This window comes from Silene latifolia, chromosome X (assembly GCF_048544455.1).
Source record: "Silene latifolia isolate original U9 population chromosome X, ASM4854445v1, whole genome shotgun sequence".
In the NCBI taxonomy this organism is placed as follows: Eukaryota; Viridiplantae; Streptophyta; class Magnoliopsida; order Caryophyllales; family Caryophyllaceae; genus Silene; species Silene latifolia.
Genome location: NC_133537.1, coordinates 52774174 through 52846262, shown reverse-complemented (window position 1 = coordinate 52846262; position 72089 = coordinate 52774174). Strand labels below are relative to the sequence as shown.

General features: G+C 40.4%; 1 protein-coding gene and 1 non-coding gene across 2 annotated transcripts; one reads left to right on the top strand and one right to left on the bottom strand.

Moving 5' to 3' along the window:
- Positions 1 to 50894: 50894 nt before the first annotated feature.
- LOC141617370 (uncharacterized) lies at positions 50895 to 52094 on the bottom strand. Its single transcript, XM_074434557.1, has 4 exons — positions 51874 to 52094; positions 51565 to 51757; positions 51205 to 51450; positions 50895 to 51101 (listed from the first exon to the last, which is right to left on the bottom strand). The coding sequence occupies exons 1-4, from the start codon at positions 52092 to 52094 to the stop codon at positions 50895 to 50897; spliced, it is 867 nt and encodes a 288-aa protein (XP_074290658.1).
- A 17407-nt stretch (positions 52095 to 69501) lies between these two features.
- On the top strand, positions 69502 to 69608 carry LOC141625947 (small nucleolar RNA R71). Its single transcript, XR_012535687.1, has one exon. It is a non-coding gene; the product is annotated as a small nucleolar RNA R71 (small nucleolar RNA).
- The last annotated feature ends 2481 nt before the right edge of the window (positions 69609 to 72089 follow it).

Genomic DNA, 72089 nt, shown 5'->3' with positions numbered 1-72089 from the left:
GGTTCCCTGTTTTCATTTCTGTCACACTGTTTTGTATTGAGTTATGCGTCTTTTAGGGGCTGTTGTGGTGGTCGTGGGGTTGTGGGATGTGTTGTTGGTGTGGAGTCGAGTCGGGTGGTGGTGGTTATAGTGGTGGTCGTTGCTGGTGGTGGTTGCAGTGGTGGTGTTTAGGTGTCGGGGTTGGTTGGGGGTTTTGGGTTGCGTTTCAGACATAGGGAAAAGGGGTGGCACCACCGTGGACTCGGGGGAGGTCGAATCGGTGGTGCCACGTGTGTCAGAGTCGCCGTGCGACGGTGGTGCCAATGGTGGTGGTTGGTAAGGTGGCAGGGGAGTGTCGTGGTGGTAGGCGAGTTGGGAAAGGGGGCTGTTGGTGGCATTTGTGGCGGCAGGAACGCAGGCAGGGGGTTTTGGTGGTGGTGGCTCTGACCGCCGGCGTGGGTCGACCACGTTGGTGGTGGTGGGAGGTGACCGGCCAGACCTGTGTCGAGGCCTGTGGTCGGCGGTGAGGATTGGTGGTTGAGGGGCGGTTTGTGACGGGTTGAAAAGGGGGGTGTGCGTGTGTCGAGTTGTGCGTTGTTTTTGAATTAGTTTTGTTACGGGTTTTATTTTAATGAGTCGGGAATGTGTATACTTCTAATATTTACATTATTAGTTTTGATTATTAAGTTAATTTTAAGTAGCGGTGACGGAATAATGTATTTAAGCTTTTGAGTCGGGATTTTATTTCGGGAAAGTTACTATTTTTAGTAACTTGTTATTTTTGGTAATTGCTACTTTGGGAAACTTCCCATTTTAGGAAACTTTCTATTTTGAGTAACTTATATTTTTAGTAATTTCTAAATTGGGAAAGTTTCTACTTATAGTAACTTTTGATTATGGGAACGGGATTAGTAAGAGAATTAATTATGTTATATATATATGTTTAGGTGGCGAGTTTCGGTGGAATACTTCGATCTGCAGGTTAGCTTATCACCGCTATTTGAGGTAGGGGAATACACTGGACTTGATATAACACTATGTGACTGGATTGACTAAATCGGTGATTTACATGTTGTAATATGATTGCCTGATTTCATTTCGTTAAGTACTATTGTTGAACTGTTTTATTATATTATTACATTGGAGTTGGTGGAGGTGGTGATGATGACATTGTGATAAGGCCCATGCGGTTCTGCAGACTTGCCCTGGTGTCCTCGGTGCGAGTGGCGGATCGGCTACGGTCGATATTTATAGTCTACCGGGGATCGGTATGGTTGGGTTGTCCGGGTTGTGAGTTGTGATGACGGTGTTGGTGATGGAGGAGTATGTGTTTTATGTTCTTGTTATTGTATTACCTACTCGCCTTCGTGGTGACCGTGTATTCGTGTACGCTGTGATGATCCAATTATTGGGAGCAGATTGACAGTATTCGTAGACCGATGGGAGCTGGCCGCGAAGAGAGCTTGGATGACTGACTTAGTGCCTAGCCCACCTTAGTCCTTTTAGTAGTTTTATCAGACTTATCTTTTGGTCGTATTTGGAGACTTTGTTTTAATTTCATTGTAATGTCACTATAAACATTATAATAAAGTCTTGTGTTTCCTTCCTTTGTTATCTACCTCGGGTTCCGAGATGGTAACACCATCATTTATCCGAGGAGTCCTAGTTCAGCCCTTAAATAAATGGGGGTGTTACAAAGTGGTATCGAGAGAAACGATCCTCGAGCCTAAACCAATGAATCCAATGAATTTAGGAAGAGTCAAATAAAATGAACCCGGGATAGAACTGTTAGGAGCACACTAAAGGTAAGGGATGAGTAAGGGGCCCCCTCACACCGAACCATTGGCCCTCTCGGTTTGACCCTGGTACCTTGAGATCATACGAGAGAAAAGGGTAGAGTAGAAAAGTTGTGTGATATTGAACATGAAAAACTATTCCATGATGTGAGAATTAGGCAAGGTAATATACTATTAGTATAAGTATACATGTGTTTAATTGTGATTCGGAGGCAAGAATTGGCATAATAATGAAGTAAGATATTTACATATATATATGATGCTTAAGATTTTAAGATGGATGTTATGTCTAGTGATATGCGGTTATGTGATCCCTGAACCATGTTAGCTAGATATGTAGGGTAGGGGAAGATTAGGATTGACTAAGTAATTCTAGTGTTGCAGGGAACATCACTAACTCACCTAATTCTTTTTATAGACATGCCTCCGAGAAGGGATACATTGCTAATGACATTCAAGCGGAGTTGGATAGGCTCCGAGCTGAGAATGAGGCCCTAAAGGCCAAACGATTGGATCCGGGAAAGATGAGTACCATTGTGGCAAGGCATAACCCCACAATATTCACTGGAGAGGGGAACCACAGTTGCTGGGGGAATGGTGTAGAGAATTCACCAATCTGTTTGAACTGTTAGCATGTCCTAAGAGCCGCAGTGGATCAAGCGCCCACTATCTTAGGGCCACAACCGGTGACTGGTGGACCAGGAACAAGGTGGAGATACGAGAGGTTGCTAGGGATCTTGAGACGGGACATGTATCTTGGTTGGAATTCCAAGAGCTTTTGAAGAATGAGTTTATGCCCGAGTTCCAAAAAGCCAAACTACGGGAGGAGTTCGACACCTTTAAGATGACGAAGATATGACAAAGGAGACTTATCATCGGAAATTTCGACGATTATCCTCATACACCGATGACTTTGCGCGAGAATGAAGCTATGCGGCTATGAGGTTTGAGCGGGGCTCACTATGGACATCAAGAAGAGGCTCACAAAGCGGCTCCACCCACTACGATTCAGGACATTTACTTGAGGGCCAAAGCTTCTGAAAGACTCTCGGAAGATCAAGGCCGATAAGAAAGGCAAGGCCGAGAAAAGGAAGCTGGAGACCACAAGCGATAATATCTTTGGGGCAAAGAAGCGAGTTCGGGCAGATATGGTGGGTACTCCACTAACAAAGTGCCCCGGGGGGTATGAGAGCTCGAGTGGAGGCGGCTTCGAGGGGGCACCGGCGGGGATGTAGTTCTGCGGGGCTTACTTGTTTTGGCTGTGGAAAGACAGACACAAGAGGTTTGAATGCCGATCATCCGGGGCGAATCGAGTCTGTGGATACAGGGCACCTATGTCCGGGTTCAGTGGCTCTCGTTCGGTGGGGTCGGGGTATAACAGTTAACGCACACCTATGTCTGGCTATGGGGGAGGTGCGAGGTCTGGAGCTAGTAACAGCTACCAAGGAAGCTACAACAACTACTGAACCGTGTCAGCAGAGCCAACAGAGTGGGAGCACCAACTTTCGAAGACGCAAATGAAGGGAACAAACAATGCTGGAGCAGACTTCTTCAAGTCAGAGTGGGGCTAAGTCCAGTGGCAAGCTCTTCGCCATGGGCAAGGAGGCAGCTAAGAATGACTCTCATGTGGTGACTGGTACATTTTCTGTTAACTCTAAACCCACCTTTGTGTTGTTTGATTAGGAGCTACACATTCCTTTATATCTCGCGGAACATGCCGAGTCTTAAACCTTAAGTCATATGATAGAATTGTTGATTCGGTAGTGGTACCTTCGGGAAGTCGGTGACTTGTGATAGAGTCTACACTGGGTACCAATTCAGATCGGAGAGGTTATGTTTCACCGTGACCTTATAGAGTTTCCCTTGGGGGTTTTGAAGTGATTACGGGATGGACTGGTTAGGGAAGTACAAGGCTTTTATCGATTGCTATCGAAAGAAAATCTCTTTGAGGGGACCTAAGGGAACTAGAGTGTCTTATAAGGGGTATGTGGTCAAGCCAAGAGTCAAATTCATATCTCTTAACACCCTAAAGTCGAGTCTGAGGAAAGGGGATCAGTTAATCTTGTGCCAGATGTGGGATAGTGAGTCGGAGACCCCTAAGGTGTCCGAGATTCCAGTGGTGAGGGAGTTCGAGAATGTATTTCCGGAGGACATTCCAGGGTTACCACCGAAAAGAGAAGTGGACTTTTCCATTGATCCGAAGCCGAGAACAGGGGCCGATTTCTAAACCACCTTACCGTATGGGGCCGAAAGAGATGGAGGAATTGAAGAAGCAGTTGGATGAGCTAGCAGAGAAAGGTTACATAGGTCCTAGTGTTTCACCTTGGGGAGCACCAGTGTTGTTTGTCAAGAAGAAAGATGGAAGCTTGAGACTTTGCGTGGATTACCGTGAGTTGAACAATGTGACCATCAAGAACCGTTATCCTTTGCCAAGGATCGATGATTTGTTCGATCAATTGAGTGGAGCCGGAGTTTTCTCTAAGATCGATTTGAGGTCAGGTTATCACCAGTTGAGAATTAAGAACGAGGATATACCTAAGACCGCTTTCAGAACAAGATATGGGCACTATGAGTTCGTGGTCATGCCATTTGGGTTGACTAATGCGCCAAAGCGTGTTTATGGACTTGATGAATCGAGTGTTCGGTCCTTACCGGACAAGTTCGTGGTTGTGTTCATCGATGATATCCTGGTATACTCCAAGAATGAGGAGGAACATGAGGAACATTTGAGGTTAGTCTTGAAAACCTTGGAGGAGAACCAATTATATGCCAAGTCGAGCAAGTGCGAGTTACGTTGAAGAAAGTTGCTTTTCTGGGCCATGTGATTTCCAAGGAAGGGGTGTCGGTTGATCCTAGCAAGATTGAGGCAGTGACGATATGGCAGAGTCCTAAGAATGTGGGTGAGATCCGAAGCTTCTTGGGGCTAGCAGGTTATTACCGAAGGTTTATCAAGGACTTCTCAAAGATCGCCAAGCCATTGACGTCCTTAATGCGGAAGGAGAACAGGTTTGTTTGGGATGAGAGTTGTGAGGAGGCGTTTCTAACCCTCAAAGAACGACTCACTACAGCTCCTATCCTTGCACTACCAGATGGGAATGATAATTTCGAGGTGTATACCGATGCTTCCAAGAAGGGTCCAGGGTGCGTATTGATGCAAAACGGAAGGTAATCGCTTACGCTTCTCGGCGCTTGAAGACCTATGAGGAGAATTACCCTACTCATGATCTAGAGTCTAGTTGGGGGTGGTGTTTGCGCTCAAACTATGGCGACACTATCTTTATGGGGCTACCTTCAAAGTGTTTTCCGATCACAAGAGCTTAAAGTACATTTACACACAGAAGGAATTGAACATGAGACAGAGGAGATGGATCGAATTGATTGGCGACTATGACATGGAGATACTTTATCATGAGGGGAAAGCGAATGTCGTAGCCGATGCCTTGAGCAGAAATCCATCCATGCTTTGAGCGGTGCTAGATCTAGAGTGAGGATGCATAATGAGTCTGGGGGTATGGGGATCCACGTGATCCGGCAAGGAGAGACTCTTGGGGACTTGACCGTTGAGACGGAGTTATATGAGGAGATCGAGAGAGCTACGGAAAACCGATGCTAGAATTCGAAGTGGCGCGACACGAGAACAGCGGAAAGGTCAGGGGTTGATTCCGGGTTTGTTATCCATGCGATGGTAGTCGAGGTTTGGGGGACGGTGGTGTGTTCCGGATAATGATGAGCTGAAGAGGAAGATTCTTACTGAGGCACATGCCACGCCATACTCGGTTCATCCTGGGGGAGATAAGTTATACAAGGACCTCAAGAAGACCTTTTGGTGGCCGAATATGAAGAGGGAAGTTCTTTGAGTTCGTAGCTCGATGCTTGACATGCCAGAGAGTGAAGGGTGAACATAAGAGACCGCAAGGGAAGGTTCAACCACTAGATGTGCCAGAGTGGAAGTGGGAAAGCATTTCCATGGATTTCATTGTTGGGTTGCCTCGAACTCAGAAAGGTAACAATATGATTTGGGTGATCGTGGATAGGCTAACAAAGTCGGCTCACTTTATCCCCATGAAGGATACTTGGAGTAAAGCCGAGTTGGCCAAGGCTTATGTTCAGTATGTGGTGAAGCTGCATGGTGTACCCAAGGACATCATTTCCGATAGAGACTCCAGGTTTCTATCCAAATTCGCGGGAGTTACGATCACTAATGGGTACTCGATTAAAGATGAGCACCGCTTTTCATCCACTACGGATGGTCGGACGAAAGGACTATTCGGACACTCGAGGACATGTTGAGGGCTTGTGTTTTGGAGTTCGGCGGGTCTTGGGAGGATAGACTGGGGTTGATTGAGTTTTCATACAACAACAATTACCACGCTAGTATTGGGATGGCTCCATTTGAGGCTCAGTATGGCGGGAAGTGTAGGAGTCTGTGTGTTGGGATGATCGAGCGATGCGGTAGTTTTGGGACCGAGATGATTCAAGAGAGGGTTGAACAGGTGCGAGATCATTCGGCGAGAGATGAGGGCTGCCCAGGACCGTGAAGAGCTATCTTGACGCTAGGAGAAGCGACATTTCTTTCCGGGTGGGGAGAAAGTACTTCTTAGAGTGTCTCCGATGAAGGGAGTGATGAGATTCGGGAAGCGGGGAAAGTTGAGCCAGAAGTTTATTGGGCCATATGAGATCCTGGATAGAGTTGGAGAAGTGGCATATCGGCTAGCTCTACCACCAGCTTTAGCCAGGGTACATAATGTTTTCCATGTTTCTCAGTTGCGGAGATACTTGAGTGACCCTTCGCATATTTTGAGCCATGATGTGGTCGAGGTGGACGAGCAGTTGACTTACATCAAGACGCCTAAGGAGATCTTGGACAGGAAGGTTAGAAAGACCAGGCACGGAGAGACGGTTTTAGTGAAAGTGTTGTGGACTAATCATAAAGCAGAGGAGGCAACCTGGGAAACCGAGGCCGCGATGAGAGAGAGTTATCCACATCTGTTCACTTGAGGTAAGTTACGGGACGTAACTTTCTTTTTAGGAGGGTAGAATGTAACATTTCGTGTTTATGTAGTCTAGTGTGTGTTTGACCGTGTTAGTTATACGAGATGTCTTTTATATTTTCGTATGACATGTTTGGTATGGGAGCGAACTTCGGACGAAGTTCTTTTTAAGGGGGAAGACCAATACCCCGTATTTTATTATCGATTGGGCGAGTTTTATTATTTAATGGTAGCGTAAAGGTAATGGTAAAAGCGTAAAAATAATTGTTTAATTTATATCGCGAGATTAGTCGGGTTTATAATTGAGTGGCATTTTTGGGTCGAGGGGTCATAGCCCATTTACCCACTTATTACCCATTTACCCACCTACCATTTTACCTCACCAAACCCTAAAATCAAACCCTAATACACCTTTAAAACCCTATTCCCCTCCCTACCGTCATTTTGACATCACAAACATCAACCCCTTTTTCCTTGCACGATCAAGCCTTCTACACGGCCAAAGAGAGCACGCCGGTGAGTGTGGAGGGAGTAGGGTCTGCCAAGAGTCCAGGGGAGTCGTTGCTAGGGGTCGAGGGTGGTTGTCTTTAGGTCGGAAAAGCTCGGTCGACGGCCGTCACGGGTAAGGTTCCCTGTTTTCATTTTACATCACACTGTTTTTTGTATTGAGTTATGCGTCTTTTAGGGGTTTGTGTGGTGGTCGTGGGGTTGTGGGATGTGTTGTTGGTGTGGAGTCGAGTCGGGTGGTGGTGGTTATAGTGGTGGTCGTTGCTGGTGGTGGTTGCAGTGGTGGTGTTTAGGTGTCGGGGTTGGTTGGGGGTTTTTGGTTGCGTTTCAGACATAGGGAAAACGGGTGGCACCACCGTGGACTCGGGGGAGGTCGAATCGGTGGTGCCACGTGTGTCAGAGTCGCCGTGCGACAGTGGTGCCAATGGTGGTGGTTGGTAAGGTGGCGGGGGAGTGTCGTGGTGGTAGGCGAGTTGGGAAAGGGGGCTGTTGGTGGCATTTGTGGCGCGGAACGCAGGGGGGGTTTGGTGGTGGTGGCTCTGACCGCCGGCGTGGGTCGACCACGTTGGTGGTGGTGGGAGGTGACCGGCCGACACAGTGTCGGCCTGGTGGTCGGCGGTGAGGATTGGTGGTTGAGGGGCGGTTTGTGACGGGTTGGAAAAGGGGGTGTGCGTGTGTCGAGTTGTGCGTTGTTTTTGAATTAGTTTTGTTACGGGTTTTATTTTAATGAGTCGGGAATGTGTATACTTCTAATATTTACATTATTAGTTTTGATTATTAAGTTAATTTTAAGTAGCGGTGACGGAATAATGTATTTAAGCTTTTGAGTCGGGATTTTATTTCGGAAAGTTACTATTTTTAGTAACTTGTTATTTTTGGTAATTGCTACTTTGGGAAACTTCCCATTTTAGGAAACTTTCTATTTTGAGTAACTTATATTTTTAGTAATTTCTAAATTGGGAAAGTTTCTACTTATAGTAACTTTTGATTATGGGAACGGGATTAGTAAGAGAATTAATTATGTTATATATATATGTTTAGGTGGCGAGTTTCGGGTGGAATACTTCGATCTGCGCATTAGCTTATCACCGCTATTTGAGGTAGGGGAATACACTGGACTTGATATAACACTATGTGACTGGATTGACTAAATCGGTGATTTACATGTTGTAATATGATTGCCTGATTTCATTTCGTTAAGTACTATTGTTGAACTGTTTTATTATATTATTACATTGGAGTTGGTGGAGGTGGTGATGATGACAATGTGATAAGGCCCGGGCGGTTCTGCAGACTTGCCCTGGTGTCCTCAACAAGGAAATGCGGATCGGCTACGGTCGATATTTATAGTCTACCTGGGATCGGTATGGCTGGGTTGTCCGGGTTGTGAGTTGTGATGACGGTGTTGGTGATGGAGGAGTATGTGTTTTATGTTCTTGTTATTGTATTACCTACTCGGCTTTCGTGGGACCCCGTGTATTCGTGTACGCCTGTGATGATCCAATTATTGGGGAGCAGATTGACAGGTATTCAGAGACTGATGGGAGCTGGCCGGGAAGAGAGCTTGGATGACTGACTTAGTGCCTAGCCCACCTTAGTCCTTTTAGTAGTTTTATCAGACTTATCTTTTGGTCGTATTTGGAGACTTTGTTTTAATTTCAGTTGTAATGTCACTATAAACATTATAATAAAGTACTGTGTTTCCTTCCTTTGTTATCTACTGCCTCGGGTTCCGAGATGGTAACACCATCATTTATCAGAGGAGTCCTAGTTCAGGCCCTTAAATAAATGGGGGTGTTACAATTTCCCACTCCAAGGGGAATGTGCACATTAATGGCTTGAGTATGGAGGGATGCGTGTGGTTGAGACACAACGTATGGCAGGGGATCCGGTTGGCTTTCGGACCCGGTACGCCTGGGCGTGTCTCGGTACCTAGTGTGATGATCGGTATGTCTGGGCGTGTCCCGGTACTGGAGTAGAGATTGGGGGTATGTCTGGGCGTGTCCCGGTAGAGGTATGATGTTTATTTATCCGTGTCTCATTCATATAATCAACATGTTTCATATTTCCATATTATTTCACATCTTGCCTTTATCATTGAAACTGACGTTTGTTGTGTCCGTGTAAATGTCACCTATTTCCGGGGTGGCCTGTGTTGATCCATGTGATATTTCCGATCATATGGGGAGCAGTTGTTTTCAGGTTAACTTTGGTAGCATGCGGGAGGAGGGACGAGGCTTGGTGATCCCTCAGTCGGACATGATTGATTAGATTAGCCTAGGAGTCATGACTTGTAATCTTTCGTTATTCGTTTATTCGTTGTAAACCATTAAACATTTTATTTGTAAAATTGTTCTTGGATTGTATCTCCGATTTCACTACCTGGGGAAACCGGGACAGTAACGCCCCAATTATCTTGGTCGGGTAGTTGGGTTGTTACAAAGTGGTATCAGAGCAACGATTTTGGAACCTAAACGAATGAACCAAAATGAACTAGGTGTGTCTATTAAAAATGAACCCGACACGATCCCATGGGAGATTGGTTTTGTATGAGTGGCGCCCTCATATCAAAACTAGTGCCTATTGCCTCAGTTGGTCACTACGTGGGTGGTTACAAGTGATGAGAGTGTCGTTGGGGCTCTCAATCAAACACATTTATATTCTCAACAAACAACTAGTTAGTGGTAAGTCGAGGTCGATCCATGGGATGGTGGTACTCAAATTATTCAATCTAATTATGGTTATGCTTCGGTTTGTCACAATTGTAATGGGTTGATGATTCTAATCTAATAGAAGCAATGGAAAGTAAACAAGCAACAAAATTAAGAAATGTAAACAAATGACTAAAAATGCTAGGATATCATGGGTTCATGGGGGATTCATGGGAGTTGATCATACAAACATGTTCACAAAATTGCAAGCAATTAATGTTGTAGAGGAACCGAGTTGGTTTATGTCTTACGGTTCTTAGGAAGAGTTGGGTCCCGGTGCCGAATCGATTAGATTGTACAAAACCTACATGTCGACTTACTTTCCTCCTAATGACTTCTATGCGTGGTCTAACAATACTCGAGTTGGTTTATATCTTACAAGTCAAGTTGAATAGATAAGAGATGGTTATAAATGCAAGGATTCATAGGCTTAGCATTTCATCAAACATAACATGTGCATAGGTTGACATCACAACAAGCAAGCAAATTAATTATGAAAACATATTAAATTAACCATGAATCAATCCCCATGTTGGTTTCCCCTAATTACCCATTAATCCTAGCTAAGAGACTACTCACTCATTATCAATTTTAACATGCTAACAAGGTTGTCAATCATATTAACAAGGCAAAACATGATGAACAAGTAAGAAAGATTAACAATAATTAAAACAAGGATTAAGAGAATTATACCTATGGAGATTCCAAAATAATAATGCAAAGAATAATAGAAGTACTTGATGATTGATGGAAGGTTGTCAATCTCCCAATAAACCCAAATGATCTTCTAATTACCCAATAATAAACTAGAATTACTCAATAATAAGCTTGAACAATAATTAAGGAAATATTAATATGTAATTTTGTGGAAAGATTAAAGAGGGTAATCTATTCTAATCTACTCCTAATGAAATCTTAACCTAATCTAAAGAAGGATTGATTTAATCTAATGAAGACTTGATGGTTTGATTATTAAAAATGGAGTATATATAGTGGTACATCATTAGGTTAAGCAAGGGTAGATTAGTAATTAACAATGTTAATTGTTGAGTTGAGGAAGTGCTCCTCTCAAAGGAAGATGCTAGTCTCCTTTTTGGTGGTCTCGTATGGATATGCGGGGATCGTGGATTACGTAGCAAGGAAAAGCTTACTGTCCAACAATATGCTCGTCCCATGCTGAAAACAAGCATCCTGAGCCTCAACCCGAGTGGGTTGAATTTATTCCGAGCGGGTTGAGCTGTATCCTGCTTCACTTGAGCTTGGATTGTAAAACGGAAGTCATTTTCTCATCCGGACTCCTTTTGGAGTGATTCAGAAGCCTAGACCACTTGATTTTTCGACACCGTTTGATCTGGCATACTTTCAGAGCCAAAGAAGCAACTCTTGGTTTAGTCTTGAGCAATTTCTTCTGGTAATGCCTTTCTTCTCGTCATCCTTACTTTTAACCCTATGATCCTTCTATATACTCTTTATTCCTACATCCTTGGTCATCATTCTTGCCACCTCTTCATACTAGTCCATCTAATATCATCAAAAAGCTTCTGAATATGCACGGGAGACGAAAATTTCCGCCTAATTATCTTCCTTCCTACAAAACATACAAAATGCACTAGGAAAGTATAATAGAAAGCTTTTGACGGATAAAATGGCTATGGAAAGTTATAATAGTATGCAAAATAGGCTCAATTAAGGGACTAAATGTGCGCAATTATGAGTCACATCAAATATCCCCAAACCGAACCTTTACTTGTCCCGAGTAAAGAGGTGACTAGAACTAGACCTTTATTTAAACTATCCTAATAATATAGGCGATGTGAGACAATTAGCGGGTCTCATTCCGCTCTTCAACTCACAACAAGATAACCATGAGGTAGGATGCCTTCTTGCAAGGCAAGGTGGGGCTTGCCAAAATGGCGATACATCCAAGCATTAAAGCACAAAAAACAAGTAATGAATACATCTACAAAAACGAATAGCCACTTTCCTCATCTAAGTGGCGGAAATTATCTATAAGGGAAACAATCTAAGGGTACACATTCCATCATAGATACGGTTTCATCAAACTACTAAGCCTAGAAGGATACCAAAAAATCACCTCCAAGTTGTGTCAAGCTAGGGTACCTTTGTCCTCAATCATTAAATGCATTCGTCAAGAGTAGACTCCCTATGGTGTTAGAAACATTGGAAGATCGCGGAATTCCCCTTCTTGCCTAGACAAGAAGAAAGGTCGTTCTCTCTCTACCGTGCACAAAAATGGATACGATGGAAAAGGGATCAATAGTATTTGAGTTTCATTTGGGAGTTTGCTTTTGTTGTTGTTTTTCCCCCCATTTTCTTGTGGCATATAACATTTGAGAACACTTTCTTTTTGCCATTTCTTTTGATGTTTGGCATGTCAATACTTGACAATTTCAACTTTTCGCATTTTCTTTTGAACATTTTCAAAGCTACCCCATTTGTAGTGAGGGTGCTTATTTTTGAAGCATAGGAGTTTTCATTTTTGTTACTCCTCTTTTCTTTTGATGCGATTGCAAACTTTTTTACTTTCATTTCAATTCTCGAACTCAAATCTTGAACAATTTTTATGCCCATTCCCTTTGATGACAAAATGTGGTGGAATATGGATGATGGATGGTTGCATGTGTTGGGAAATGTGTCCTCAACAATAGTGCGATCACATGATTTAAATATCATTATTAAATCTCATTTTAAGAATACATGTGGGATGTAATATTTTACAGTCAACTGGTCCACACATATCGGTAATGATTGGTGACTAGAGTTTGACATTACTTGTCGTGCGACGGTGGTTATCAGTTGATCCCCTTAGGTCATACCTATAGGGAAATACTCTTAATTGATTATTTAATTGATCGTATACCGATACGAGTTAATTAAATTGCTTAAAATTGACGGATGATTTTGTGAGTATAATTTACGTATCTTATTGTAAATATGATTAAATGAGACACGGTCTAAGTAATCGAATAATTTTATTACTTAGATGAAATTATTGTTTACAGAAACAATTGAAACGGAATGAATAAATTATTATAAATACAGAATGTTGTAGTTTATAATTTGGAAACATTTTTGGTACAAGTAATTACTAATTACTAGTCCATTTTGTAAATGACATATTTTATGAGTATGTTGATTTTTAATATGTTAAAAATACATTACATTGTGACATGTCATGTAACATGTTACATATGACAAATTTGACAAATGACAAAATAAAATGGATTCTCCATTTTATGCTTAAAACCGAAAATGAGGAGGGAGTGTAAGATATGTATTGTGTTTTTATCTTGAGTGGAAAACACAATTATCATATCTAAGTAGTAGCCATGCACACCTACCTTTTGAGAAGAGCAAAAATGAAAGGCATTGGGCATGTTACCCAAGGCCATTTTTTTTCGGCCATTCCACAAGAAAAGAGAGAAGAGCTTTTCTCTCACACATTATTATTCATTCCTTTCACAATATAATTTTCTAGTGTAAGAAAATGCATAATCTCTACAATATGTGACTTTTCTAGAGAAATAAAATCTCATATACTCCCTCTTGACCGAATCATTCAAGAGTCAAAATACAATTTATTTTGTGTCAATTTTATAGTAAAACTAACATTATTACTAGATCTAAATAATATTGGTTAATTATGAGTTTCCTTGGGTATATGCTTTTGGGAGAGGTTCTAATTTGAACCTTGTTCATCCAATATTTGGAAGCTCAAGAACAAGTGAGTAGGTGAACTCACTTGTGCCCATAAAACCGAAACATCCAATGTAAGATGATGATTTCTTCTTTAAATTGCTTATAGTTTGCACGCATAAGATCATTCTTTAATTTTATGACAAATTAAATTAAAACATATATGAATATGTTAAGTTTATAGATCTACTTTTCCTTCAGCATGGTTTCAAGGGTCACCTTGGAATAAACGGTAGCTAAGGAGTTATCACACCACAAGGTACTCTTGACTAGGCCTTAATCTATGGGTCAAAGGATACAAGCATGACACATCCTAGGGTGTTTTACAAGCAATCTAACAAGGAAAGTCGAAGAAAAAGTATCTGCAAGGGCCTTATATACACTTGTCAACTTTCCCAAATAGATGCTTTCACAAAGTTTTTCTAACATGCAACTACATGTCATGATGCAACTAACATATATACAACCTAATGAATATGCTTCTACCAACTAGTATGCCAAAAAAATCTAAATGCAATCCTATAATCACATTGTTTATACCGCATCAATCAAAATAAAGCCACGTAGTCATTAACATAAAGAGGAAAAAGGAGATTGGAAGGATCATACCATGCGGTCTTCAATATCCTCATGTCTCGGATGTGGCGTAGTCAATTAATGTGAACAAGGATGAACAAACACAATATATACAAACAATATGCACGGGAGACGGGAATTTCCGCCTAATTATCTTCCTTCCTACAAAACATACGAAATTCACTAGGAAAACAAAATAGAAAGCTTTTGACGTATAAATTGGCTATGGAATGTTATAATAGTATGCAAAATAGGCTCAATTAGGGGACTAAATGTGCGCAATTATGAGTCACATCAACAAGTCAGGGTGAACGATATTGACAATGTGGTATGATGACATGAACGATATGGTTGTTGCTAAACTCTTGCATGCTATGAAATTTCACATGTATAGGGATAAAGTTACATGTCTTGACATCTCTTAGAAAGTGATAATCCCATTCCCGTGATGCATATCATACGGTTATCTTATGCTTGATTGAGTAATTGTTAGTATATAAATGGCAACATTTCGGCAAGGTAAGTGCGAGTGTGGATGTAGGTCATCCACTCGACCGAGTGGGCTTATACTCGACCGAGTGCACTCGGCACTCGACCGAGCGGGTTCACACGGGTTGAGTTACTCGGCTTAAAGCCCTTATTTTCCCCAAATCTTCATTCATATCTTCATACCTTCATATCTTTATCCCTTCCAACACCAAATTCTCCCAAAAACCTCCAATGTTGCTCTAACTTGCTTGGAATTCATCCTATTTCTCCATCTTTCTCATCTAATCTCACTAATTTGGTCAAGGTAAGCTTATTCATCTTCTTCCATCTTTTTCCCTAAATTTGAATTTTTTAGATCTACTTCTAAATCCTTCAAGTTTGTTAATTACTTGTTCCTTTTGCTTGATTCATGGCACTAGCAAGCTTTTAATACCATTGTTGTGGATAAAAATCAAATTTTTGTAGAAAACTTTCGTTCACCATTGTAGAACTCGAATTGGGTGTTCTTGAGTCAATGGTTGGATTTTTGGTGATTGTTGTTATGTATATTTGGACAACAAAATTTTAACTTTTGTTTTCATGGATGGATCTTGCATAATATGTGTAAATTTCGTCTTAGAACTCCGTCTTAATTTTTTAATTTTAGACAAGTCATGCCCAAATTTTGATTTTTCATGAGCAAAACTTAGTTTAATTACCTTGTAGGACTACTATATTGGTTGATAATGTATTATGTAAACCAAAATGAAATCAATTTTGTCTTAAAACTTGGGTGAAAACTCTTCTAAGTTCTTCTAATATTCCCATGAATAATGCATTTTTGTGCCTTAATGACGATTTTCCTATGTTGTAGTATTAAGGATTTTGTAGTTTCTACCACCTTATAAATGGGATTAAAAGAAATTTTTGTCTCAAAGTCTCGAAAATTTGACACTAACCGTATCAAATTCTAATTTATACTCACTACTTGTGTTACTACGTGTTTGTTCAACTTGAAGAATTTCTTATGACAAAGAAGCATTTTACTCACCCGAATTCCTTTTAAATTTCGACAAGCTAAATTTTTATTTCCACCAACTTTAACAAATTTTGTTGATGGTGATGTCATGTAATCGCTTAAGTGAAACTATAAAGTGTAGTGTGTCGTAGTTGAGTCAAAATTTGACAAGTCGGGTGATGAGTTGGGATAATACCTGTAATTAAGGTCATGCTTAAACTCGTGTTATGTCACAAGGATCTTTATATTCCAGAAAAATAATTTTAGTAACATAAGAAAATTTTTGGAGAGGTCAATTAAATTACCAGAAACTATAATAGAATTCCCCTTTCATTTGGTGACTATAAAATTGAGAAGTTGGTAAAATTCTATCCATATTCAAAAATTTGCTTCAAATTCTTACCTTTCTCGTTCCATACCTTGTGTGATCTCCTCTTGTAGCATGGCAAGGAACGCTAGAAGCGGTCGTGGAAGGAACGGTCGCCAACCTCAACAAGAAACACCGCCCGCTATCACTCTCCCGGACTACCCGTCCATAGCTTTTGAGAGTGAGGAGCACCGGGACAAGTTTGAGGTCCTAGACACTAGGAGGATGGCCCCGACCAAGTGTATGTCGGTAAGTACCTTGCAAGCCCAAGGAATAGATAAGGAGGTGCATAACATCTTCACGGTTCTTGGATTGGAGGGTTTGTACACCTTGGAGGAGATAAGTTACCACAACCTCACCCTCGTGTTTTTGAGCTCCTTCACCTATGACAAGGGGACCCATAAGGTTAGTTTTAGGCTCAAAAATACCTCTTTCAACTTAGGTAGTGATGCTTTTGCGGACCCTCTAGGGGTGGGCAAGCGAGTTGTAGGTCACCATGACAAGATTGAGAAGGATATGAAAGCTTCAAAGTATTACCACCATTACAAAAGCAAGGAAAAGGTTAGTGTAAGTAACATGAAGACTAGTGACATTGAGCACCCCTTCCTAAAGATTTTCTTGCGTTCCTTGACCAACCTCCTCTATGGGAGGAGGGACCCGAGCAAGCTCAACTCTACGCCGGTCCATGTTTTGCTTTGTTGTCACTTGTTTTTCAAGGCCGGATTGGCTAATTTGCATTTTTGCCGTGACGGGTCAATATTTGGATTCAAACTCATACATGCTTACGTGCGTCGTCTAAGTCACATTTCCCATCAACTTCGGAACGAAAATTCAAAATTAAAAAATTTTATCTTCAAGGACAGATGATCCCGTTCTATTTTCAAAATGGATCTAATTTTCAAGATCGATGATCTAGGCTTTAGCCTAATTCAAATTCAAGTTTTTACGAGTCGATGACCTAGTTGTTTTTTAAGTGGCCCTTTCAAAATGAATTCAATTTTCAAAGATCGATGATCCAACTGTGCTTATGTGATGATTATTACCCGTATGTTCTCGTGTTTCAAATGTTAGCAGGAAATGCTCCAGCCGGGGGCTCTAAAGTCTTTGACTTTAGAGCCATTTCCAAGTGAGTGCCCTGAAGTCGTTAGCCTCAGATCTGTCAGAATAAAAGGATGATATACATCGATGGTTCAATTCAATATAAGAGTCAATACAAGAGCGTGAAATGGAAGAATTCTACAACTGAAAGCAATGATAAAAGGCCAGCAGATGATAGATTTTTGGCCAATGTTAGCAGCGCCGAACTACGATGCGGGTTTGATTCCGTCAGAAATGGATACCTAGGCGCCTGAGGATAAAGATCAACCCATCTCCTATGAGAAATGACGAGCCGATGACCAGTATGATCAAACGATGTGAATGTAAGAGTTGAGGTATCCAGAACCTTCTTTTAGGTATGATCTCTTCTTATGGCTGACGATCTTATATATGCAAGTTGAGTTGGACTATAAACGATGCGCAGAATCCTCGGGTCAATGGACTTGCGGTATACTTTGACTTTCGCCTTGTCCAAGCCTCAGTCAAAGTGGGGGATCGGTAGATACCCATATTTGTTGATATTGTATTTATAGAAAACCTGTAAAACACCCGATGATCATAGGACAACATGTACTCCGTTCACCACTGTCATTATTTGGGATATTTGTTTTACGACGTAGAATGGACGTCGTCGAAGGAGAATTGTTTTAATTAAAATGATATTTAAATTAATCCTTGTGTTTCAAATTCATTTTATAACTTATTTGAATTTAATTGTCAATTTATTTTATTGAAACTAAAATAACTATTTGATTTGAAAAATCAATTTCGAAATGTTTATTTGATTTGAAAAGTCATTTTCAATGTGTTATTTGATTTGAAAAATCTATTTCGAGAGTTTAAATCGAGTTGATAACTCATTTGGTCATGCGGTTTAGGAGCTCGTTTTACCTCGGTTTTTGAGCCCATTTTCTTTGCAAATTGGCACGAATCTCAAGTTATCTAACCCACATGGCTATCTATCCCATGCACCCATGTTCAAATCCCATATACCCCATCCCAATCCTTAGCCAAAACTGACATAGTAGCCCCCAAAACAGCCCATTACCCGTGTTTGCTATAGCCCATCAAAACCTCCTCTAAACCAATCCAATCCAACCCACCCCAAACCAGTATATTATCTCCACCACTGCATATTACCCGTCTCCCTCTGCCTTGACCACTAAGAAAACCTTCAAAATATATTCTCTAACCCCTTCCTCAAAATTACCAAAATCGAGTCTAACTAGGACTTTCCAAAAACCCGGTTTTCTGCCCCAAACTTCTAACCCTTCGACACTCCCTATATATACCTCCTATACTCCACACTTTTGCATCTCTAAGCTCTACACATATCCATCTACCATTAACCTAAAATTCACGAACCATAGAAACCCTAATTGCCTCCCAACTCCCACGACAAAACCGAGGCATACAAACTGTGTTTTGGTTTGTGTGTTCCTCGTGTAACCCTTCGTTCAACCAACAAATCTCCATTACATTTAGAGCTTAGGGTTCCTAATTCATCCTATGACATCCCTAGCCTGACCCTTGTGCAACAATCCCCCTCCATTGCTCACGAACTCCCTCGAAAAACAGTGTTAAACACTCTGTTTTCTAGGTTTTTTTTTGTGCAGACCAGTTCAATTTGTGCTTGTTTTTCGTGACCAATTCCTTAAAACAAGTCCTGCCCAATTACAAATCTTTAATCTACATTCTTTATAGTTTTTAAAACATCTTTTAGATCGAATTTTCGTTGAGGAACGAGAGATAAATTGATGGTTGAAAACCGTGTTTCATATTTGCAAAACACGTGTTTGTTGTTGTGTTCTTCGTCGACGACGGCCCCTTTGAGACAAATACTACGATGGATTATGACCCAAGACGGTGTCAATGATACATGTAGGTTGATGGTGCATAAAATCCTCCTTATCCTCTCTTTATTTCATTTTTTATGTTGTTTTATTTCGTTTATTTCGTATATTGTTTTCGTTTGTTTAACTAATTAACTATGAAACTAGTTTAGTACGAGTACCAGTTAAGTGCTACTTTGAACACCCACGTTGACTCAAATTAAAGGGGCTTTATTCCTCTGTAGTGATCGATAGTCTCTACTCATTTACATATCCTCATGTTTAAGGTAGTACAATAATAAAACGAATAACGACGTTGTTTGTCATGGTTTGACCCCTTCGCATGTTTACTCAATTCGACCTATCCTATGACCATGCATACATTAATTCGACTTATGGCCGTCAACCTATGATAAATTAGATGACATTAGATTAATTTAATAACCTAATTAGACATGTTAGGGTGCTTCGACGTAGCTTTAAAAGAAATCGATCAAATTCTCTAAGCTAATTGAATCCTTCTCATCTTTCACTCGATTTCTCGCTAGTATTGGAGTGCATGATTAGCATCTTTCTATTAACACTCGATGAGTAAGATTAATCTTATAAAATATGACCTAATCGACCCTTTAGGCTGTGTAGAATACATGTTTTATGCGACATGCTCCAACATCATCTCAATCTTGTTTCTAACCTTCGTTTTCATTTCGTTTTACTAATCTAACCTGAAAAATGAACCTAACCTAGGAACTAGGGATGCCATAGGTTGGCCATGTGGTTTAACCGTGTATTTGGTGGTGTTCATCTTTGTTCTTATTTCGTTTTTATCTCATTTGTTTACCTTTGTTCTATATTTAGCAATATCGCGTTGTAATTTGTAATGTGTAATTTATTTTGAGTTGTTTTGTATTTTGTCGAGTCAAAATGCTTTCTAAAAACCTAGGTCTAATTGGTTTGGGTTTATTTTTCCCTAATTCATGCAAGAATTAAGTAGATCACATAACATCTAAGGTGTTATGGTCCGATCTATGCTTGAGCACGTTTTGGTGTATAGCTTTATACCTGATGCGTGTCAATTATATGATGTTGTACACCCTATTTTACATGCATTTCAGAGCTCATTTATGTGGTTTAAGGCTAATATTTGCCCCATTTCGTCTACTTTCGTATTTTATTGTAATATTGCAGAATTATGCAGAAATGAGTAGATATTGAGCCAAATCCGTCCCCGAGTACCTTGCACTGCATTTGACGTAAAGTATTTACTCAAGGAACGAGCTTGGTGCGCATGTCGAAGCCTGAAAGACAAACCCACGAGAAGTTAAAAGCGGACTGTCAGCTACATCAGTCGATCGACCGCTGCCCTTAGTCTATCGACCAATGCACGACAAACAGAAGCTACTGTTTAGAGCTTACCAGTCGATCGACTGCCTATCCTAGTCGATCGACCACACCGCTATTCTGACGAGAATTCAAAGATCGAGATTAAGGAAGCCCATTGTGTTTTAGGTTTTAGAATAAAGTTGCGTACATTTACCTATATAACGTAACTCATTCCTGATGCTACGATCATCAAGCCTTAATCGAGTTTTATTATCAGAAATTCTTTAGGGTTCATAGTTTTAGAATATTGTTTCGTATTCAATACAAGTTACTTTTTGCATTCGGTTTTTGGATTCTGTCTTTAGAATTCCTCTTCACGGTACTATCCTGCTCTTATTTCAGTTTGTTACTTTATTTGCATTCATAGGTATAGAATTGTTAGTTAATAGCCCAAAAGCCAATTTTATCGTTTTATGTCAATTGCTTATTTCATCATCTTAATCATGAATTCTTCCGTTTTATTAGTCAATCTTATTGTCGTTATCATTCCTAGTACGAGTAGCTAAATTCATTGTGCTAGGATGTAGGGAATCTGTAGGATAGGCGGCATTAAAATTGGTACGACCTAAATCGCATGCCGGTCGATCGACTGGGTTCCCTGGTCGATCGACTGGCCACGCTGAGATTGCTTCGTTTTAATTGTTTTAATTGTTATGTTTGACGAATCGAGTGCACGCGACTATTTGAATGTTTAGGAATTGACCGTCCCAATAAAGATCGAAAGATAGGGAAGGGAAATAGCCTGCCTAATTAAGATGACTAGATTAATTAGATCGAAAGATAGATTAATTTAGATCCTTTAGTCACTTTTCAGGATGAAAGTCAGTATTAGTGGTATTAGGGACCTGTAGCGAGATCGGAAGATGCTACCTGTGAGAGTGGACCGAGAGGACCTCTTATTTTCCCGTCTCACGTGCTTGATTTAGACCTACCTAGTATGTTGCCGCCGAAACTATAGTGAACCGACCATCTTAGCACCTTTTTTATTCTTGATTTCATCTACTGTTTAGTTATTTGTCTTTTATTGCTTTTAGCTATAGATCAACTCAAAACAACCCCCACACTCTGTTTCTTTAAGACCGAAATTAAGATAACTAATAATTACATCTGCCTCTCTGTGGTTCGACCCTGTTACCACTAGCTTCTGTTAGTTTTAATAGGTTTATAAATATTATTTTTGGTACTCACAACGACGGGTATCAAATTTTGGCGCCGTTGCCGGGGAGGCAATTGTTCTAATTTTTAGTTGTTTTATTTTAGTATGTTTCTTAGTTTAAGGGACAGTTTCTTAAGCTATTCTCATATTCTTTTTGTAGTTTCCTCTTATGCGCAGGTCACACGGTGGTGAATTAGTACCTTTCAATCCTGAGATTGAGAAGACCTTGCGTGAGTTGAGATGATCATCTGAAATCACCCGACGAGGGAAGAGCCGAGTACTCCCTAGTTACAACGAGAACGAGCTATACGAGGAGGATCCACCTTCATCACCCATTTCCACTTCCTCACCGAGACAGTCACATCTCAAGAATTTCCAGTCATGGCTGAAGAAGCGAGTATAACAAGTCACTCGAGCCGACAGTGCAAATCTATACAAGGGGTTCGAATTACGGGAGGCGATAGAAAATTCGAACCGAAGCCTTCTTATATCAACTTGGTTAAGAGAAACCAATTGGGTACTTGCAAATGAAGATGCAGCCAAGCATATGGAGATATTTATTGATTATTGCTGCTCTATACCCCCGCCGACCGGTGTGACCCAGGACCAGATAAAGGAGACTATGTTTATATTCTCACTCCGCGATGCTGCAAGGGAGTGGTACAGAGACCTGGACCGAGCTGCTAATGGGATCACCGACTGGAATTCTTTGGCCTTGGCATTCTACATGAAGTACTTCTCTGCCTCGAAGATGAATGCTATTAGAGCTCAAATCACGAGCTTTAAACAGGGTCCTGATGAGAACTTTCATGAGGCATGGGTCCATTTCAAGAAGCTTGTGTGAACCATTCCGCATCATGGGTTTGAGAAATGGAGCCTATGCAATCAGTTCTACAATGGGCTCTATGACGATCAAAGGGCTATCCTGGACGCGATAGCAAATGGCAGATTCCAGGAGAATACGGGGGAGACTAAGGGGTGGAAGATCATTGATGACTTGGCCACCCACAAAGCTGAGTATGGAAATTCCAGGGGAAATCAAAGGAGAGCTGCTGAATCTCCTTCTGTAGCTGCATTAGAAGCTCTCACGGCGAGATTTGACAAGTACGAGTTGGGAGGAGCTTCAAAAGGAGGGATTTACCATGTAAATACTGTTTCCGACCGTCCTTTCGTCTGTAAAAGATGTGGAGCTTAGGGACATGTTTCAGACAATTGTCCTAGTCCCTTTGAGTCTTGTGCTGCCTTTCAACATTATAGGCAGACAAACACATACTATGAGCCGAATGTCCACCGAAACTTGAGGTGGAGTAGCCAAAATGTCTTGAATCCGACTGAACCTCCACAGCAGCAGCAGCAGTAGAACTATGTGCCCCCTCATAAGCAACAACAGTTCCAAAAGCCTTCGTATGTCCCACAGCAGCAGCAACAAGCCCAAGGTTCTGATTTCAATGAGTTGAAGAATTTGTTGCTGAAAGAGTCTCAAGCTAGAGAGGTCGGGATGAAGATGTTGGAGAGCCAAATTGCCCAATTGGCTAGCAAGAATACAACTCGAGCTCCAGGACATCTACCGACTCAAACGGACCAAAAGGAGACCGTTAATGCCATTACTTTGAGGAGTGGGTCTACCCTTGATGGTCCCATTATGGTTGAGGACGTCACTGAAAAGGATGAGGCGGAACCAAGCAAGGAGAAGGCTATGACGAACAAAAACAAGAAAAAGACGATCAGCAGGTATGTCAGACGATCGACTGACATACCCAGCCGATCGACTGGTCCACGACAACTAGAAGCTACTGTTCCTGTAGAAGTCAGTCGATCGACTGACCAACCTAGTCGATCGACTGACAGCGCTACTGATGGTGAATCTTTTCGTCCTCCGATGCCCGATAACTTGAGGGACCACTTGTTTCGGGGTACGACCACCCCGAAAATATTGAGGCAAGACCCAAATGCTGATGGGTCCATTCCGGTTCCGAAGTACGACGCTTTGTCGATTAATGGTTCACATTTGAGACAGTCTGAAGAAGGGTCAAGCTACAACAAGGAGAAGGTTGTGGACTTTCAGCCTAAGTCCACCGATGCCGGCATGAGAGATGTAGAGGAGAGGGCTAAGTTGCTACTTTCAGCCCCTATCCGGAGAGATTAGTGTCGACGAAGGGACAGGTATCATTTAATAAATTTGAAAATGTTATCCGTAGCTTAAATGTACAAGTTCCTTTTCTCGAGTTAGTAAATCAAGTGCCTGCTTATATGAAATTCATGAAGCAACTCTTATCTAAAAAGAAGTCACTTGAAACTGTGCATACTGTCGCACTCACTGAAGAGTCATGTTCTTATTTGAGCCATACTGCACCTCTTAAGCTAGAAGACCCGGGTAGTTTTCCAGTCCCATGTAATATTGGCACCTTTCCTATTAAGAAAGCCTTATGTGACCTAAGAGCTAGCATTAGTATGATGCCTTTGAGTCTTGCTAGGAAGTTAAAGTTGACTAGGTTTGCAGTGACCAACATGACAGTATAGATGGCTGATCGCTCTGCGGTCCAGCCAATAGGAGTCTTAGAGGACATTCCCGTGCAAATAGGGAAGTTTTTCTTCCCTGTTGACTTCGTTGTGCTCGATATGCCCGAAGATGCCCACATCCCTATCATTTTGGGTAGACCATTCCTGCACACTGTTGGTGCAGTTATTGATGTTGGTTCGGGTACTTTGACCTTTAAGGTAGGCAAGCATTCCATTGTCTTTGCCCAGACGGCTAGGAAGAAAGACCCCATGTGGCCCGTCACTTGCAATACGGTTTCTGAAAAGAAATTTTATTTTGTGCTTCCTGATATGCATGCCTCTACACCTATTCCTGTTGTAACCCCTCCGCCCCAGATTGGGAGCAAATTGAAGGAAGATTCGTCTATTTCCGTTATTGCAGGAGCTGGTTTGGGGAAGGAAGAGCCACATGTTGCTCCAGCTGTGAAGGAGCCAATAGTTCAAAGAGGCGGTCTAGGATGCTTTAGCTATGGCACGGATGAGGAGCCCGAAGATGAGCCAGTCAAAGCAACGGAGTCTGATCTGGATTCCGACGAGTCCGAAGAGGTCATTGAATGGGAAGAGGTCCGACACGTTGATCCGTTGAGTTCTGCGGATGCTGGAGCTGAGAAGAGTGCAGCTGAGAAGATGAGCATTATTGAGGCTACCTCTTGTAGCTAGAAGCCGGCCAAGTGGGCCATTCCGTGGCCATTCTTGATCAACTATTAGTTGATTAAGACTTTTTCAAAAACTATACACTTTATTGCTTTCGTTGAACTTTTTATTGTTTTGTGTGCGCGAGACTTCGCCTTTCTATAAGTTTGCTTAGGATTTTAAACACTTTAGTTGGTTACATTTGGGTTTTGCGCAATTTTGGGGCGCGTTATTATGTGTGTATGCAGGTTTGTAGACCATATTAGCTCAAGTTATTGAGCTAAATAGACGAAATCAGAATGTTACAGCAGGTCAGCCAGTCGATCGACTGCCTCCTATGGTCGATCGACTGAGCCGCGATTTCCAGAAGCTCCTGTTGTTGTTCACCTTGGTCGATCGACTGGGTGATGTAGTCGATCGACCGCCCAGAGCTGTTGTACCTGTTATCGATCATTCCCCTGCTGTGCTTGATCGATTTGCGGAATTGAGGGAGTCTTCCCTCCTCTTTATTTTCCGCCATTTTTCTGTTTTCTCCCGTTTTTTATTTTTACACATAATTACCGCTTCCACTTTGCTTTATCGGTTTTACGCGTGGTATTCGTTGTCTTTTCAGGTATCTTTTTAGTAGCACTGCTGGCTACTGAAACCTCCTAGCTCACGCTGGTTTGGGGAGGTTTCCTTTTGCTGCGCTTAAAGTCTTGTGAGTTTCCTGTCTTTACTTCATATCTTATTTACTTAATTTTTTTTTCGCAAATTCCCGTTTTCCTTTTCTTCATTACATGATTTTGCACAATGGGGACATTGTACGATTTGGTTTGGGGAAGGGTTTTGTGTTGCACTTCATATGTTTTTGCATTCACGTTTACATTTTTGTCTTGCATTGTTGTTTCATTTCCTTTCATTTCCCTTATATATACAAAATACCAAAAAAATTAAAAAATTTCAACAAAATTCAAAAAAATTGCACGTTTATTTTAGCATATAGGTCGAGTCGGAACGGTAGTATTTCAATGATGACATTGCATTTGCATCTGTTTTATCGCCTAAGCCTTGCTAATTGACATGTTATTAGTAGAATCATATATGCATATCTACGAGTTTTTCGTTAAATTACTTGCTAGACTTGAAACTTGACTTCGATTTTTGGCAAACTACATCATTTTCTGAGATTTAGAGCCTCATAACTGTTGTCACCCATGACCAGTTCATCTAGGATTGTGAGTAGTACTCCTTATGAGACATGTTACATAAATGTGCATAAATGTGAACTTAATCTGCTTAATACCTGTATACATTCGGTTTGTGGTTAATTGACACATGTGGTAGAGGTTTCCCTTTATTCATTTTACCCATAAGCTCCACACTGCCAAAAACAGCCTTTTTGTCCTATTACTACATCCTACACTTAGCCTGCCTTTGTCAAGCTAGTAGTTTACGTTCTTGGGCTTGTTACTTCGTTTTTGGTGGCATATGCTCATTTTGAGATGAAGTTGGGAAGTTGGAAAAAGGAAAGAAAGAAAGGAACAAAGAAAGATAAAAAAAAAAAGAGAAAAAAAATGATTCGAAAAAGAAAAAAGAGTGTTGTACTGTTTAATGCAGTCGATCGACCGCTCTACTTGAACGATCGACCGCAGCCCGAGGAAGAAAAGAGAAGGATCAATTCGCATGATTTAAAGTTTTTTTTATTGCGATTTTTGCTCCCATGTTGCATTTATATCTTATGGGGAGTTGATTGATTAATTATTATGGAAATAGTGGGATTTTTGCTTGCTATAGCACCTGTGGATTGAAGTTTGAGCAAGAAGTGGATATTGTCATATGGTTTTATTACGGTACTAGCTTGATCACCTGTACCCCCATATTCCCATAAATGTTTTGCCTTTCCTGCCCATTACCTAACATATCCCATATATACCTCGGCATGTGTCATGGTCATTTGTTCGGTTGGAATGCATATGTACGGTTGTAGAGATTACTTTCATATTATATTGCAGGCATGTTCTTATAGGTCGTAGTTAGGTGAGTGTCGCTAACAAAATGAATTCTTTCTATCTTTCACATATATTCACTTTGTGTTTATTTGAGTGATTTTGAGCGACCCGTGAGAGTCCAATTTGATAAGTCTCTACAGTTGACGGTTCAGCAGTTTTTAACGACTCTATAACTCGTTTGCATGATTCATATTACTAATTGATTGTTAGTTGTGCATTAAATTAGTTTAGGCTATTCAGTTTGCGTTTCGCTCTGAGATTGAACTCGTTCCATTAGGGTTTTAGGATCGAGTCTAGTTCTTGCTTGGGGACAAGTAAAGGTTTGGTTTGGGGAAGTTTGATGCGTGTCAATTATATGAAGTTTTACACCCTATTTTACACGCATTTCAGAGCTCATTTATGTGGGTTAAGGCTACTATTTGCCCCATTTCGTCTACTTTCGTATTTTATTGTAATAATGCAGAATTATGCGGAAATGAGTAGATATTGAGCCAAATCCGTCCCCGAGTACCTTGCACTGCATTTGACGTAAATTATTTACTCAAGGAACGAGCTTAGTGCGCATTTCGAAGCCCGAAAGACAAATCCACGAGAAGTTAAAAGCGGACTGTCAGCTACATCAGTCGATCGACCGCTGCCCTTAGTCAATCGACCAATGCACGACAAACAGAAGCTACTGTTTAGAGCTTACCAGTCGATCGAGTGCCTATCCTAGTCGATCGACCACACCGCTATTCTGACGAGAATTAAAAGATGGAGATTAAGGAAGCCTATTGTGTTTTAGGTTTTAGAATAAAGTTGCGTACCCTTACCTATATAACGTAACTCATTCCTGATGCTACGATCATGATGTGACCATAATTAGCGCACATTTAGTCCCCTAATTGAGCCTATTTTGCATACTATTATAACATTCTATGGCCATTTTATCCGTCAAAACCTTCCTATTTGCTTTTCTATCGCATTTCATATGTTTTGTAGAAAAGGAGAGAATAAGGCGGAAATTCCCGTCTTTCGTGCATATTTGGAAGCTTATTGACGATAATAGATGGACTAGTATGAAGAGGAAGCAAGGGCTAAAGACCAATCTCGAAAGAATAAAATGGAAATGAGCAAAAAGGGAAGAAACGAAGAAGAACCACTGCTGAAGAACAATCCGAACGGATTGTCTGAAATCCGTCCGTCTCATCACCACAATCCGAGCGTCCTGCTCTCTAATCCGCTCGGATTGCCCCGCTTGAATCCGTCCGGATTCCACTGAATCCGCTCGGATCCCCTTACCAGAATCCGGCCGTCCCGACTCCCATCCGCACGGATTGTAGCACAGCACGTTTTCATTCTTCTAGCAACGATAAGAGAAGCCCTTCTCTCGGACAATCCCGGCTTCTCCTTGCTCAACTAAAAAAAGTGTAATTACTAGTTTAGCCCTTAGTTAACCCTAATGCATCCTCCATAATTTCCACTATAAATACCCCATTTGTAAATAATCAAGGGGGATCCTTTTTATGTTTTTTTAGAGTAGAAAATCCTTCTTTAGATTAGATTAGAAGTAGATTAGAATAGATTACTCTTTAATCTTTCCACAAATTACACATTAATCTCTCTTTAATTATTGTTCAAGCTTATTATTCAAGTTTATTATTGGGTAATTGAAGATTATTGGGTTATTATTGGGAGATTGACAACCTTCCATCAATCAATCAAGTTTCTTCTATTATTCTTGCTTTATTATTTGGATCATCTTAAGTTGGTATAATTCCTTTACTCTTTAATCTTTATTGTTCATTTCTTCATTCTATTATCATGTTTATACTTGTTGTGATGATTGACACCATTAATGACATGTTTCCCATGATAATGAGTGAGTAGTCTCTTGCTAGGATTAGTGGGTAATTAGGGGAAACAAACATGGGATTGATTCATGCTTAATCTAATATGTTCACATGATTAAATTGCTTGCTTGTTGTGATGTCAACTTTATGCACATGTTGTGTTTGATGAAATGCCAAGCCTATGAATCCTTGCATTTACAACCATCTCTTATCTACTCAACTTGACTTGTAAGATATAAACCAACTCGAGTCTTGTTAGACCATGCATAGAAGTTGAATAGGAGGAAAGTAAGTCGACTTGTAGGTGTTTTACAATCTAATCGATTCGGCTCCGGGACCCAACCCTTCCTATGAACCGTAAGACATAACCCAACTCGGTTCCTCCACAACATTAATTGCTTGCAACTTTGTGAACATGTTTGTATGATCAATACCATGAATCCCCCATGACCCCATGATATCCTAGCACTTTTAGCCAATTGTTTACATCTTTCCTTTTATTGCTTGTTTTACCTTATTGTTTGCATTAGTCTAGACACAACTACAAACCCAAACAAATCGCGACACTAGCATAAATTGAGATAGATAGACTTAGAACCCAAAGCACACCGTCCCATGGATCGACCTCGACTTACCGTTAACTAGTTGTTTGTTGAGTATTATAAATGTGTTTGATTGGGTGACCCGACGACATCATCCACATCAAAATGGCGCCGTTGCCGGGGATGGTGCTATGTGATTAAGTTCTTACTTGTTTGTCTATTTTAATTGTGCTTTCACCTTGAGGAACTTGTTCCTCAAGGATTGTTCTTACCATTTCTGTGTAGTTTCCATGCTTGTAGTTGTTTCCTTATCTTAGTGAAGATGACTCAAGACATGTGTTGTGGAGTATGTGGTGGATCTTTGGAGTATGACTATGGGTATGGGGAGTTTGAGAAGCAAGTCAACACAAACCTACCTTACTATTTGTACAACGAAAATCCTAACCACTACCCCAATTTTTCCCACAAAAATTTCCACACCCAATATCAACAACAACCACCCACCCAATACCCATTTCACAATGAACTTCAAATGCCACAATACAACCACTTTCACACCTACCCACAACAAAAAGGTGAACCCATTCAAAACATGATTCTCCAAATGATGGGAGATCAACAAAACCTCTTCAAACAAATGCTAGAGGAGAGCCAAAAAAGGGACAATGTCCTTCAAAGCATTGTTTCCCAAAGTGAGGAGTTGGAAGTTCAAATTGCCCAATTAAAGGAATTCCAAGCAATTACTCACAACCGATCTTTGGATATTGAGCATGAATGCGAGTTTGAAGTAGTAACCTTTGACATGGAAGATGAGAAGTGGGAGGAGCCAAATTCTTTGAGCTCTTGTGACTATGAGAGTGTTGTGTTTGATGAGGAAGACATGAGGTTGAGCAAACCAAATGTTCTTAGCCTTTGTGAGTATGAGGGTGTGTCCTTTGATGTGAACATTGAGGTGTTGGAAAACGAGCTAGACAAAGCCCCCATTCATGATTTACGTGAAGATGATAACAATGATGATGGACCTAGAGGGATTCACAATACCACCTTGCTTGAGGAGCCTATCCTTGAGACATTTGAGATACCCTATCATGAAGAAGAACGTCCTTCCTTTATCCTTCACGAAGACCACTTGACACCTATCATGGAGCCAATGATCATTGAAGAGGATATGTTAGATCTTCTCCAAAAAGCCAAAGTGTCTTACAAGGGTTACTTGGTGAAAAAGCTCAAGGAGAAAATTGCTCGTGAGGCTACTTGTGAAGATTTGGCACCCATAATCTCAACTCCCATGGTATCCAATCATCAAAGTCATGAAAATTCTCCTTCCACCTTGGGAGGATTGAAAAATCAAAATGCTATCATCACCAAAATTGAAGAAGAAGTTGGTAAGTGGAAGTCCCCGGATGAAAATGAACCACACTTCATGCTTAATCTTAACAAGAATCATGGATATATTTACTTGAAGCAACGGGAAAGCTCTAGTGCCAAGGACAAGGTGAAAGAAAGGACATATGGCAAACTTCCTTTGCCAAATTTCATCTTCAAGTGGAGCAACCCATACTTATGTTTATTTGGAGCTTGTTCACAAGCTTTTGATCTTCTATTGAGAGCCTTGAGCTCTATGGATAAGAATTCCTTCCAATTGAACTAGTTTGGTGGAGTCCTACCTCAAACCACCATTTGTAAGATATTCCTTGAACCTCTTTATTTTGTATAATATTGTACATTTTATTTTTGCATTTAATTTCTTGCATGAGAGGGAAGAGAGAGAGAGTCATCTTACATGATTTATGAGCAAATTTCAGAAAGATAAGAAAAAAAAAAAAAAAAGGGAGAAAATCAGTGAAAAGGGGTTTATCATTTCACGAAAGAAGAAAGAAGGAGGAGAAAGAAGCAGAGACGCTCGGATCCAAGCAATTCCGCCCGTCCAGGGCCCGCGGAAAAGAAAAAGCTGAAATTGAGGAAGAATCCGAGCGGATTCAAAGAAATCCGCCCGTCCAACCAACCAAATCCGTCCGTCTTCTCCACGGACGCCCGTCCCGAATGGCGTCCAACAAAGAAGATTTTAATCTACGCCAAAATCCGTGCGGATTAGAAGGAATCCGTCCGTCCTGATCAAGACGTCCGTCTTCTGCACAATCCGGCCGTCTCGTCCCTGCTTCTCAACCAACAGATTTCTCTGTTCTAGAATCCGTGCGGATTAGAAGGAATCCGCCCGTCTTGCCCATCCAGAATCCGTCCGTCCCGTCTGCGATCCGCTCGGATTGCACTGTTCACGCGAGAAAAATCGGGTCAAGTCCAACCCTATCCGTTCGGATTCCCTTCTTTTTCTATATAAACACCCCCTTTCTCCCTCATTTCCTCATCCTATCAAAACCCTAACACTCTCTTCAATCCTCAAAATCCCCTTCATATCTTCAAAAACACCCACATCACCCCCATCACCAACATGAGTTCCAAGGGAAAGGCCAAGAAATTGTTTGATTCGATCGGAAAGAAGCGCAAGGGGTCATCCTTTTCAACACCACGAAATGCGATAATGAGGGGAGGTATTGAACAACTCAACAACTTCCAAGAAGTGATCTTCACATCCGACGACCAACGCGAAAATTTCATCGAGCTTCTAGGTAAGAAATACGAACCTACTCAATTTGTTGACACTAGGGTGTTGGAAATCCTTAAGATAAGGTACCCTACCGAGGCGTTCTTCAATGGCCTTGGCATTGGGGACCTTTTCCATGCTCATGAAGAGACTTACCTTAGTCTCACCCTTGAATTCTTGAGTAGCCTTCGCATTGTGGCGGATGCCCGCAACAATTTAGGCATGGAGTTTAGGTTATGTAACCGAGACCATGTTCTTTCTCTTGAAGAATTTGCCTATTTTTTCGGTCTTCAAATACCCACCGCCTATACCGACAAGCCCGATAATTTTAGTGTGGATTTTCTTTGGAAAGCTATCTCCGGAAAGAACTTTACCCATATAAAGCGTTGCTATACTTTTGCTATTCAACATCCGGTGATCCGATTCACCGAACGCTTTGTAGCCGGGTGTATCAATGGGAGGTACGAGCAAGATCGGTGTACTCTCATCGACTTAACTTTTCTTGAGTCTCATTTGAATGTTCGAGCGGTGAGGCGTTATAACTTCAATACGCCGCTTGAGATACTCAATAGGTTCAATGACTTTGCTCAAGGGACTTCTCAACTTAAAACCTTCGTGATGGGAGGTCTAATTACAATGTTAGCCAAACACCTTTGCCCCGGGTTTAATACCCAAGGAACCTATATTCCTCTTGAAGGGAGGACTTTGATTGATGAGCACACCATTTTCTATAGTCACCGATGGTGTAACTACACTGACGATGGGAGTGTGGAATGGTACACCAAGGGTTGCACTTCGATGATCCTTGAAGGATGGAAGATACCGGGCATCGAACCACGATTGAGTCCATACTCTCCTCCACCAAGCTACCTCCTTGACATCCAAATTCTTGATAATCCCCCTCAAAGGGAAGAGCCACACCGTCAACCACCTCGTGGAGGGCCGGGGATACAAATGCGCCCACCTTCCTATGTCCCCATCCCACCTTACCCTATTCCGCATACCCCTTTCCAACCGACAATCCCCAACAACCCGGGCATTAACGATTTGATGGCACTCATGAATAGAGTGGACCTTGGGGTGCACAAAGGGAGGGAAGACAACTACCTAGCCCTCTACCCCCAATATTATAACATGGCTCAACAAGGGTATATTGACCCCAATGGTCCTAAACCCTCTTGGGCACAACCGGAGCTCTTGTTCCCAAATCATGGGAACCAAGCTTGGGGTCGCGGCGATGGAGGGCATTCTAGCCAAGGTGGAGGGTACTCGGGTCAAGAAGGAACTTTTGACCAAGGAGGATATTGGGGCCAAGCACCCGGACATGATCAAGCCGGAAGCTCTCATGGTTATGGCTATGACTATGATGAGGATGACGAGTGAAAGAGGCCTACTTCACCACTTCCACTTGTATGATATCCATCTCCCCCTCTCTCTTTTACATTTACTTTTGCATTTAGTATAGCATTTAGCTTGCATTTGTATTATATTTCATATTGCATTTGCATTAGTTAGTTCATTTAAATTAGTTTGCATTGTATATATCTCACATGATTCATGTAGATAGTTGCATATAGACTAGAATTCATGCATAGTTACTAATGACCAAACCTATTTCTTTCTACACTAGATATAGTGTTTAAATCGGTTTGGGGAGGTTTGATCATAGGTGACCATAGTTTACTAGAAATCATGCATCATTTAGTGTAATGTAGATTGCATTCATTTGTTATATATGTCATATAGAATTGCATTTAGTTAGAGCATGCATTCATTCATACCATATCATTGCATTTGCACTTTAATTTCCATAAAATCAAAAATCCAAAAACATGTACTTTCTTTTTTATTCCTACTCCTACATGTACATTGAGGACAATGTCCAAAATAAAGTGGGGGATGGGAATTTATATTCCAAAAATGCATAAAAATTGAAAATTTTTGAAAAATCCCAAAAATATGTCTTTTAATTTCATAAAAACAAAAACCATAAAAATTTGAAAAAATTGAAAAATCCAAAAACAAGTTCATTTCCTTTGTAGTGTAGTCATGTATATATTGTTGTATATATTGTGTTTGTTTTATCCTTGTTCACATTGATTGACTACGCCACATCCGAGACATGAGGATATTGAAGACCGCATGGTATGATCTTTCCAATCTCCTTTTTCCTCTTTATGTTAATGACTATGTGGCTTTATTTTGATTGATGCGGTAAAACAATGTGAACTTAGGATTGCATTTAGTTTATATGGCATATTAGTTGGTAGAATCATTTGCATTAGGATGTATATATGCTAGTTGCATCATGGCATGTAGTTTGCATGTTAGAAAAGTTTTGCGAAACCATCTATTTGGGAAGCTTGACAAGTGTATATAGGCCCTAGTAGATGCTTTTTCTTCTTAAGACTTTGCTTGTTAGAATACTTGTAAAACACCCTAGGATGTGTCATGCTAGTATCCTTTGACCCATGGATTAAGGCCTAGTCAAGAGTACCTTGTGGTGTGATAACTCCTTGGCTACCGTTTATTCCAAGGTGACCCTTGAAACCATGCATACTTCTATCATTCATCCATATTCTACCATACATTTTTGTCATCAAAGGGAATGGGCACAAAACAAAAAGAAATCAATTTGAGTTCAATGAAATGAAAAGTGAAAGAAAGTTTGCAAAAATGCATCAAAAGAAAAGAGGAGCAAAAATAGAACTCCTAAAGCTTCAAAAATAAGGCACCCTCGTTACTAATTGGGGTGACTTTGAAAATGTTCAAAAAGAAAATGCAAAAAGTTGTCAAGTATTGAAATGCCAAAAATCAAAAAGAAATGGCAAGAAAGTGTTCTCAAAAAGTCAAATGCCAAAGAAATTTGGGGGGAAACAAAAACAAAAGCAAACTCCCAAAATGAAACTCAAACATCTATCGATCCCTTTATCCATCGTATCCATTTTTGTGCATGGTAGAGAGGGGACGACCCTTCTTCTTGTCTAGGCAAGAGGGGGAATTCCGCGATCCTCCAGTGTTTCTAACACCATAGGGAGTCTATTCTTGACAAAAGCATTTAACGATTGAGGACAAAGGTACCCTAGCTTGACACCTTTTGGAGGTGATTTATTGGTATCCTTCTAGGCTTAGTAGTTTGAACAAATTGCATCTATGAAGGATTGTGTACCCTTGAATTGCTTCCCTTGTAGATAATTTCCGCCACTTAGATGAGGAAAGTGGCTATTCTTTTTGTAGATGCATCCATTACTTGATTTTGTGTGCTTAATGTTTGGATGTGTCGCCATTTTGGCAAGACCCACCTTGCCTTGCAAGAAGGCATCCTACCTCATGGTTGTGTTGTTGTGAGTTGAAGGGGCGGAGTGAGACCCGCTAATTGTCTCACATCGGTTATATTATTAGGTTAGTTTAAATAAAGGTCTAGTTTTTGTCACCTCTTTACTCGGGACGAGTAAAGGTTCGGTTTGGGGATATTTGATGTGACCATAATTAGCGCACATTTAGTCCCCTAATTGAGCCTATTTTGCATACTATTATAACATTCTATGGCCATTTTATCCGTCAAAACCTTCCTATTTGCTTTTCTATCGCATTTCATATGTTTTGTAGAAAAGGAGAGAATAAGGCGGAAATTCCCGTCTTTCGTGCATATTTGGAAGCTTATTGACGATAATAGATGGACTAGTATGAAGAGGAAGCAAGGGCTAAAGACCAATCTCGAAAGAATAAAATGGAAATGAGCAAAAAGGGAAGAAACGAAGAAGAACCACTGCTGAAGAACAATCCGAACGGATTGTCTGAAATCCGTCCGTCTCATCACCACAATCCGAGCGTCCTGCTCTCTAATCCGCTCGGATTGCCCCGCTTGAATCCGTCCGGATTCCACTGAATCCGCTCGGATCCCCTTACCAGAATCCGGCCGTCCCGACTCCCATCCGCACGGATTGTAGCACAGCACGTTTTCATTCTTCTAGCAACGATAAGAGAAGCCCTTCTCTCGGACAATCCCGGCTTCTCCTTGCTCAACTAAAAAAAGTGTAATTACTAGTTTAGCCCTTAGTTAACCCTAATGCATCCTCCCTAATTTCCACTATAAATACCCCATTTGTAAATAATCAAGGGGGATCCTTTTTATGTTTTTTTAGAGTAGAAAATCCTTCTTTAGATTAGATTAGAAGTAGATTAGAATAGATTACTCTTTAATCTTTCCACAAATTACACATTAATCTCTCTTTAATTATTGTTCAAGCTTATTATTCAAGTTTATTATTGGGTAATTGAAGATTATTGGGTTATTATTGGGAGATTGACAACCTTCCATCAATCAATCAAGTTTCTTCTATTATTCTTGCTTTATTATTTGGATCATCTTAAGTTGGTATAATTCCTTTACTCTTTAATCTTTATTGTTCATTTCTTCATTCTATTATCATGTTTATACTTGTTGTGATGATTGACACCATTAATGACATGTTTCCCATGATAATGAGTGAGTAGTCTCTTGATAGGATTAGTGGGTAATTAGGGGAAACAAACATGGGATTGATTCATGCTTAATCTAATATGTTCACATGATTAAATTGCTTGCTTGTTGTGATGTCAACTTTATGCACATGTTGTGTTTGATGAAATGCCAAGCCTATGAATCCTTGCATTTACAACCATCTCTTATCTACTCAACTTGACTTGTAAGATATAAACCAACTCGAGTCTTGTTAGACCATGCATAGAAGTTGAATAGGAGGAAAGTAAGTCGACTTGTAGGTGTTGTACAATCTAATCGATTCGGCTCCGGGACCCAACCCTTCCTATGAACCGTAAGACATAACCCAACTCGGTTCCTCCACAACATTAATTGCTTGCAACTTTGTGAACATGTTTGTATGATCAATACCATGAATCCCTCATGACCCCATGATATCCTAGCACTTTTAGCCAATTGTTTACATCTTTCCTTTTATTGCTTGTTTTACCTTATTGTTTGCATTAGTCTAGACACAACTACAAACCCAAACAAATCGTGACACTAGCATAAATTGAGATAGATAGACTTAGAACCCAAAGCACACCGTCCCATGGATCGACCTCGACTTACCGTTAACTAGTTGTTTGTTGAGTATTATAAATGTGTTTGATTGGGTGACCCGACGACATCATCCACATCAGATCATCAACCCTTAATCGAGTTTTATTATCAGAAATTCTTTAGGGTTAATAGTTTTAGAATATTGTTTCGTATTCAATACAAGTTACTTTTTGCATTCGGTTTTTGGATTCTGTCTTTACAATTCCTCTTCACGGTACTATCCTGCTCTTATTTCAGTTTGTTACTTTATTTGCATTCATAGGTATAGAATTTTTAGTTAGTATCCCAAAAGCCAATTTTATCGTTTTATGTCAATTGCTTATTTCATCATTTTAATCATGAATTCTTCCGTTTTATTAGTTAATTTTATTGTCGTTATCATTCTTAGTATGAGTAGCTAAATTCATTATGCTAGGATGTAGGGAATCTGTAGTTTAGGCGGCATTAAAATTGGTACGACCTAAATCGCATGCCGGTCGATCGACTGGGTTCCCAGGTCGATCGACTGGCCACGCTGAGATTGGTTCGTTTTAATTGTTTTAATTGTTATGTTTTACGAATCGAGTGCACGCGACTAGTTGAATGTTTATGAATTGACCGACCCAATAAAGATCGAAAGATAGGGAAGGGAAATAGCCTGCCTAATTAAGACAACTAGATTAATTAGATCGAAAGATAGATTAATTTATATCCTTTAGTCACTTTTCAGGACGAAAGTCAGTATTAGTGGTATTAGGGACCTGTAGCGAGATCGGAAGATGCTACCTGTGAGAGTGGACCGAGAGGACCTCTTATTTTCCCGTCTCACGTGTTTGATTTAGACCTACCTAGTATGTTGCCGCCGAAACTATTGTGAACCGACCATCTTAGCACCTTTTTTATTCTTGATTTCATCTACTGTTTAGTTATTTGTCTTTTATTGCTTTTAGCTATAGATCAACTCAAAACAACCCCCACACTCTTTTACTTTAAGACCGAAATTAAGACAACTAATAATTACATCTGCCTCTCTGTGGTTCGACCCTGTTACCACTAGCTTCTGTTAGTTTTAATAGGTTTATAAATATTATTTTTGGTACTCACAACGATAAGATCTTGTGAGTGTGCACCATAAGGAGAAGCACACGGCCTGTTTTGAGTCTTGTGGCCGTGGCTTCCCCTTTGCACGAGTCCTAGTCCTTTTGTTGTTATCCATTGCGTTCTAAGAGCGATCCTCGGGCAATGATAAGTAGCGTTTCAATCGTGTAACACGCGAGCCGCGTGTGTGTCGTACGTTAGGCGTGTAGTTGTATTGTATTTATATCGAGTTATAAATTTTCAATTGTTGTTGAGTCGGCATGAAATGCCAGGGTTGTAATAGGTAGATCCCCACGGCTCCCGCTCTCACACTAAGACTTGTTTGTTTACATTGTTTGTTGCTTAGATCAATCAACCCACATGCTAAACAACAACATTGACGAAGTTAGTGTAGTTGTATCTAAATCGACATAGAAACTTCACATGCTAGGGTATAAAGTGAATCATTTGCACTATCATTTCGGAGTAGCTATGACTTTATTCACGACCATTGCTTATTGGTGTAGAGTCTGTTATTGCAACGGGCGGGGTTAGATGTTCTTTTTGGGCTTCCTAACACGTCACCTCACGACGAGCCTATGTCTTTGGTTAGCAGATCCGTACGATAGACTTTGTACTGTTTCTAGATCTCGCTAAGATCTAGTGGCGACTATAATAAACCATGTTACGAGAAACGCTTCAAATGCCGGTGGAGTTATGTCCACAGGTTGTACAAAATAAAGTACAAGTCTGATTCTTTGATTGAAAAGCTTAAGGCCAGACTTGTTGTTTTTGGTAATCACCAAACATTGGGCATCGATTATGCAGAGACATTTGTTCTCGTGGCTCAAATGGCAAATTTTCGTACCTTCCTTGCTGTGGTAGCTGCCAAAATGGGATTCTTTATTAGAAGGACATACATAATGCCTTCTTGCATGGGGATTTGAATGAGGAAATATATATATATATGAAGCTGTCACCTGGGTTCCAGTCCAATGTCCCCGGAATGGTATGCATATTGAGAAAGTCATTGTATGATCTGAACAGGCTCCGAGATGTAGGTTTGCAAAGTTGGGTGATGCTTTAAAAAAATATGGGTTTCGTTCGAAGATTCAAATTCATTCCAACTAATCCTTGTTCACCTACACCCGAGGTAACGAACAAATTTTTTTATTTTTTTTATTTTTGAAGAAAACACCCAAAAGGGTATTATTATAATAACGATCGATCAAACACTACAATATCGTGAGTGTTTGGTGGATGATTTTCCATCCATACCTCTTTACAACAACTCTAGGAGTAATATGCGTTAGCGCGTGCGTAACACAATTATTAAGCCTACTAGTATGTGACCAAATAACATAAACAAAACCATTACATAAAACCTAAATATCATCGATAACGTGAGAACAACAACTTCGTCCTTGGCTTTGCGTCTTCAGAGCTTCAATGATGACCAACCAATCACTCTACACCATAATATTTCGATGTCCCTTCCTGAGCGCTTCTTCCATCCCATCCAACACCGCTACGGCCTCCGCTACATATGGTTCCCAACTTTGCTATCGCGAAATAACGCCACCCCATAAGACCGCTCCTTGCCCATCTCGACATACCATCCCCGTATTCACACCCACTCCCTCCCCCCCCCCCCCCGCATCAACGTTCACTTTCACATACTCCTCCGGAGCTCCCCTCCCCCCTTCATTTCCACCATCACCCCGCTGCCCTCCTAGCACTCCACCCTCGTTCATGCCAGCCACACAACACATGATTCACCCTCCTAACCACCTTACAAGGTTCCACCCCCACACCGTCAAAACTCACTTTGTTCCGCTGCTTCCACAACGTCCAACATCCCAACATCAATTTCATCTACTCCGCTTCTCCGATCTCCTTCCACCTTGCTTCCACCGAACTTAGTATGTCACACTCTCTCTCCTCGTCTTCCCATGCAAAGCCCAGCCCTTCCCACGCCCTATTTGTCACCCCAAAATCCCAAAATAAATGAAGACTCGACTCATTAAAATCATGGGAAAAGAAACAGAAAGAAGACTCACCTCCAACTCGAGCGACAATGTTTGTTTTTGTACCCAAAGCTTCCTTACACAGCTACCAGAAGAAGAGCTTAACATAAGGCTAGATGATACGTGCAATTTGTATAGTCTTTTTAGGCTTTTATTGCACGCATTTCTATGCCTTTTTTATATCGTTATATATTGCAAAATGTACGCATTTTAGGCTTTTAATGCACGCATTTATATTCCTTTTTAGGATTAATTGATTGCATTCCCCCTTTGCTTACTTGATTAGGATGGAAAATAGCTCCCTTCCCTCGACTAGTTCGACTGTTGTTCCATCCTCGACTGAGACGGTGGTCCCTGCTGTTACCATCGTCACTCCGACTGTTAGTCCAGCTGTTTTGTCTAGTGTTTCCCCTACCATTACTGCTGGTACTATTTCTGCTGCATTTGCTAGTTCCGTGGCTGTCATAGCTAGCTCTGTTTCGGCCTCTATAGTTTCTCCTAGCACGGCTGCTAGCTCTGTTTTTGCTTCCGTCTCTGCTGCTTCTACTAGCACAACTACTGCTAGCACTTCTAGTACCGTACCTACTCCGGTGACTACCTCTGCTGCGTGGTCACCAGCTTTCACAGCCGCTTACCGGGCTGCCTTAGTACCTCGCCCCGCTACTGGACGGGCTTCTTCTTCAGGTACTAGAGTACGGGGTCGCGGACGAGCCACACCCGCTGCTGGCTGGGTCACAATCCGCGTCGATGAGTCTCTTGACCCGCACCCCGACTACCCTGAGGTACGTTTTGTTAACGCTATACATCGTACTCGTTTCTTTGGTTTAGAGAGCTGTGATTTTACTTCAAAGAAGTTTTTGTGTCGTAAGTCGCTTGAGAGGTTAGGTATTTACGAGCATGTAGTTGAGAGTTTGAACGGGACAGGGATGGCCGGCCTAATTATCATGAGTGCCATGACCTACAGGAAGCTGACCCTCGAGTTTTTCAGCTCCTTCACCTTTTCTGCCGGCTCATACGCCACTAACCCTCTTAGATCTTGTGTTTCCTTCCGGTTATATAACCAGACCACGACTTGGACCCTAGAAGAGTTTGGCAGTAGGTTAGGTTGTATTCTACCGGTGACTGGGACACTCCTAGGAAGGTCCTACACATCTTGTGGCGGACTTTGGCACAGACACCTTATGCGGAGCGCAAGCTCGCTCACATCCACCTTCCCCCGGCCCGTTACTTCTTGTGTCTCATTGGTGGGACCATTTTTGGCCGTAAAGAACCATACAATGTGAACAACATTGAGTTGTCTATTCTCGGGGGCTATCTGAACATAGATAGCGAGGGCCCCTTTGTGCTTAACGTTGCTTATTTGACTGCTCAGTATTTTCATACTGTGGGGCAGAAGACTTCGGGCACCATTGTCTGCGGTGGCATAGCCACTTTTCTTGCCCGTTCTATCTTCCCCGTCTTCCCTCGTGACTTACACCACCTAGACACTGATAAGTACCTTAACCTGGTAGTTATGTTGTCCATGACTTGGCTTGCTTCTGACCAGCGGACTTGGAAGATATGTGGCTCCTTTTCCGAGGTCTTACCTTGCACCACCCTACCTCGTCTTGTCCCTTTGCCTACTGTTATGGGTAGGATATCTCCACTACTACCCATGTTTCACCTCCCACTTGCTCCACCTCCTACCATGTCCGCTTCTAAGAAGCAGAAGAGACCTGAGACCGGAGAGGGATCCACACCTTCTACGGGTGGCCAGACTTCCACGGCCATTCCTACCACGATCCCTACTCCTAATCCCACTCCTCCACCTGACCAGACACAGCCGGTTTACCCGGCTAATTTTGTTCCACCTCCACCTTTTGAGGCGTCCGCGGTCCTAGACCAAGGGCGACGTGACAGTTTGCTTCTTGAGCTTCTTAGCAGGCAGACTCGTATGGAGAGGGACATAGATCTTGCTTTGTTCCCTTTATACGAGTATCACATAAGGAGAGGACATCCTGTCCCTGAGGGCTGGCCACACCCGTCTCTCTATCGGTACCCAGCTGAGGGGTACCCACAGCCGGCCAGCGAAGCAGACACCGCTGAGGAGGAGGAGAGAGTACGCGCTGAGGAGACGAGGAGGAGGCAGCAGCAGGTGGACCCAGACTTCACGGTGGAGGACGAGGCTGACGAGTAGCTACTGGTCTACTCACTTCCCCAGTTTTTTGGCTGGTTTGGGGAAGCTCATGTTTTGTATGTGCATTCTCGCTCTCTTATCTGTTTTTGTCTTCTTTTTAGTTATTGTTTTTCATGCATTTATCGGTTGTATTTTCCTGTTCCCCCGTATATATCTACTGGTGTATGCTGGAGGACAACCAGGGCGTTGTCCGTTTTGGTTTGGGGAGGGTAATGTATCCTTTGAGTCTACATTAGCATTTGTTTTTGCATTCACGTTTCATTTTTCCGCTTGCATTGCATTTATTTATTTCAAAAAAAAAAAAAATTAGAATAATTTCAAAATCAAAAAAATATTCACGTTTCATTTTGCATATAGGTTGAGTCGGAACGGTTGATTTCCGTGATGATATTGCACTGTAACTTGTCATTTTTACTTGAGCCTTGCACTTTATTAACAGTTATTAGCTTAGTCTTGTACATATCTACGAGTTTTTGTTCAAATATAGCTGACAGTGTAGACTTGACCTTATAAATTGGTAATCAACTTACAAGTTCCGAATTTTAGAGCCTTATAACTGGTGACATTCATGACCATTTTACATAGGAATTGAGACTAGTACTCATTGCATAACATGTTTATCATTTTTGCACATTTATGAAATTCGATTTCTTGTCAATTTCATACATTCAGGTTTGTGGTCGGCGTCACATGCAGGGAGGCGCTTGAAAATTTCCCTTTCTTTCATTTTTTACCCATTTAGCTCCACTTAAGCCAAATTTAGCCTTTTTGACCCATTAGCTACACCCATAATTAAGCCTGCCTTGTCAAGCTAGTTTAGTGTGACTTTTTCGGTATTTTGATCCATGTTGCGAGTTGGCTCGTATGTTCATTTGATTTGAGTTGGTAGGAAAATGAGGAAGGATCAGAAAATAAAAAAAAGACATGAAAAAGAAAAAAAAGAAGTGGGACGTGAAGGAAGGAAAAAAAATGAAAAAAGTTAGTAAATTGAAAAATAGGACCGTATTAAAAAAGGGAAGTTTGTGACGGTCTACTTCTTTGTTCTTATTCATATACTCTTGAGGAGATAGTGTATTTGGTTAGTGAGTTGAGTGCCAATGAAGGGTACTTGTGCTTTATTTTATAGTCAGTTGAGATTCGGACGGTCTTATATGGTCCTGTTTAGGAACTAGCTTGACCCTTTACCTTCACATTCCCATAATTTGTTTTGCCCTTTCTCACCTGAGCCTCACTTTCCCATACTTTTTGTAAGCCCTTGGCTGTGACGGACATTGTTGGTTGGAATGTGTGCATAGTACTTGAATCATCTATAATTTTTGTTGCATGCATGTTATGTAGGTCGCAGTTTAGGTGAGTGACTGTTTCTCTTTCTCTCTTATACATATATTCACCCTTTGCTTCATGAGAGAAGAGTGGCCACGTGAGAGTCCGATTTTGTTGGTCTTGCAAGGTCGATCGGTCAGCTTTATTTATGGACATCTTATAACTCGTTTGGGTATTGACCGCTGTGGCTATAACTGTAAATTTTTGTTTGCATTAAATTGATTCAAGTAGACAAGTTATAGCTAGCTCTGAGTTTTCATTTCCGTTCCATTAGTTTGCATTTAGTTTACTCGAGGACGAGTAAAGGTTCGGTTTGAGGAGATTTGATACGTGCAATTTATATAGTCTTTTTAGACTTTTATTGCACTTATTTTTATGCCTTCTTTGTATCGTTATGTATTGCAAAATGCCCCGAATTGGCTACTTTGGTTTGTTTTATCTAAATTCCATAAATGAACCTGGAAGTGGTGAAACCGTGCCCTATTCATCCTGTTTAGCATGCATTATGAGGAGACGGGAGATATTGGAGCTAGAGACCTGCCTTGGAGTTCGTGAAGGAAGGTCAAGGGAGCTGCTAAAGACGAGTTAGAGGCTGAGTTGAAGGAAAAGCACTCGATCGAGAGGATTCATGGTTCGATCGAGTGGATTGGCTGGACAAACGGGTCGATCGAGTTGTTCTATTTGCTCGATCGAAATGCTGATTACTGGAGTTCCTCGATCGAGAGCTTTATCTGCTCGATCGAGAGAAAATGCTGGAGACGACCACCATCGAGTGGTCTGAATCCACTCGATCGAGAGGTTTATTAGTCTATGCGGGCTTTAGTAACCCGTGATAGTTTATTTTTGTGAAGTTTTCATTCCCCTATTTAAGAGAAACGTATTAGGTCATTAGTATCTATCTTTCACATATTTTTCATACTTTTGCTTTGAAACCTACTGCTTAATCTTTCTCTTAATCCTTGCTCTTTGCTTGACTTGTGGACTGTTCTCTACGTGGATTCATAAAGATTGTATTCACTCTATTACTCCTTAATCTTAATATTTATTACTTTGCTTACTTTAATCTCTTGTTCTTTTTAATTATAGCTTTTTCCCTAATCTCGTTTATGCTTAATTATTATTGTTTTATCATGTTTCTAATTAGCATTCTTAATATTATTATTGCTGACATCATTAATAACATGGGTAGTTAATTCCTTTTATGTCGGGACGAGGAAATCCATGGTAGGATTGCGATGATGTAGCGAATAGGTTAGATGATTTACTTGTAAGAATCTATCTCCATAGCAATTTAACTGTAACATCAATTTAGTTGAGTGCACGCTTCTAAATTACATTAATCTGGTTAAGTTTACTCCTAGATCGGAAGATTGGATTAAATAGACATGCTATGAACATTAGACTACCCTAATGAGGACGGAAGTTAAGTTAGTGGAAATCTAGGGTAGAAAGTGGACCGGAAGGACCTTTCCTATATCCTTCCCACAGTAGATTGACTAGGCTATTTGCAGCTGAATCGATAGATTACCATGGGGAACCGAAATCCTCGCATACCCTCTTTATCTGATGACCTATAGCGTACTTACTCGCTTTTATTGCTCTTGTTAATCTCTCTTTCCTTTAATCTCTCAGTAGGTTAGAAATCAAAATTAAAACCCCCCATTTTGTGACTTAAATAGACGGACCTTAGATAGATATCTTGCCTCCCTGTGGAGAATCGACCCTACTTATCACTAGCTTCCGTTAGTATCTTTAGGTTTATTTTTGGTACACAAACGACAGTATCACTAGACCGGAACTTTCCAGAGCTTATTCCACAACCATTTCTCTGGTTCCCAGTTCGATTGCTCCGCCATATCCATTACTTCCCTTCCCAATAGCTTGTAAGCCATCTTAACCGAGTAAACACCATCCCTTTCAGGCCCCCAATACCATATCTCTGGACCTCAATCATGACTAATACGAATATTAGTAACTCGCTCACGTTCAAATGGTAAGAGAAGTTGATTAATTCTCGCCTCATCCCAATCGCACCCACCCGCTCTAATTAAATCCGCCACCACCATATTTTCATTACCACTCGAACAAGGAGATATAGTTCGACCTAGTTGCGTGCTTGGCACCCACGCATAACCTTAGACCAAGGTTTTCATCCCATCCCAAATCCGCAAACTCAACCCTTTCGTTAGGACCACTCTCACCTCAATCAAACCCCTCCAAGTATAGCTCGAATTGTGTCCAAGCCATGAACCCATAAAGTCATCTGGCGGGTAGTATCTAGCCTTCATAATTCGTGCCCACAAACTATCCGGACAAGTCATTAAACACCAAGCCTGTTTTCCCAGCAACGCAAGATGAAACTGTTTAAAATCTAGAAACCCCAACTCACATTCCCCCTTCGCTCGGCCTATAGCCCGCCATGCCACCCATGACACTCCTCTACAACCTTTGTTGTGTCCTCATCAGAAGCGAGATACCATAGATCTAAGTTCGTCACAAAAGTTGGCGGGGATTTTAAAAACACTCATCACATAGGTAGGGAGTGAATTGGCACCCGCCCTAGACAAAATTTCCCCTCGTCATCCTTGAAGCCTATTCCTTAAATGATCTCTAATGATATCCGTAATCACCTTCTTGGACCGTTCTATGACAGTGGGCAGCCCCAAAAAATGCTTTTTGTTCCTCTACTTCTACCACACCCAATCTCGCGGGAAGTATACTCCTCCGCTCCTCCGCAACCCTCTTACTGAATGAGACCGTAGTTTTATCAAGACTTACCAGTTGACCTAAGGCCACCTCATATCATCTCAATAACCTATTAATCACATCCGCCTCCTCCACAGTCCCTCGTGAAAAAAAATACTATCGTCAGCAAATAAAAGATGAAAAATCAAAGGAGCAGTACTAGAAACACAAACCCCATGGAGCGAATTATCCTTGACCGCTCTTTGCATAAGATTTGATATAGCCTCCTCACAAAGAATAAACAAATATGGGGAAAGATAATCACCTTGTCTGAGCCCTCTAGCTGGCCGAAATTCCTCCACGGGTGCACCATTTGTAACACCCCCATCTGCCAAGGAGCCTTAACAAGACCTTCCCTAGCAGATAAGGGCGTTACCATCTTAGTTGCCCGAGGATAGTAATAATCAAATGTCGATAAAAGAACAGTTATATTAAATTACAAGTGATTTAAACAAAATAAAGGTACAACACGTGACTACTATCAACTATGTAAAACTTTCTCTCCCATGACTCGTGGTAGACTCGTCCCTCCAAGCACCTAGCTATGATCCAACATCAATCTGCCAAGACAGACTGCTCACCATAGTGGATCACGGCAGACACAACATAAGAAGATAATACAACAACACCAGAAAAGGTCAGCAACCAAAGGAACAAAATATAGAAGCAAACACAACACACACAGTATCACACGTACACCACCTCTTCCAATCAACCACACACCTCTGAATGTCCGAAGGTCCAGTCCTGCCAGATTGCCAGTCGCCACCAGTAACCCACACCGCCAGTGAGGGACCGCAGCCATTCCCACCTAAGCCCCTGTTGGGGCTGGTGTCCTTTACAGTTAGTGCAAGGACTTATAAATCTCTAAAAGGATCAAAGGGTATACTTTTGTATTATAACCAGTTGGTCCACGTTTATCAATAACGGTTGGCTTGCTAGATAAGTTTGACGTTATTGTCATACAGATGGCGGTGATCAACTGGTCCCTAAAAGTCACACCTATAGGATACGTTTGAGAGATGTGACGGGATGAAAATACAGTCATGTTGATGCCAGAAAATTGACTAAGCAGTTAGTCCGAGTTATTTGACTAGTAATTAGTCAAAATGCGATGTTGAGATATTTTATTTAATACGGATTAAATAATAATGGCTAAGGCGAATTAAGCAGTTAATTCGTAAATTAAATATAAACGATTATATTTGATTAATGTATATTGAATTAATTATACAATATCGTCTTTGTCGGACATGTATTAATAATTCAACTAAGTCATGTTACTAGTTGATGTTTTAATAACCGATAACCGATGACGATTTATAATTAAAAACCCGTCGTATACATTTAGCAAATTTTGAGTCGGACCACGAGTTAAACATAAGAGGAAGTGGAAGCCCACTTCCCCATGTGGATCTCGGTTTGGCCGAATGAAAGGAACAAAAGGAGAGCTTCTCCTCCTTTCTAACTAAATCATTCATTTTGACAAAAATATTAGGGTTTCAGAGTATTTTTCTCTGAAATTTCTAGATCTCACATCGAATAACCTCACAATAGCTCTCTCAATATTGCAAGTCAATTAGAGAGCATTTCTAGCACAAGGGCATAGTCTCAGACGGTCTTGGGTGCAACGATTAGGAGGAAATCTACTTTGATTTCTGTTCTTTACGCCGCACATCAAAGGACCCGAGGTTGATTCTTAATCTTTATCGTTTTCTATTGTATTTCGTTTATGACCATAAATTGCATGTTAAATTTACGTTATAGTCCTAAATTTTAAGGGTCTTATACGGATATAACCCTACAAGTGGTATCAGAGCGAGGCCACGTAAATTTTCATTGTGATTTCTCATAAATCGATTTGAAACGATTTTGGTTTTGCATAAAAACCGTGCGGCTGGTATATATTTTTTTTTACACGGCTGAATTTTTGTGCATTGAAAACCGTGCCATGTGATACACGGCTGATTTGTTTTTGCATATTGTTATTTTACTCGATCATTATAGCAATATGTTAAAGTTTTGCAATTTGTTGATTTAATTTTACACGAATTAGATCATTTTTGAAATGGTTTTGTTTCGAAAAATCTGTTTTCACGAGGGTTTTAAGTTTTCAGAACTATTTTGTCTCGATCGAGTGGATTTCTTTTCGATCGAGAACTTTTCTGTCATGTTTTTACTCGATCGAGTACATGTTTAACTCGATCGAACTATTTTAAAACCCCCACTGCTCGATCGAGAAGTCCTCGTACTCGATCGAGCAGTATTGCTAATATGAGTCCTCGATCGACCTCGAGTCCTGTCGATCGAGTACTTCCTGTTTGGCAAACCTCTCGATCGAATGGCAGCATCATTCGATCGAGCTCTTTTGTTGCTCCATCGAGAACTTTTGTCCCTGGATCGAGGGATTTCGTTTTGGCAGCATTGAATTTTATTCTTTTTGTTTTAAATTCTCTTTTGGCCATAAAATGTACATCATACGGATGTTGTACACTCGCTTGATAGTGAAACGGTTCACTCACGTACCATATAGTTATTTTAAAGCGTATTTAAAGTAACGGATTGTAATGGATTAAAATTAAACTGATAGAAGCGGTTTTATCACATAATTTTAATCATTAAAAGGTGGTTTGGATAAATTTAACATAATTACGGAATTATGTCACGAATAAATTTGTTTTTAGTTGATGCATTTCAATTATCGTTATTTTGAATGTTTTGAATGCTTACATTACGTATTTATTTATTTTACAATCAGTTGTAACTTAGTGTGGCCTTAGTAGAACGTGTTACCGTAATGATGGAACACGGTCTTGGTTGTATTTTGAGATCTCGTATATCCATTTTATTTTTCCCTTGTAATTACAGTTTTTATTTAGAATGTAAATAAGTTTATATTTTGTAAATTTTAATTGTAATTTTGAGAAGACTAAAGATGGAGATCGGATGCTCACTCCCGCTGCATGGACAAAGATGGAACATCAAGACAAGCTTCTCGGGTCCAACGGTGGATTCCAAAGTTGTATTATGTTCTTTTTACTAGGATAGGCCACACTAGGAATTTTATTTACGTATTGCATTCTTTTATTTATTTTATCGTAACGATAGATTGCATCATTTTCCGCCTAAAAACCAAACCACCTAATAATTGCATGAAAACTGACTCATATAGAGATCTAGAAATTTCAGAGAAAAATACACTGAAACCCTAATATTTTTGTCAAAATGAATGATTTAGTTAGAAAGGAGGAGAAGCTCTCCTTTTGTTCCTTTCATTCGGCCAAACCGAGATCCACATGGGGAAGTGGGCTTCCACTTCCTCTTATGTTTAACTCGTGGTCCGACTCGAAATTTGCTAAATGTATACGACGGGTTTTTAATTATAAATCGTCATCGGTTATCGGTTATTAAAACATCAACTAGTAACATGACTTAGTTAAATTATTAATACATGTCCGACAAAGACGATATTGTATAATTAATTCAATATACATTAATCAAATATAATCGTTTATATTTAATTTACGAATTAACTGCTTAATTTGCCTTAGCCATTATTATTTAATCCGTATTAAATAAAATATCTCAACATCGCATTTTGACTAATTACTAGTCAAATAACTCGGACTAACTGCTTAGTCAATTTTCTGGCATCAACATGACTGTATTTTCATACCGTCACATCTCTCAAACGTATCCTATAGGTGTGACTTTTAGGGACCAGTTGATCACCGCCATCTGTATGACAATAACGTCAAACTTATCTAGCAAGCCAACCGTTATTGATAAACGTGGACCAACTGGTTATAATACAAAAGTATACCCTTTGATCCTTTTAGAGATTTATAAGTCCTTGCACTAACTGTAAAGGACACCAGCCCCAACAAGCTCCCACTTGTCCGTACAAGTGTATGTGCAATGACGTTATCCGCACTAACTGGAGGACACAGCTCCAACAGCCCCGCTCATCTAATCCGAGCGATAACCCATGTTCCTAAATGTGCACATCCCCTCTGCGGCGGGTTCCACAGAGGGCGAATCAAGGGCGTGAAGCCATCCTCGCAAGTGATTCCACTCAGCCGAGGACGCACCTCGAGAACCACAAATGAACAATCACAATGACCAATCACAACCAATCCACGACACCATCAACAATACTAAAACCAATCTATACAATACAATTGATACACTAGACAGCCAACAGTACTGAGTAAGAAAACCTACCATTAGCAAACCGCAGCGATTCCGCGCACGACCATAAGATAACAAGCAACCGTCGTAACCACCTATAACAACAAGCATAACCATCCATTACTACTACCATAACAACAGCTGAAACCAAGGGAGACGATGATGATGATGATAACATACCTATACAAAGCAATCCGGCATCAAGACCGCTCCCCGACTCAAGCATCCCATTCCTATGGTGTAACTACTCTCAAAGGCCTCAAGGAGATGAACCATGGTGAAGGAGGAGTGAAATGACGGCATCTAGGTTAAGGAGAGAAGGAGAGAAAGGATTTAGGTTTCGCGATATCACGATATATAATTGCTCGCTAGACTCCCGTTACTCGATCGAGTAAACAAATTACTCGATCGAGTGGCCTCTACTCGATCGAGTGACTAAGCTACTTAATCGAGCAGCCTCCGCTAGATCGAGTAACCAAAAATTCAAAGGTTTATAACGTCACAAGGTTAGTTTGTAAGGTTTCTGAAGGTCTAGATAGGTGTCTAAGTTCATTCAACGGGTCTCTAAAAGGACTGGTATTACACCTTTAATAAGGACTGAAAAAGTGACAGTAGAAACATACTCTATAACCCGACTCATAAACCCTTCATCGAACCCCATGATAGTAAGAACCCGTCTATAAAAACCCCATTCCACTTTATCATACCCTTTCGCCATATCCAGTTTGATTGATATATGCCCTTTTATATGCCATGAATTCTTCATATAATGGAAAATTTCAAAACAATTAAAATATTGTCTGAAATTAGCCACCCTATCGTAAACACACTCGATTTTCCGAGACAATCTCCCCCAAAAACACCTTCAAACGATTTGCAAGGACTTTAGAAACAAGCTTATAAACCACATTGCAAAAGCTAATTGGTCTAAAATCACGCATTTTATCTGGAGCTTTCCTGTTCGGAATTAAGAGTATATTAGTATTATTGAGTATCTCCGGCGATGTATCTCCACGCAAAATGCTAAGAATAGAGTTAACCACACTTGGACAAATCACGTGCCAATAAGTTTGAAAAAATAGCTCATTCATCTTATCCGGACCTGAAGCCTTTAAACGATGCATTTGGTTGGCCCTCAATACTATATTCATGCGGTCTAAAACCGTCCCTCAAGCCCTTGTAGAACATCATAAAATTCGTTGGTTGAGTCGTCGCAAACAAACCCATAAATAATCATATGCCACCTTCGCAATAGCCTCCTCACCCACCAGTTCAACCCCCTTATCATCGATATATCTTCCAATAAAATTCTTTGATCGCCTATCGCTTGCTTTAGCAGGAAAAAATTTGGTATTACAATACCCATTGCGAAGCCATAATGCTCGTGATTGTTGTCGCCAATATAGCTCTTCTTGACTATTTAAGTTCAGCAATTACAATAAGCAATTTCCTTCTCCGTCTCACCCCCTCCTTCACCTGAGAGCCCTTAATAAAGCGAGCTAACTATATCCGCTTATTGTCAATAGCCAAACCTATATTCCCTATTTATTTTCTTCCACGCTTGTAATTCTTTCGCACATGCTTTGATCGAAGCAACTAAATCCCCTCCTCCCTTCTCATCCCCACTAATCACAGCCTCCTCACATCCCTCCTCTCCAACCCAAACCTGCTCGAACCTAAACCGTCTTTGAGATACGTCCCCCATATCTCTCTTATCAAGAACAAGTTTGATAGAAGCATTGTAATACCCCATAGTTTATAAGACCTATACTCGGTCGAGTAAACCGAGTACTTGACTGAGTGAGTGACCATGTGAGACCTCTAATTTTATGAAAACATTCTTATGTTGAGTCACTCGACAGAGTGGAGCTTAACTCGACCGAGTGAACCGGGCACTCGACCGAGTGCCCTGTCGCTGTCAAGCTTTTTGCACGGGATTGTGGTAAGAGGCCTGTCACTTTCTAATCCTTATTTTTCAGATTTCCTCCCCTAAAAAAACACACACCTTATCCCTCCAACTCTCTAGAAACATCTCTAAATATTACAAACACTATCCATAAAGATCTATCACTCACATATGAATATTTGTCTTCTATTTCTTGTTCTTGCTCATTTGTTAGCATTTGTATGTTTATCCTTAATCTTTCGCCCTTATTATTATTTAGTAGACCTTAATTTCTCTAGTAGGTTATCTTAAAATTAATTAGGGTTTTTACTAATTAAGTGGGGGTAATTAAGAGGGTTAATAAGTATTATTAGTTGTTGTAGAATATTTTGTGATAGTATTATGTAATTTATGTAGGATGAGATAGTTTAATGAGATGGATACTTGGTGGTTTCGAGTGGCTTATGGAATATTCTAAAAGGTTGGTTAATCCTACTCGGTTTCAATAAGCATAAATGGTTGCATGTGTCATTTTTGTCTTGTGGCTTCATAATGTTGTTATGTGTTATTTGTGACATGGTATTGAGTAGTGGTGTTGGTCTCATATGAACATTGTAGTTGCACGATAACATGGTAGTTGGCATTCGTTGTTATGACACATAATCTGTGGAGGTTGCATCTTGGCATGATAATGACGTAAGGCGACTTGAAGAGTTGGTATGGTTATGAGTACTTGGTTGATTGAGGAGATGTAAGGCGTTTAGGAGACCGTCTTACGCTTGAGTCTCCTCTTGGAGCTTCCCATTCCAAGAGGGATGTGCACATTAATGACTTGAGTACAGAGGGACTCGTGCGGTTGAGGCACGGCGTCTGGGACGGGATCTGGTTGGCTTCCGGACCCGGTACCACGGGTGCGTCTCGAGTACCTATTTGTGAGGTGTGCTATCGTGGGTGTGTCCCTGGCACCGGTGTGGTTGTGCGTACGACTGAGCGTGTCCCGGTACCGGCGTGGCGTTGTATGGTCATGAGTTATGCATTTCATTAGCATGTTGTATACTTTTATATTGCATCGTGTCTTATGTTTATTTATCGAAACTGACGTGTTTGGGTTGTGTGTAAATTGTCACCTATTTCCAGCGTGGCCTGTGTCGATCCATATGATATTTCCGATCATATGGGAAGCAGTCATTTGCATGTAGGTTTTGGTATCACGTGGGAGACGGAACGAGCAACGAGCCATGGTGACATTCGAGTAGAGCATAGCTTTGTTAGAAGAATATAGTAGTCATTAGTTGTATCATTTCATTTATTCATTCTTGATTATGTAATTCATTAAATTCTTTATTTATATTAAATGTTTCTTAATTGCAACTCTGATTCACCGCCTCGGGAAACCGAGATAGTAACATCCTCCAATTACCTTGGCAAGGTAAGAAGGGGGTTTTACAAAGTGGTATCAGAGCGAAGATTTTGGAAGCTAAACCAATGAACCAAAATGAACCTAGGTGTGTCTAATAAAATGAATCCGACATGAGAACAATAGGAGATAGGTTTTTGTAATACCTCGCAATTTATTAGACCGTACTCGAGTGGAACCTGGGTAGTGGCTGGAAGTTTCTGAAAAAGAGTCACTCGATCGAGTGGCTGTTCACTTGACGGAGTGGAGCTTCACTAGATCGAGCGAACCTGGCACTCAATCGAGTGCCCTATCGTTGTCCAGCTTTTTGCGCGAGAATGGTAGGTGGTGTACCACTTTCAAACCTTATCCTCCAAACCTAGCCTCCATATTTGAAGAAGTTCTTGCCAATCTTTTCTCTAGTTCATCCACCACCTTTGTAAGTTGATTTCCATTTTTATTTCCTTAATCTTATCTTGGTAAACCTTAATTTTCCTAGTAGATTATCTCATAACTAATTAGGGTTATGAGTAATTAAGATGCGAAATTAAGGGGATTAATAAGTATATTTATTATAGTGGATTATGGTAATGAATGTAGTAATTAATTTGTGTAGGAAGCTTCATTGATGAGCCTTTCTAGGCCATAACTTGAGGCTTTGTAAAAATAATCTTGAGGCAGGGTTTTCCCCACTTAGCTTTAATAATATGAATGTTTAATTATGTATTTATTATCGTTAATTACACTTATCTCATGGTAGTTGCATTATAACTTCATTATTGGTAATTAAGGTTTGTGACATGATGTTGCCTTGTGTTAATTATGTACGTGGTGAAGGGAGTAAGCATGGTTAAATGTTACATAAATGGTTAGAATGAATTATAACATGTTCAGAGAGAAATTACATGAGAAAGGGGTGAATTAAGGATGGATTGAGCATTTGTGACATATTATGCTTTGTGTGGCTAAATGATTATTCTTGTTGGTAATTAATTATATTGTTGTTGTGTCAATTGGTGTTAGAGGATTGTGGAGTATACTTGGTTGTTGTTGTGGGGATGGAAGGCGGTTGTGAAACCGTCTTCCGCTTGAGTCACCTCTTGGAGCTTCCCACTCTAAGGTGGATGTGCACATTTAGTACTTGAGTTTTGGAGGGACTCGTGTGGTTGAGACACGATGTCTGGCAGGGAACTCGAGTCACTCTTGGGCCCGGTACCACGGACGTGTTCCGAGTACCTAATGATGGTATGCAGTGTCGTGGGCGTGTCCGTGGCACCGGTGATGTGGAGGTGAGAACTTGGAGGATGATCTTATGCATTTCATACATATGTTTGAATCATGGTTGGTTATCTTGACATTTATTACATGATCATTTAGTCCTTCTTAGTAGCATTCATTGAGCATTTGTATTATTAAGCTAACACTTGGGTTTTAAAATATCTGTGGTTAACCATTTGGTGATTTTCGCCCATATGAGGAGTAGTATCTGATAGGTAGCATGCATATACACGACTGGAGGTCTTGGAGGAGCGGTCTCGCTTTTAGATTGTCGACACCTTAGTTTATCTATTTTCTTACTCTATGACTCCTTTTATTCTTATGGTTGTATTATTTGGGAGAGCCTTGTACCTCCATTAAACTTGTAGAATTCGTTATCTTTTGACTTTGCTGCTTATCTATGTCTTGTGATCGTTAAATATTTATTGCTTTAAAGTACTCTACTTCGTTTGTTCGCACTATAAATTTGGGAAACCAAGTCTTGTGACACTCTCTTGCGTTGGGGTTGCATTGAGGAAGGATCTCAACTTATGGGGGTGTTACAAAGTGGTATCAGAGCGACGATTTTGGAGCCTAAAATAACGAACCAATAAACTTAGGTGTGTCAATTTAAAATGATCCCAGTTTGATTTGTAGAGAACTCGTGACAAGCTTGGGAGACTTTCTAAGGTGGTACTCTTGTCCTCTTAACTCGAGTCGTTCACAACGCGTGGGGTAATGGGATATTCTTGATGCATATGGTCTCTAACTAATATAGCTAGGGAAGTCGGGATCGTATCCACAGGGAGGTTCTATATGTTCTATTTGCTAACTAATGTCTGTCTAAATCACAAATGGGGGTTTGTTTTATTTTTAAACTAAACTAAAGCAATAAAAATAAAGTTCAAAGGGAGAAATTAAGTCGAGAAAAATATAGAGGAAAAGAGCTAGGACATCGGTTCACCATGGATTATTATGGGTCAAAGGCAGGGTCATAGGTCACTCTCAATTATTAGTCTAAAGGGTAGTGAAAAGCTCCTCTGAGATCGCTCTTCGCCCTAAAATGCTTCTAACGGGCTCTCGCAACTTATTAGGGCACTCTAATGTTTGCGACAGGTCTAGTCCTCACCAGGCTTTCGATCTTAGGTCGGGATTTACCAATTCCAATAATCAATTGTGGCCATTAATCAATTACTCGTAAATTATATGTTGCAATTAACAATAAAGACTAATAAATAAAATTGGCCTAATCGCCTTAATAACAACCCTTAATTTCCCATGGATTCCTTAAATCCTAACATATGAATTTAGCTACTCATGCCAAAATTGATAGCAATAAATAAAATAGATGAGAAAGGAAGAGAATTCATAATGGAAATTAATGCAAAAGTATAGGACATAAATTAATACTAATGAAGAACGCAAGAAAAATAATTAAAACTAAATAAGAAGAACGAAAGAGAGAGACTGAATTGATTACCAAATGATGTGACTCTTAATTGCGCACATTTAGTCCCCTAATTGTACCTATTTTTCATACTAATATAGCATTTCATGGCCATTTTATCCGTCAATTCCTTCCTATTTGGCTTTCCTATTGCGTTGTATATGTTTTGTAGGAAATAAGATAATGAGGCGGAATTCCCGTCTCCCGTGCATACTTGGAAGCTTGTTGACGATCTTGGATGGACTAGTATGAATTGAAGAGGATGCAAGAATGATGACCAAGGATGTAGGAATAAAGAGTATATTGAAGGATCATTGGCTTAAAAGCAAGGATGACGAGAAGGAAGCCATTACAAGAAGAAATTGCTAAGAACTAAACCAAGAGTTTCTCCTTCGACTCTGAAAGTATGCTAGATGAAACAGCATCGAAATATCAAGTGGTCTATGCTTTTGAATCACTCCAATAGGAGTCCGGATGAGGAAACGACGTCCGTTTTACAATCCGAGCTCAAATAGACAAACTGGCTGCCAATCCGAGCGTCCCCGTAAGAAGACGATCGTCTCCTGCAAGAAGACGCTCGTCTCCTACTGGAAGACGCTCCTCTTGAACCAAGAATATCCGAGCGTCTCCTCCACGATCCGCTCGGATCATGAGACAGGACCTCCGTGCCAAGACTGCAGACCCGCGGGACGAGCATATTGTGGCGGGACTAGCAACGTGATATGCGCATCTCCCTTCGAGACTTGCATTTCCCTACTCAACACTTAGCAATGTTATTTACTAATCTATCCTTGCTTAACCTAATGATGTTATACTATATATACTCCAATTGTAATAATCAAAAGGACCAAGCCCTCTTAGAGGAAAAAAACCTTCCTTAGATTAGATTAGGAGTAGAATAGAATACATTAATCTCAATCATTCCAAAAAATTACAAATTAATCTTTCCTTAATCATTATTCAAGTTTATTATTATTGGGTAATTGAAGATTATTGGGTTATTATTGGAGAATTGACAACTCTCCATCAATCAAGTTCTCTTCTTTTATTCTTTGCTTTATTATTTGGAATCATCTTCATAGGTATAATTTCCTTTTACTCTTGTTTAATTATTGTTAATCAGTTTCATTTATTCATCATGTTTTGCTTTGTTAATATGATTGACAACCTTATTAGCATGTTGAACTTGATAATAAGTGAGTAGCCTTTTAGCTAGGATTAATGGGCAATTAGGGGAAACAAACATGGGGAATGATTCATGCTTAATCTAATATGTATTCACAATTAAATTGCTTGCATGTTGTGATTTTAACTTATGCACATGTTATGTTTGATGAGATGCGAGCCTATGAATCCTTGCATTTTTTAACCATCACTTATCTTTTCAATGAAGCTTGTAAGACATAAACCTACTCGAGCCTCATTAGACCATGCATAAAGTTGAATAGAAGGAGACTAAGTCGACTTGTAGGTGTTGTACAATCTAATTGATTCGGCTCCGGGACCTAAATCTTCCTAGGGATTGTAAGGTTTACACTAACTCGATCCCACCACAACAATAATTGCTTGCTAATAACTTAAGAATATGTTTGTATGATCAACTCCCATAAATCCCCTATGAACCTATGATATCCTAGCACTTTTAATCATTTGTTTACATCCTTCCTTTTATTGCTTGTTTTACTTTATTGCTTGCATTAGTTCGGACTAACCAACTACAAACCCAAATCAATCGTGACACTAGCATAAATTGAGATAGATATACTTAGAACCCAAAGCACACCGTCCCATGGATCGACCTCGACTTAACCACTAACTAGTTGTTTGTTGAGAATATAAATGTGTTTGATTGGGAGACACGGCGACACCTTCCATTAAAATGGCGCCGTTGCCGGGGATGGTGTTATGTGATTAAGTTCTTACTTGTTTGTCTATTTTTATTTGTGCTTTAACCTTGAGGAACTTGCTCCTCAAGGTTCGTTCTTACCGTTTTTGTGTAGTTTCCATGCTTGTAGTTGTTTCCTTATCTTATCTCTGATGGCTCAAGACTTGACATATGGAGTATGTGGTGGATCTTTTGAGTATGACTATAATGGGTATGGGGAGCTTGAGGAGCAAGTCAACACAAACTTACCTTATAACTCGTACAATGAAAATCCTAACTACTACCCCAAATTTTTCCACCAAAATCCTCACATCCATTATCCACAACAACCACCCACCCAAAACTCACTTTATAATGAATTCCAAATGCCATAATATGAGCACTTTCACACCCACCCACAACAAAAAGATGAGCCTAACTTTGACATTCAAGATATGGTTCTCCAAATGATGGGAGACCAACAAAATTTCTTCACACAAATTCTAGAGGAGAGCCAAAATAGGATCAATGTTCTCCAAAGCATTGTTACCCGTGGTGAGGAGTTGGCAATTCGAATTTTCCAAATGAAAGCAACCCAAGAAATAACACAAACAAACACTCCCCACCAATCCTTGAGCATTGAACATGAATGTGAATTTGAGGCAATGACCTTTGATGAAGAAGATGTGATGTGGGAAGAGCCAATTTCCTTGAACTCTTTTGAGTATGAAAGTGTGGTATTTGATGAGGAAGATATGAGGTTGAGTAAGCCAAATACTCTTAGCCTTTGTGAGTATGAGGGTGTGACTTTTGATGTGAACATTGAGGTGTTGGAGAAAGAGTTGATGAGGAAAAGTGAAGCTCCTATCTATGATTCGTATGGAGATAGCGATGATGACAAATGATGCGTGTCTTAAATATGATGTTTTACACCTCATTTTACACGCATTTCAGAGCTCATTTATGCAGTTTATGCTACTATTCTCCCTATTTCCGTCTACTTTCGTGTTTTTGTACATTATTGCAGAAATGTGAAGAATCCAGCGGAAATCAAGCTAAATCCGTCCCCGAGTACCTTGCATTGCATTCGACGTGAAGTATTTACTCAAGAAACGAGCTTGGTGCGCATTTCGAGGCCTGAAAGATAATTTATGAAGAATTAGAAGCGGACTATCAGCTAAAGAAGTCGATCGACTGGCCTTCATGGTCGATCGACCAACACACAACTTACAGGAGCTACTGTTCAGCATAGTTCGGTCGATCGACCGGTCCCAGTGGTCGATCGACCAAACCGTGATGCTGGCGTGAATAAAAAGATCGAGAATTAAGAAGCCCATTGTGTATTAGGTTTAGGAATAAGTGTTACGTTATATTCCTATATAACGTAACCTGACACTTTGCAGTTTTCATCAAGTCCTTAATCATCAAATTTATTAGGGTTCTACATTGAGTTTAGCATTAGGGCATAATTGTTCGAATACATTTTACCTTTGTTATTGCTTTTCGGATTCTTCCTTTCTCTGCAATTCCATTCGGTATTTCTCTGTTCCAATTTCAGTTTACTGCTTTATTTCGTTCATAGTTTAGAATTGTTAGAGTAGTTTCCCAAAATCCAATTTATCATCTCATGTTAATTGCTTGTTTCGTTAGTTTAATCATACATTCAATATCTCTATTCGTTAATTTCATTGTTGTTTTCATAATAGTCATGAGTAGCTAAACTTGTCGTGCTAGGATGTAGGGAATCTGTAGAAGTAGGCGGCATTAGAATAGTAGACCTAAATCGCGCCTTGGTCGATCGACTGGCCTACCTGGTCGATCGACCGGCTACATGAGATCACCCTCGTTTTAATTAATTAAATTGCTATGTTTGACGAATCGAGTGCACGCGACTAGTTGAATGCCTAGGATTTGACCGACCCAATAAGGATCGAAAGATAGGGAAGGGAGATAGCCTACCTAATTAAGACGACTAAATTAATAAGATCGAGAGATGAGTTAATTTAGCCTTTTTAGTCACTTTTCAGGACGAGAGTCAGTACTAGTGATATTAGGGACCTGTAGCGAGATCGAAAGATGCTACCTGTAAGAATGGACCGAGAGGACTTCTTATTTTCCAGTCTCACGTGTTTGTTTTAGACCTACCTAGTACACTGCCGCCGAAACTATAGTGGACCGACCATCTTAGCACCCTTTTTATTCTTGATTTCATCCGTTTATTCAGTTTACTGTCTTTTATTGTCTTTAGCTATAGACCAAATCAAATCAAACCCCCACTCACTTGTTACTTTAGAGATTAAAATCAGACAACTATTAATTGCATCGCCTCCTTGTGGTTCGACCCTGACTGCCACTAGCTATAGTAGTAGTTTGGATTTTAAATATTATTTTTGGTGCACACAACGATAGGCATCAACAAACCTATGGAAGAAGCTTATGCAGAACACGTGTCTTGCATTGACTTATGAAATGTAGAAGAGGAAAGGAGTTATGATATTGCCTCACTTGAGGACCTCATCCTTGAGAAGTTTGAGGTATGCTTCCATGAGGAAGATGAATGCCTCTTTCCTATTGACCATGAAGACCTTTTCGCACTTACCATGAAACCTATGATTGTTGGAGATGATATGGTGGACCTTCTCCAAAAAGTCAAATCGTCATATAAAAGGTACTTGGTGGAAAAGCTCAAGAACAAAGTTGTAAATGAGCTTACTTGTGGAAATTTGGCACCCACAATCTCAATTCCTAAGGAACCCCGTCATAAATACTATGAGAATTCTCCTTCTATTCTTGAAGGATTGATAAATCCAAATGTGATCGGAGCCATTTGGTGTTCACAATTAAGCATATGTGGTCGTTGGTCAATGGTCGATACAAAACACAATTTATACTTCACAAACAACTCTACAATTAGTAAAGAGGCAAGTAAAGGTCGGATCCCAAGGGACGGGTATTGAAATGAAGATTCTATTGTAACTAGTGGTGTCTAGGGGTGTCACGAATTGGGTTGATGTAGAAGGTTACTAAACTAAAATAGCAATGAAAATAAACTAACAAGGTAAATGAAATAAGGGTGTAAACAATTGATTAAAAGCACTAGGGTGTCATGGGTTCATAGGGGAATCATGGGATATGATCATACAAACATGTTCTCAAATTATAAGCAAGCAATTATTGTTGTGATGGATTGAGTTGGGTTATATCTTACAATCCTAGGAAAGTTTGGGTCCCGGGGCCGAATCTCTTGGATTGTACAACACCTACAAGTCGACTTAATCTTCCCTACTTAACACATGCATGGTCTAACAAGACTCGAGTTGGGTTATGTCTTACAAGTCAAGTTGAAAGGATAGAAGATGATAGTAAATGCAAGGATTCATAGGCTTAGCATTTCATCAAATATAACATGTGCATGCATTAAGATCAAAACAAGCAAGCAAATAAGATATGAAAGCATATTAATTTAAGCATGAATCATTCCCCATGTTGGTTTCCCCTAATCACCCATTAAACCCTAGCTAAGAGACTACTCACTCATTATCATATTGATCATGCTAGAAAGGTTGTCAATCATACTAACATAATGAAACATGATGAATAAATGAAAGTAATTAGCAATAATTAAAAAGGGATTAAGAGATTATACCTACTAATGATTCCAATAATAAAGCAAGAATAATAGAAGTACTTGAATCCTAGATTGAGAGGTTGTCAATCTCCCAATAATAACCCAAATAATCTTCAATTACCCAAAATAAAGTAAGAACAAGAGAGAGATTAAGGAACTAAAACTTGGATTAAAACTTGATTAATATTTGATTACAATAATGAAGAGAGATTTGATTGATATTAACTACACTAATTATTGATAAGAAGAACATGCTCCTCTAATTAGACTAATGGGGTATTTATAGTGAAAATTAGGGAGGATGCATTAGGGTTAACTAAGGGCTAAACTAGTAATTACACTTTTAAGTTGAGCAAGGAGCCTCCGGGATTGTCCGAGAGAAGGGCTTCTTCATTTCGTAGCTTGAAGAACGAAACTGTGCTGTGCTGTGATCCGTGCGGCTGGGAGTCGGGACGGCCGGATTTGGGATGGACGATCCGAGCGGATCAAGGAACAAGACGCACGGACTGGGCATGGGCAATCCGAGCGGATTCTGGTGAGGGACGCTCGGACTGGCGAGGACGGACGGATTCTCTACAATCCGTTCGGATTGTAGCTCAGCAGCTTTCCTTCTTCTTTTTCTTCCCTTTTCTTCATGAATTCCTTGGGGATTTCCTTGGGGACTCAAGGATCCTTTTCTCAACAATGCTCTTCTACTATGCTATGTACAAAGGCCTTCTAGTCTTGTCTCTCCTTGATGCTTGGTCATTGAATATGATCAATTTAGCCTTGTTTTGCCATGAAAATGCAAGATTCTTACTCCTTTCCTACCAAGGGATCAAAATCTCAAAGAATATGCAAAACAAAGAACTAAAGATAAGAAATGACCCAAATAGGCACTAAAAAGCATAGAAACAATGGTAATTCGGGGGCTAAATATGCGCCAATTATGGTCGCATCAAATATCCCCAAACCGAACCTTTGCTCGTCCCGAGTAAAGAGGTGACAAAGACTAGGACCAAAACTAACCTAACCTAATAATAATAGCCGATATGAGACAATTAGCGGGTCTCACTCCGCCCCTTCAACTCACAACAAGACAACCATGAGGTAGGATGCCTTCTTGCAAGGCAAGGTGGGTCTTGCCAAAATGGCGACACATCCAAACATTAAGCACACAAAATCAAGTAATGTATGCATCTACAAAAAGAATAGCCACTTTCCTCATCTAAGTGGCGGAAATTATCTACAAGGGAAGCAATTCAAGGGTACACAATCCTTCATAGATGCAATTTGTTCAAACTACTAAGCCTAGAAGGATACCAATAAATCACCTCCAAAATGTGTCAAGCTAGGGTACCTTTGTCCTCAATCGTTAAATGCTTTTGTCAAGAATAGACTCCCTATGGTGTTAGAAACACTGGAGGATCGCCGAATTCCCCCTCTTGCCTAGACAAGAAGAAGGGTCGTCCCCTCTCTACCATGCACAAAAATGGATACGATGGATAAAGGGATCGATAGATGTTTGAGTTTCATTTTGGGAGTTTGCTTTTGTTTTTGTTTTCCCCCCAAATTTCTTTGGCATTTGACTTTTTGAGAACACTTTCTTGCCATTTCTTTTTGATTTTTGGCATTTCAATACTTGACAACTTTTTGCATTTTCTTTTTGAACATTTTCAAAGTCACCTCAATTAGTAACGAGGGTGCCTTATTTTTGAAGCTTTAGGAGTTCTATTTTTGCTCCTCTTTTCTTTTGATGCATTTTTGCAAACTTTCTTTCACTTTTCATTTCATTGAACTCAAATTGATTTCTTTTTGTTTTGTGCCCATTCCCTTTGATGACAAAAATGTATGGTAGAATATGGATGAATGATAGAAGTATGCATGGTTTCAAGGGTCACCTTGGAATAAACGGTAGCCAAGGAGTTATCACACCACAAGGTACTCTTGACTCGGCCTTAAACCATGGGTCAAAGGATACTAGCATGACACATCCTAGGGTGTTTTACAAGCATTCTATCAAGCAAAGTCTTAAGAATAAAAAGCATCTACTAGGGCCTATATACACTTGTCAAGCTTCCCAAGTAGACGGTTTCGCAAAATTTTTCTAACATGCAAACTACATGCCATGATGCAACTAGCATATATACATCCTAATGCAAATGATTCTACCAACTAATATGCCATATAAACTAAATGCAATCCTAAGTTCACATTGTTTTACCGCATCAATCAAAATAAAGCCACATAGTCATTAACATAAAGAGGAGAAAGGAGATTGGAAAGATCATACCATGCGGTCTTCAATATCCTCATGTCTCGGATGTGGCGTAGTCAATCAAGGTGAACAAGGATGAAACAAACACAATATATACAAGACAATATATACAAAGGAAATGAACTTGTTTTTGGTTTTTTCAATTTTTCAAATTTTTATGATTTTTGAAATTTTTCAATTTTTTTATGGTTTTTGAATAAAAGTTAAGAGTTAGAATTCCCATCCCCACACTAATATGGGCATTGTCCTCAATGGCCAAAATGATGGAAATTATGCAAAGAATGATGCATGATTTCTATACTAAATGCAATTCTACACTAAGCTATACTACATGATGCATGGTTTTTGTTATGACGGAGAGGATAATTTAAATTACCTCCCGTTGCGTATGCATTAACTTCCCCAAACCAAGCAAGACACTATTGCTAATGTCAAAGCATGGGGGAGTTCATGCACATGCTATGCTATGCATGAGACTAGATTGTCATTTTGGATTTTACAAAAGTGGGAACAATAAAGAACACCTCAAAGGAACCGAGGTGTGAGTCCTTTGATGTTGCTAGGACTAAACCAACAATGATCAAAATGAAAATAAAATACAAAGAGATATAGACAAACCGTGGGAGAGTAGGAATCTCCAAGGCTAGTCTTCCATCATGCTACTATCATCACCACTTCCCTCATGAGAAGTGGTCACATTGCCACTTTCCTTGGCACTTTCTTCTTTGCTTTCTTCATCATCATCTTCCTCATCATTATCTTCACCATCTTCACCATCTCTTTCTTCATCTCCACTTGCTTCTTCCTCAATATTATCATCAATCTCCTCATCATTTCCAACAACCTCATTGTCTTCCACCACTTCCCTAGATGCACCCGGAAACAAGGCTTCTCTATCCGCCCAACTAGGCAAAGGACAAGATGGATCAAGGAGTCCTTGCCTAGCTAGATGTAGGAGGGGAGGATATTGAGCCAAATAAGCATTCTTCCGATCTTCATAAGCTTGCTTGTGCATGGCTTGCATTAGAAGAGTGACATAATCTTTCCCAATTTCAACTCCTTGTGGTTTGAACTCTTCATAATCATAGGGGTAAGGTGGTATAACAATGGAAGAGGAGGGGTTTCATGATCACCCTTTTGTTGTTGAATGATGTACTCGGCTTCTTCGGATAGGGAAGTAAATAGTTGGTCCGGTGGACACTAAGACGGCAAATCTTTGCGGGTAAAGTGAATGATCGAGCCTTACTTGTAAGCCACCCATACTTGGTATCAAGGGAATTGTGAACAACCCACTTAAACTTGTTAATCAAGGTGGACATATCAATGAGATGGCCACCATCCTTAGCCTTGTACTTGCTATCCTTATTGAAATTAGGATCAAAGTGCTTGGCTAGGACCGTGACAAGGCCGCCATTAACAATTACGGTTTGACCCTTCTTCCCACTATCTATATGGAGCCATCTATCAACCAATAGCCTCAAAGAATTGTAAGGCTTGGTGTGAATTCTTCCAATATTCAAAGTTGATTCAAGGAGAATAAAATCGAGTCCCGTGAAATGATTGGTGTCTTTCCTAGCAATTATGGTATTTCCCACAACTTTGTGCCATATTCTTATGCCCGGATGATGGACCAAAAGAGCACGACAAGCTTTAAAATCTTCAAATTTCTTCCCGGAGATTGCCTCCCAAAGAGGCTCGGGATCATACTTCCCATATTGCTTATAGAATTTATGTTCATCGCTAAGACCCAAAATTGCACCCAATTCCGGAAAGGAAATGCGTCTACTAGTGTTAGCTAGACGAAACTCAATATTTTCCCTATTCTCAACTTTTGTCACTTTTAAAGAACTTAAGAATTCCAAGACAAGGGAGGGGTATGTTACTTCCTCCATTTCAAACAATTTCTTTAAACCCATGGCATTGAAAAAGATTCTTGTTTGTTCAAGAATACCCAACTTCTCTAAAGCATCTTGGCATATGAATTTGGTGGATTGAATTTGTCTCATAGCAAACTTGACAAATGTATTTCTATGGGAGTCGGAAATGAATGTTACCTCCGGATAATGCAAGAGTTGATTAATTACCGGAGTAGAGGGCGATGCTTCCATAGGAATTTGTTGAGGTGGTTGCACTTCCAAGCTTGGTGTTGATACCACCATTGCCAAAGCTTTCTTCATTTGTAGAGCTTTTTGCCTTTGAGAGAGAGTTGTAGTCTTTGGTGCCTTTGTTGCCTTTGCCTTTGCTTTTGTTGCTCCCTTTGTTCTTGCCATTTGATGAGCTAACCAAGAAAAAGATCAAAAATCTTCAATTTGTAGAATGCCCAAATCGATTTTGAAAGTGAAAGGCTTTGCCTTTATGAGAATAAAAATCAATTCAAAGGTGAAGATTTTGTTCTTGGTTTTGATTATTAATGAAGATGGAGTGATTGATTTGTTATTTGAAAGATGGTTTGATTTGATTTTGGTGAGTTTTGTTGAGGGTTTTTGTTTTTGAGATGGAGAGGATGAGGGTTTTGATGTTATGGGTAGTGTTTATGAGTGAATGAATGAATGAATGAAGGTGGGGTGGGTATTTAAAGAACTCGACAATATTAGGACGCAGGGACAATCCGTGCGGATTAGGCGCAATCCGCTCGGATTCTTGACTTCAAATTTTCAAAAATCCCGCCTAGAGACGGGCGGATTACGGGAATCCGTTCGGATTCTCGCCGAGACGAGACGGGCGGATTTCGCTTGAGACGGACGGATTCTTGTCCGAGATTTTCTCTGTTTTTCTTCAGCTGCAAGACGGGCGGATTGTCCACAAGACGGACGGATTACGTGAGACGGCGTCTTTCCGGGAATCCGCTCGGATTCTTCAACGATCAAGAATTTTGCGTTTTCAGCTCGGCCCAAGACGGGCGTCTTCTCGACAGGGCGCTCGGATCCTCTCAGACGGGCGGATTCTCGGGAATCCGCTCGGATTGGTCCTTGTGTACACGGATTCGAGTCCATCCGTGCACCAACGCATTCTCTTATCATTCTTTCTTTCTTTCTTTCAAATCTTGTGTTCTTCATTGCGGGGCACTACTAAGGCATGAATAGCCTAGGCAATTGCCATCCCCACACTAAGGTAAAGCACTACACATCAATTAAATCATTAGTCCCTCCCTCACTTCTCTCTTTTCATGACAATTATTTTGATCAAAGTAAAAATAAATCCAAAAATGACAAAAATGCAATGCAAAAATTAAATGTAAGTTAGGGAGTTAGAAATATTTACAAGTGGTGGTTTAGGGAGGACTCCACCAAACTCTCATTCTTGATGAGATGTCAAGGAGGCATGTTCAAGGTGTTGTTGATGTTGCTTAACACCTTGAAGAAGTAATCAAAAGCTTGTTCATTGTTATGGTAGAGGTCCTCAATAGACCGTGGTTCTTGTTGTTGATCATGATCGATGGCATGCCCAATGTAGGGATTAAAGATCCCTTCAAATTCGTCGTCCCAAAGACCACAAACTTCATTGAGTTGATCATTGAAAATCTCTTGCTTGGATGGAGACAACTCTCCCAATTTCTTCTCTTGGCCAATGAGGCCATCATCTTCTTCCTTGGTTGATTTTGATGAGCTTTGCAAGCTCTCCTTGTCACAATTCACTTGCTCTTTGAATGGAGCATCTTCAACTTTCTTCCTCCATTGGAGTTCCGATTTCTTCTTCTCATCTTTTCGGCTATAATGATCAATCATGAAACATGGCTCATGCAAACGAGGAGCTCTCATGGTCTTGTCAAGATTAAAAGTTATGCTTTCATCTCCCACTTCTAGAGTGAGCTCTCCATGCTTCACATCAATCACCGCACCCGCTGTGTGTAGGAAAGGTCTTCCTAAGATGATTGGAATGTTGGAATCTTCCTCCATATCAACAATGACAAAGTCCACCAGGATGAAAAACTTCCCAATTCGCACGGGGACATCTTCCCATATCCCTAGCGGTGTCTTCGTCGATCTATCGGCCATTTGAAGAGTGATATTGGTACATTTAAGCTCTCCCATCCCCAACCTTTTACTCACCGAGTACGGCATGACCCTCACACTAGCCCCTAGATCACATAAGGCTTTGTTGATCGTTGTGTCGCCAATGGTACACGGTATTGAGAAGCTTCCCGGATCCTTTAACTTTGGAGGTGAACTCCCTTGAAGTATGGCACTACTCACCTTAGTGAAGGCGATAGTCTCAAGTTTCTGGATCGACTTCTTCTTTGTGAGGATATCTTTCATGTACTTTGCATAGGCCGGAACGTGATTGATTAATTCCGTGAAAGGAATTGAGACTTCTAAGTTCTTCACAATTTCCATGAACTTTCCAAGTTGATCATCAAATTTAGGCTTGGCTTGACGACTTGGAAAAGGAAGTCTAATCACAATGGGCTCCTTTTCTTTGGCTTTGTCTTCATTTTTCTTTGAACTTTCTTCTTTTGATGATTCCCCTTCTTTGGGACCTTGTACCACAACTTCATTCTCACTAGCTCTCACAACTTCATCCTCAACTTGCTCCTTCGGTGCTTCATACCTTGTACCACTTCTCAAGTGAATGGCACTAACCGTTTCATGTCTAGGGGATTACCTTGAGGTGGTAATTGCCCTTTTTGTCTTTGTGAGCTCGAAGATGCTAGTTGGGTCAATTGTGTTTCCAACATCTTGGTGTGAGCTAGAATGTTGTTGATGGTGGTGTCTTTTGCTTGGCTATCTTTTTGCATTTGGGTGAAAAATTCTTGTTGATTCTTTTGCATTTGAAGGACCGCTTTCTGGACATCAAAACTTTGGTCATTGTGGTGATTGTATGGATTTTGATTTTGGTAACCTTGGTTTTGATTGAAAAAGGGTCTTTGGTTTTGATTTCTCATGGGTGGTGGAGTGTATGTTGTTTGAGGGTTTTGGACATTTTGGCTTTTGTATGAGAGATTTGGATGGAACTTGGTGTTTTTATTGTAAAAATTTGAATAAGGGGTACCGCTTTTGTAAGCTTGGAAAGCATTGACTTGCTCGGTTGTTCCCCTACACTCGCTTGAGTCATGACCTAAGGTTCCACAATTCTAACATATCCCGCTTGGGATTGATGAGGATGCCGTCATGGCATTGACATGATGCTTTGATGATTTTGAGCTTTCCTCAAGTCTAGCCATAGCTTGTTCAAACTTCAAGTTGATTGTGTCAATGTGAGCACTAAGTTGAGCACCCAATTGAGTAACGGTGTCCACTTCATACTTTCCTCTAGTAGCCTTGCGAGGCCTACTATATTGCGAATTATGGACCGCCATTTCCTCAATCTTGTTCCATGTTTGATTGTCATCAACTTCGGTGAACATTCCATTTGATCCCATATTGAGAATGTTCCTTGAATCTTCATATAAACCATTCCAAAATTGTTGCACTAAAAACCATTCGCTAAGTCCATGGTGAGGACATGAGCGACAAATACCTTTGAACCGCTCCCAAGCTTCATACAAAGATTCTTCATCCCTTTGCTTAAAACCCGTAATTTGAGCTCTTAGCATATTAGTCTTTTCCGGTGGGTAGAAATTTTTGTAGAAAGCTAGAGCTAGCTTCTTCCAAGAATCTATTCCAAGGGTGGCCTTATCAAGGCCCTTCAACCATTGTTTTGCGGTGCCGATTAACGAAAAAGGAAATAAGACCCATCTTATTTGGTCTTGAGTCACGCCCGTTTGAGAGATAGCTTCACAATAATCACAAAATGTTTCCATATGAGAATGAGGGTCCTCACTAGGCATTCCCCCGAATTGGCTCCTCTCAACTAGTTGGATGAAGGCGGACTTGGCAATAAAGTTTCCGGTAAGATGTTGTGGGGTAGGAGTACCATTTGGTAGATCCTCCTCGGTGGGTATAGAGTGTGACGAGAATTTAGGCATTGTAGGTGGATTTTGTGTGGTATTGTTTAATGGGTTCTCTTCTCCTTCTATTGCGAAAGGATTGACAAACTCACTAGTGGGTTGAACAACTTCACCAACACCTCCCAAATTCCTCCTAACAAGTCTCCTATTATTCGTCAAGGTTCTTTCGATTTCACGGTCAAAAGGTAACAAATCTCTTTGTAACCTTCTAGACATGCAAAATATCAAACAACTCAAAAACAATTAGAACAATCCTTGAGGAGTTTTACTTCCCCAAGGTGAAAAAGACACAACTAAAAACAATAAAAGAAATCTTAAATCAATTAAACACCGTCCCCCCGGCAACGCGCGCCATTTTTGATCGGAGCCATTTGGTGTTCACAATTAAGCATATGTGGTCGTTGGTCAATGGTCGATACAAAACACAATTTATACTTCACAAACAACTCTACAATTAGTAAAGAGGCAAGTAAAGGTCGGATCCCAAGGGACGGGTATTGAAATGAAGATTCTATTGTAACTAGTGGTGTCTAGGGGTGTCACGAATTGGGTTGATGTAGAAGGTTACTAAACTAAAATAGCAATGAAAATAAACTAACAAGGTAAATGAAATAAGGGTGTAAACAATTGATTAAAAGCACTAGGGTGTCATGGGTTCATAGGGGAATCATGGGATATGATCATACAAACATGTTCTCAAATTATAAGCAAGCAATTATTGTTGTGATGGATTGAGTTGGGTTATATCTTACAATCCTAGGAAAGTTTGGGTCCCTGAGCCGAATCTCTTGGATTGTACAACACCTACAAGTCGACTTAATCTTCCCTACTTAACACATGCATGGTCTAACAAGACTCGAGTTGGGTTATGTCTTACAAGTCAAGTTGAAAGGATAGAAGATGATAGTAAATGCAAGGATTCATAGGCTTAGCATTTCATCAAATATAACATGTGCATGCATTAAGATCAAAACAAGCAAGCAAATAAGATATGAAAGCATATTAATTTAAGCATGAATCATTCCCCATGTTGGTTTCCCTAATCACCCATTAAACCCTAGCTAAGAGACTACTCACTGATTATCATATTGATCATGCTAGAAAGGTTGTCAATCATACTAACATAATGAAACATGATGAATAAATGAAAGTAATTAGCAATAATTAAAAAGGGATTAAGAGATTATACCTACTAATGATTCCAATAATAAAGCAAGAATAATAGAAGTACTTGAATCCTAGATTGAGAGGTTGTCAATCTCCCAATAATAACCCAAATAATCTTCAATTACCCAAAATAAAGTAAGAACAAGAGAGAGATTAAGGAACTAAAACTTGGATTAAAACTTGATTAATATTTGATTACAATAATGAAGAGAGATTTGATTGATATTAACTACACTAATTATTGATAAGAAGAACATGCTCCTCTAATTAGACTAATGGGGTATTTATAGTGAAAATTAGGGAGGATGCATTAGGGTTAACTAAGGGCTAAACTAGTAATTACACTTTTTAAGTTGAGCAAGGAGCCTCCGGGATTGTCCGAGAGAAGGGCTTCTTCATTTCGTAGCTTGAAGAACGAAACTGCGCTGTGCTGTGATCCGTGCGGGCCGGGAGTCGGGACGGCCGGATTTGGGATGGACGATCCGAGCGGATCAAGGAACAAGACGCACGGACTGGGCATGGGCAATCCGAGCGGATTCCTGGTGAGGACGCTCGGATTGGCGAGGACGGACGGATTCTCTACAATCCGTTCGGATTGTAGCTCAAAGAGCTTTCCTTCTTCTTTTTCTTCCCTTTTCTTCATGAATTCCTTGGGGATTTCCTTGGGGACTCAAGGATCCTTTTCTCAACAATGCTCTTCTACTATGCTATGTACAAAGGCCTTCTAGTCTTGTCTCTCCTTGATGCTTGGTCATTGAATATGATCAATTTAGCCTTGTTTTGCCATGAAAATGCAAGATTCTTACTCCTTTCCTACCAAGGGATCAAAATCTCAAAGAATATGCAAAACAAAGAACTAAAGATAAGAAATGACCCAAATAGGCACTAAAAAGCATAGAAACAATGGTAATTCGGGGGCTAAATATGCGCCAATTATGGTCGCATCAAAATGCTATCATC

What these genes read in the sequence shown, in the direction of transcription:
- LOC141617370 (XM_074434557.1), bottom strand. Translation starts at nt 52,094, where the DNA reads ATGGGGTATTACAATGCTTCTATCAAACTTGTTCTTGATAAGAGAGAT. An exon ending in AAAATAAATAGGGAATATAG is followed by an intron (nt 51,758 to 51,873) that starts GTTTGGCTATTG and finishes GAACTTAAATAG; the next exon opens with TCAAGAAGAGCTATATTGGC. An exon ending in TCCTTGCAAATCGTTTGAAG is followed by an intron (nt 51,102 to 51,204) that starts GTGTTTTTGGGG and finishes CATTATATGAAG; the next exon opens with AATTCATGGCATATAAAAGG.